The sequence below is a fragment of the Prinia subflava genome, chromosome 1, assembly GCF_021018805.1.
Source record: "Prinia subflava isolate CZ2003 ecotype Zambia chromosome 1, Cam_Psub_1.2, whole genome shotgun sequence".
Classification (NCBI taxonomy): Eukaryota; Metazoa; Chordata; class Aves; order Passeriformes; family Cisticolidae; genus Prinia; species Prinia subflava.
In genome coordinates, this window is record NC_086247.1 from 111,366,170 (window position 1) to 111,428,507 (window position 62,338).

The window sequence follows — 62,338 nt, forward strand, 5'->3', positions numbered from 1 at the left end:
GCAGCATTCACCTATATAGACCTATAGAAGTTCATTTTTATAAAACTGCTTTTCCACTGAGTTCTTGAAATCTGTAGAAGTATGGTCAGCAGCAAGATATTCTGCTTTCCCTCTGCAATGCTTCTTCTCCTCACTAGTGACTTTTTTTTGTAACTTATGAAGTTTTTATGCAAACATGAACAAATGGGTGGAGGTTACAGTGCCAGGTACTTGCCTCTACAAGACAAGACAGCTAATAGACATCTGTTAGAAGAAATGTTAGCTTGAAAACCTAACTGTATCATTGCTTATATAAATTTTCATATCTAGAAAAATTTCTATTCATTTTTCAGAGAGACCAGGAAGAACTGAGGGGAGAAATCTGGCTCAAAGGCATGGCACTTTTTTTTTTTTCTCTGAAGATGTAGGTGCTATTTGGGAGATGTGTTTTGTTTAGACTCACACTTGATAGTGAGAGAGCTACAAATATGTCCTAGATGCAAAACAAAACCTGAAGCCTACTAAAAATAAAGAAAAAAAGAAAATCACATTGCACTGGGAGCAGTCATGCTCTCTGAGAAGGGAATACAGGCCGTCCTGTTGTTGTGATTTCTGTAAAATATCCTGTGCTGTTAAATGTAACTTTCTGACTGTAAGACTGAGTAACTGGATGTCTTTCTTGTAGGGCTTTTTTTCCACCATAGGCTTCATGATTTAATCCTAAATTGAATAAAATATTATTCACAGTCAAATCTTATCTGTATTTATTGCTGGCTCAATTCTTAAATCCACTGGAAAAAATATAAAAAGTGCTATGATACTGTGTAGCAATGTACTATTTTCAAAATGCTGTTTATTCTAGCAGCTGAACAGCTCTACTAACACTCAGCAGTGGAAATTTTAAAAACTCCATAAAACTCTGAGCATGCTCCCTCTAACCCTGCTCCAATAGGGCTCAACATGCCTCAGGCATTCTGTGAGCAGCAGAAATTATGAGTCATGTTTGCAACATCCTTTGCCCAAGCAGATTCCTGGAATCTAGCAGGATAGGAATTCCTACTGTAGCTTTCCTTTCTGTGGGAACATTAGAATCTCTATCTTCTACATAACCACATATTTTCTATACTGTTAGTGTCACTGAGAGATTTGGCTGAAGCTGGACAAGGATTTAAAAAGTAACCAGTGGCAGAGCAGACAGAATATCCACACTGATCTTCTTTCTGCAGGGAATTGAACTAGAAAGTGCTCATGATTGATCTACTTTGGAGTATCTACCACTGCAAGCAGAGAGTGCAGCTTATAATTCACAAGTGGGGATGACATAGCCTGGGACGGCAGATTATCGACCCCAGCTGTCTGCCCAGCACCCAGCACACAAAAGACTCTTGATGGGACAGCTGTGGAATCAGTGCCTCTTGCTGGAACAGGCAAACAGTTTACACCAGCACTCTCTAAATAGGGCTCAGAGTATTCACAGAGTCTCAGCTATCCAGAAAAGTGGTGTTGGAATGTTGGTAACCTCCTGTGCCACCCTCAGGCATGGTACCTCTTCTTGCAGACCCAGCTCTGCGATGCCAGAATGTGATGCCACATGCAGTTGTAAAAGACAGGGCAAAAGGAGGGGGAGCAGGAGGCCTTTCACATCTGAGAAGGAGCATCAAAGGTGCCACAAGTGTAAATGTAATGCTCCGTAATACTTTGTATTTTAATTAAGGTTTGGATCAGTTTTATGGTATTAATTATGACATAGCTTGGATACTGTGCCACAGGCAGGAATGTAGCTGGAAGCCCTACTGAGACAGTATGATGGAGAGTCCTGAAGCACTGCTTCATGGTGACATAGTCTATTTGAGAGCAGACAATAATCCATAAAAACAAGCAGTTTTCCTCAGATGACCGATTGTAGGAATCATGTTTATATTAATTCAATGTATGTGACATTCGGTATCAAACAAGGCACAAAACAGTTTTATGTCTCTGAATGTTTTGTCATGAGCAAACTGAGCCTGTTAGCCACATGGGTATTATTCACTGGGATAAAATTTTCAGCCTAGTTAATCCTCGTGTAGAAAAACTCGTGACTTTGAGTGAGAGACTGAAGTATACAGGATGTTCCCGTATCACCTGTGAACCAAAGATGTCAGAGATTTTCATCCTTCTTGTCTTGCTTCCCGTTATGTCCACACGTCTCCTGGTACGTCCAGGTTCTCGGAAAATAGAGACTCGCAGCAAACCCTCAGGGCTGGAAGTCGCCGACCCGGCAGAGCTCCCAAGGGGGCCAGCGGCCCTTACCGCACTGCCGAGAGCCGGCAGCCACCGAGGCCGGGCATCCGCGCGTTCGCTGGAGCCGCAGTGGCGGAGACCCGGGCGGCGCCGCGGCAGGAGGGCACAGGAGGGCATGGCCGCTCCGCCGCCCTGGCCCTGCCCGCCCCGCCGAGACGCCTCCCGCTGCAGCCGCTCCTCTCCTTCACCTGCCGGGGCTCGAACGGAGCGCGGACACACGGGCCGCTCGCCCTCCGCCAGCGGCGGTCCGGCTCTTCGCCGCTGCGCCGGCGGGCGGGCTGCCCGCGGGACGCGCCTGCGGGCGAGGGTACGGCGAGCTCCCCTCGTGTGCGTGTGTCCCGGCGGCGGCCCCATCGCGGGAACTCTCCCTCCCGCCGAGGCGAGCGCGGCCCGAGCCCGCGCGGGCCTCACCTGGCGCTGCCCCGCACCTTGCGGGAGGAGCGGCGCGGGGGGCGGGGCGAGCGGGCGGGCCCGGCCCGTTGCGCCGCCGCCGCCGGGGGCCGGTCTCCCGCCGGGCGCGGGGGAAGGCGAGGCGGTGGCCCCCGCCCGCCGTAACCGCTCCCCATCCCGCCCGCTGGTGCCGCCCCCAGCATGGCGACACCGTAGAGGAGCGGCTGCGCCGGGGCGACCGCCCCCTCCCGCCTCCTCGGCACAGGCACGGCGCGCCGCGGGCGAGCGAGCGGCCTCGGCGGCGCTGCTGCCGCCGGTGCCCCGCGTAGGGCTCAGCGGCGCCGGACGAGGACCAGGATGGCGGCGGCGGTCACGGCGGCGGCGGGCGCAGCAGCAGCGGCAGCGCCGAGCGGCCGCGCGGCGGGAGCCAGCACCGTCCCGAGCAGCTCATGGTGGCGCCCCAGACCCGCCAGCAGCGGCCGCGCCGGGGCCGCCAGCTGAGCCGGATCCCGGCGGGCGGCTCTCCCCTCTCCACACCGACCCACCGAGCGACCCGTCCCCCTTCCCCGGCTCTCCCTCTCCCCTCTCCCCGGCGCGACCCGCGCCTCGGATCGCCCCCGCCGGGGCCGGACTGCCGCCACCCCGGGCGCCGCGGGGAAGGCGGCGGCTGCGAAGGGCACCGGGCAGCGCCGGGCGGCGGCGGGACCATGGGCGCGAAGCAGAGCAGCCCCACGGCCGCAAATGGCCGCACCCGGGCATACTCGGGCGGGGATCTGCCTTCCTCGAGCAGCAGCAGCAGCGGCGGCGCTAACGGGACCGGCGGGCGCTCGGCAGGCGGCGGCGGGCGCTACTCGCACCTGGCGGCGGCGCCTCACGCCGCTCCCGGCGGCGCGGCGGCCGCGGCGGCCGGAGGAGCGACGGCGGCGGCGGCGGGGAGTGCCGCGGGGTCGGCGCCCCGGAGCAGGTCCTTGGGGGGCGGCACGGCCTCCGGGGCCCGCGCGGCGCAGTCCGCCTTCAACATCCCCCACAGCAGCGGCCCCTACGGCTCGCAGGACTCGGTCAGCAGCACCCCGGAGGAGGGCGGCCGGGAGCGGCCCGCGGGGGGCGGCGGCGGCGGCGGCTCCTCCGGCGGGCCCCGGCTGGTGATCGGCTCGCTGCCCGCGCACCTCTCGCCGCACCTGTTCGGAGGTAAGGGGCACCGGCGGGGCGGGAGGGTTTCGCTGCCTCTCCCGGCGCTGCGGGGCCGCGGTTGCGGGCGGTGGGATGGGGTGTGGGGGGCTCTTTTCCCGAGGTGGGACGGGTAGTGAATCATCACTCCGGGGAGAGCTGCGGCTCCTCCAGGCTGGCGTCCGGGTTTGGAGACGGGGCTGTGGGGCCGGCGTCTCCTATTGTCTGTAAGGAGAGCTGTGAGAGGGGAGGTTAAAAATGAAACGAGCCCGGAGGCGGGGAGGAAGCGGAGCCTCTCCGGCCGGCGACTTTAGACTCTAATAGCTGTAATCAGTGCCTGTGTAAATACTCTTGCCTGCTACTTACATAATTAGAGTTTAATTGGATCATGTGTCTCCGCCGTTTATTCTAAAATCGGACCAAACCCCTCTTCAGGCACTGATTAATGTGTGGCTGATGCTTGTTCCTCTTTCTGAGTTCTCGGGTTCTCTGTTCAGAAAGTCCTCTTTCGTCAGGAAAACAGAAGTTAAAACAAGTTTCTTTGTTAGTGCATCCTCTGAGAGGTGAGCAGAGCCGGCTCGCTGTTCCTGCCGCTGGAGTCCCGGCTTGCAGCACTCTACCCTGTAGCCTTGAGAATGGGCACATGTGCTCTTGAGGCAGGAGGAACACTCAGCTAAACTCTGACATACCCAGGAAGCTGAGGCCCTTTGAGAAGCACATGAAACGTGGAGCATGTTGTAGGTTTTTTCTCTGTCTTGCGCTACCGAGATTAATAGGGCTGTATAGGACGAGCATTTTACTGCCTATGTTTGTTACCTTGAAGTTGAAAATCATCTTGTTATTTGCCAGTTGATTTCAGAGTTGCTGACTCCTTTAAGTACTGCTCATTCTAAAGGCTGTTCATGTAGGTCAAACAATGCACAAGTTTTATTTTTTAATGGATGTATTCTTCAACTGATATTTTTATACATATATATTTTTATATATAAACATATATCCCTATACAAACTTAATACTCCAGAGGTTTTTTTTGGGGGGGGTAGGAAAGAAGAGGCTAATGTAAAATTTCTACGTTTTTGTATTCTTATTAATCCACTTGTGAATACTGTCTGTGGCAGGTTGGCTTTCTTGTTTTCTGTAGTTCCCCCAGTTTTTAGCCAAAGCAGAGCTGTGTGCAGCCTGACCCTCGCGGGGTACACGAGGTTTCTGTCACATGGCCTGCTGCCTCTGGCGTGCTGACCTCAAGACAGCATAGCTGTTACTTCCTATATCTACAGCTGCCTCCTCCCAGCGGTTGGACATTAACAGAAAGCTGTCAAAGCCTATTATAATAAAATAATATTTTTCTCTAAGAAAAAAGGCATAACTATTCTCATAGTACCAAGCTGCTCGACAGGAGTGCTTTGTTGCAATGGATAACACCAGCAAAGTATCTTGAGGGGGAAGAAGGTGCACATTTTTCTTGTAGTGATGAAATGATGTGCTATCATGGAGTATTGTACAGCTTGTGCTGAGAACAAGGGAATCGTTAGAATGTGTATCCTACTGTTGCTCAAAGGTGAAACTTTTTTTTTCCACTCCTTGCTTAAACACTGTACTACAACTTGCCCTGGTGCCAGGAAGGAGTGGGTTAAATGTAAATGAAGTGATAAGGATAAATAACCTAGGAAGCTGTATTCAGATGCAGGAAGGTCTCTTCAGAATAACTCTGAATTTGATATTACTTTTCTATGGCATGTAATAATTTTTAATTGCTGTACTACACTGTGTTTTGTCCTTGGAGTGATGCAAAGCTTGTTGCTTTCACCGGTGCAGAAGTGCCAGGAGGGGTACACTGACTTCATCTACTCACTAACAAATAAGGACTGCCAGATGTTAGGAGTAGAACCGGCAAGTTTCAAGATACAGTAAGATTTTTAGTGAAGAAACAAATAGATTCATAACTATGTTGTGACCACATAAAGGTAGTGCATCTTAGTGGGATGAATAACTGCTTAATCATAATACTGCAACACCTGTGCAGAAGGCCTCACTTGAAGCATTATTCTTTCTTCCAATTTAAATATTTTGTGATGTTAATGATACTTTACTCCACATCCCACCAGTGTTGCCATCCTTTTCTAGTTGCATGCTTTGTGTTTTCTTGGTTCCTTGTAATAACTACATGCTTGGAAAAAGTAGCCCAACTGGAGATCTTGCATTAATAACATCAGCATTCTGAAAAATAACTTGAAGCATTGTTTTTGTCCTGATGATAACTAGCTCAAGCTTGTCTAGGTGTGGTATCTGGCATTTATCTTGTGTATCTTGAGCATGCTTGAAGTCCCCTCCCTTGTTTTGTAACTTGCAAATTAGCTGAATTATTTCTTTTTATCCTGAAAACTGCCAAAATTAATTGTGAAGATTAGCATAGCAATTCTGTGAAAATTAAAATAAAAAAGAAGAACAATACCTTCTGTAAGTTGAACTGAATCTCCAGCTATTTATGTTTTTAGGCATACTGCTTGGTTCGTCAGTCAGTGACACGTGGGTGGTGCATTTGTTAAATTACTGTAATTAATTTGCCTTCAGTGAATTACAATCCATTGTCACTTTTACTGAGCTGTTTTGCATGCTGAAGTAATGTATAAATATTAACCCTCTGATGTAACATGCTTAAATATCTACTAAGCTTGTTAACACACCATTTTAATGAGAATATAAAAATTACGTTAATGTATTGGCAAGTATGTTCAGTTCCTGCCTCTGTTCCTTCAGTAGGAGCTGCAGTACTAACAGCCTTTCCTCACTGTGCAGGTCTCATGGTCCCACCTGACCTCAGGCTAAGGCACTTTTATGAGCAACACATAGTGGAGCAAATATTGCTGTGTAGCTTTGTCTCATCTCAGGGGGTGTTCAGCTCACTCAATAATCAGAGCCTTGGCCTCACCAAAAAAAAAAAAAAAAAAAAAAAAAAAAAAAAGAGATGTGTGAGCATGCCTGAATTAGGCTTAGGGCATTAAGCAGAGTGAGACCCAAATTCCATCAGATCTTACGGCACTCCCAGAGAGGCCAAACCTGTGTGTGACATTCAAGGTCTTTCTTGCAACACAGTGCCAAGTTCCAGCTTCCTTTAAGGTGATAACACTTATCGGGAATTTTGACCAGTAGTTTCCCTGCTCTGTTCCTCAGTGAATGGGACTTCCCCTCTCCTCCAGCCCCAAAGTAAATATTCTTACCTTCTGTTATGTGTAGAAGAGTTGGCCCTGAGGACCGTGGGGCCAGATTCACGTTAGTTTTTCCACTGTGTTTTTACAGATTACATACTTGTCAGAACTGCAGCAAAGCTACCACTGTAGTTACAATATAGCTTGTTTTTGTCAGTGATGCAATTGGTTCGGCTAAAAATGGACTTTTAGGATGGTCTTTGCTTTGGGTGACTGCTGATGTGTTACTTCCATCACTTAAAGTGTTGACAGCTCCTCAGAACCATCTTCTTGTTTATGTTCCTGTTTCTGGGTGGTCATAACTGGGAGAATTCTTGGCAAAAACACCTAGTATAAGTATCCTTCTGGTGTTCAAATTTGGGAATGTTGTTATAAGACAACAATGCCATTAAACTCTTTTTTGTTTTGTTTTGTCATTTTGAGTCTCTTAGGGAATCATACATTAAAATTCAGCTGAAAGTAGCAGAAACTCAAACATGCTGAGTTTTTAAAATTTTCACATCAGTTCTTCTTTCAAGATGATTGAGCAGAGAGTGTAAAGGTATTATACAAAATCTCAGTTTGTGTTGTATATGGTCATATACAATTTTATATGATGTTTTTATAGGTAGATTTTTAAATAGATAGTGTTATCAGCTGACAGTCTTCATGTCAAGATTGGGGGTAATGATTTGGAGATTAGGATGCATCTGTTCAGCTTTATTAGGAGAAGGAAGTTTGTTATGTTCTTCTTAAGCCAAATAATGACCAGACTTTTGTCATGAAGTACTTTACAGTGCAGGATTTATCACCAGCTACTGAATGTACATAACTCAGTATGGGAAGAACCTTGTAGGTGTATTATAGTAGCATCTGTTTGTAATAATAGTAGAAATAAAGAATGAATTCTTCATTCTATAAAAGAAAGTTTATGAGAATTCAGGAACCTGAATTCAGGAACCTGAATTCCTGGTTGGATTGCAGGAAGCAGATAACAGTAGAAGAATGATGTGAACCCTCAGGAGAGTATTTTAGATGTCTCTCACACTGCCTAGAGGGCCACATCTTGTTTTGTTGCCCATAAGATCTGTTTAGTTATGTGATACATTTGAATATATTTTTGAGGTTCAACTGACTTTTGGTCACTTCCTTGCCCTTCTCTTCCAGTATGACACAAGTACTATCGCTTTGAGAAATTATGAAACTCTGAAACACTCCAGACTTAATGCTGCTCCCATTTTTGCCAGCCAAAGGGGCACTCTGAGGTCTTCGCCCCCTGTTTTGGGAGAAAGGTTGGGAAGTGTGCCTTACAATGAGACTGTTGGGATGCTGGGGGCAAGGGATAGATACATTCAATTACATCAGTGAGTTTACTCCAAAGTGAGAGAGAAGAGTCAATTTTGCAGTTTCTGAAGATATGGAGGATTTTGTAAATCCAGTAGCATCCCCTTCACCAAAACACAGATTGAAAAATCCATTGTGCTGGGAGAGCAGTCCAAGGATAAGTCCAAGTCCTATTGATAATGAGCTTTAGAAGGTCTGTTGTGACCGATGAGTTTGAGGAATCCAGTCCCTTTGCAAAGTCTTGCTGTTCCAATGTTTAGTTGGACTTCTCTGCTCCTGCATACATTCAGGAGGCAATATATCGTTCCTTGTTTGGCAAAGGTGCAAACCCTTCTGAGTGAGGGACAAGAAAAAGTAACAAAAAGTCCCACATCACCAGCCACCTGCTCCAGCTCAGTCAAGAGAGTGCTTATAGTCTCAAATGTGAAGTGTTTGGACAAAGTGAACTGAAAGAAGAACTGTTTGGGTCTTTCTGGTGGTGCTCATGAAGTCGCTGGGAGTCAACTTTCATTTCCTTCAGTTGGAGAACAGTCTCTGTGACAATGAATAGCTTGGGGCAGTGAAGTAAAGACTAAGGTGAGTGATAGAGGGTCTTTGAAAGGTGTTTTTTTGTTGTTTTGTTTTGTTTTGAAGGGCTTCCTTTTTTTTTTTTTTTTTTTCTTGTTCCCCTCTTCCTGCTTGGTAAACAAAAAGGTTTAGGAGAAGCCAAATAATAAAAAATGGCAGCATTGCATTTGTGGGAGAAATGTAAATAGTTAACCGTCTGAAGAAAAGGAAACAGCCTAATTGTAATGGCATATATAAATATTTCTTTTGGCTATCAAGGTAGTGATTATACCTGATTGAACCTTTGCAGTGCCAGTTCAAACAAAGACCTTCCTCTTATTTAATGTCTTCTGAATACCTATGGAACCCTGATATTCTGACAGTATCTCTCTTCATGTTCTGTCATATAATTGCAGACTAGTCTCCAACAATCTCCCAAGTAATTTCTTTGTCTCATAAAGAAAGCCCTTTGTCACTGCTAGAAATTCAAAACTATTTTTAAAACACGTTGCCTATGCATCTGTTTGGGTAAGTTCTCCTCCCCTGTTCTTTTCAGCTGCTCATGAAAACTTCATTATGCAAACGTTCTTGAATTGCTCTCTTAGCCTTGCAGGAAACTTTTAAATTTTAAAAAACGTTGTGAAAGTTTTGGGTAGGTTTACCTTGCTATTTGTGTGTGACCAATTTTATATTATTTTCAAGATTTTTCTGTAGTGTGTCTATTGCCCATTAATGGCTTAATTAGTTTCAGGAGAGGTGTACGGTCATTTCGACAGATTGTGTTCATTTACTGTGGTAATGGAGCATGTTCTTCTTGCAGATGTTTAACCCATGAAAAGAAAGGGAAAAATCCTTGTGCGCTCTGAGTTTTTATTTTGTAGCACCTTTAAAGACATGCATCTTTCCAATCAAAAGAAAACAATTTGTATAGACCCACAATTACCTGAGGAAAACCAGAACTGCACACCTTAAGCATCTAGGAGAGTGGTTTTTGTTGTTTACTATCTGGATAGTTATTCCCTAACCAAGTGCCTATGTTCCCAAGACCACCTTTCCTTTGTAAATGATCACTGTGACTTCTATGAGGATATATCTCATTGTGCCTCCAAAGGTCTTTGACCTCTGTTGTTTGGTAGGCTTGAAATTCCTGGTGCTTACAAAAATGGGAGGGTAAGCCACAGAATAAATGAGGCTGGTTCTCCCTTTCACTCAGGACATGCTTCTATTTTCTGCATGGCAATTGAATAGTATTGACCTGGAGAGATCACGAAGCATGCAGGAAAATCTCACAGGCCTCGAGGTGTCTGACTGCCTACCAAGCAGAATACCAAGTGTTGTGTGGGATTTGACTCTATCACTCTCAGTTGTCTTCCTCAGGAACTGACCTAGCTGGGTGTTTTTCTTGCTAGTCTGCTCTGCCTCAAAATCAGACCACCACAGCCTGTGCACAGTCCCCAAAGGGTGGGTGTGCTGCATACCATCAGGGATATTTTTAGTAGATTCTGTTTGCTGACTGACTTAGTGTGCTATAAATACAGAGTTCTCATCTGGCATGCACTTTGCGTGTCTTCTAGTAACTTACAATAAATTCACCTAAGAATAATGGCAAGGAGAAGCAAGCTGTTACGATTTGTTTGGCTTTCCATACAAACTGTCATTTATATAAAGCAATTATTTAGTAACATTTTAACTGTAAATGGCTTTTAAAACTAGTGGTATTCCAAAACACTTCCTAGTTGGGCTCCCATAATTAGTCCTTATGTTAGATTGATTTATACTGCATTTTCATTATGGTTTTAAATGTTAAAGGCAGAGTTTTTACATATGAGAGGTTACTTGAGCATCTGGAATACTGTCAGTACTAGTAAACGACAGTATTTTTATGCCAATACTAGCATATTCCATAAAGGTTATTCTCTGGTAAAAAATGAAACTTAGTTATGACTATGCTGGATTTTTTTTCCCTGAAGTATAGGTGTATATGCAATTTCTTGAGTTGAAATATAGTTAAGGCACTTAGAGGACTCAATGCAGAAAGGGGAGGATCCCATGTCTTATTAAAATGCAGGTGCATTTGTCTTTGAGTGTTGAATTTGACACAAAATTGAAGGATGGGTTCTTGCTGAATTGTACTGAGTGTAACCTAAATGCAGTTGTTCTGTACTGCTAAAATAAAAACTGTCATAGCATACACTAACAGACGTGAAGTTTTCCGTATGCAGCAAAAGAAAAGATTGCGCAGAGGTGCTTTCTGCATATTACCTGAACATGTAAGCAGTATTTTGAGAGTCTTAATTTTTTTTATAATGAAATCTGGACCAATCTGGTAATAGTCTTTCAGAAAACTTACAAACTAGATTGTCATCCTGTCAAGAATCCTAGATAGTTCCCTGAAAATCATGTTACTTTGAATCCTGACTTCCTGCAACTATCAGAAGTTTTACTTATTGTAGAATGAAGAACATCATTGCTCCTTTATTCTTCATTGTGAATATGGATAAAAGTTCTAGTTTGGGGGAAGAGAATCTTGCTTCTCTTAGGAAAATGCTGTGGCCCTACCAAATAGATCAGAGCATCATCAATCAAATGTCAGAGAGATAATGGTGGACAATCTTCAGAACATAAAGAACAGTGACAATAGTAAAATGTGGTTCTCTGTGGTCAGATAACTGCTTTGCTTTCACTATGAGGCAGTTCTCTCTCTTCTCACTGTCTTAGCTGCATCAGCAGGGAGGAGTGAAGTAGCCTAACATGCCAGACTTGAGAATTTGCTGTCCATTTTCTTGTGTGTGTTATTGTTCTTTGGGAAGAATGAGTTTAAAATCACACACCTGTGTTCTGAATATTGGGAGGTATAGTTTGCATTGTATGAGTGACTCAGGGCTTCTATATCATCATACATTGGATAAACACAAAGTCTTCTAAAAGGTGTTATGGCTGAGTTCAGGTATGAAGTGCCCAAATAAAGGGGTTGACTATGTAACTTCTGATTTTTCAACACTGTGATTTTTTTCAAACTCACTTGTAAATTAGAGCTGATTTGTGTTTGAGTTTTAGGGTTTTTTTCACTCTCTTAGCCATGTGGTTATAGTTGTTGGAGGCAGTCAGGTCAGTTTGGATAGATACTTGTTTTATTTTTATATTGGGAGTATTACTCAATGATTGACAAGTAGATTGGTTGCCTGAGTACAAAGCAAAGCAAAGATTACCTTATTTTTTGTTAAAGCTCTAGCATGCTATTAACAAATTACAATTCCAAAATAATAAAACATAATTGTAAAACTACTTCTGTATTTTTAAAGTGCTGTGTAAAGAAATAAAATACTTGATCCACCCATGCAGTAGTGCCATAAACTGTTGCTGGCTGAAAAGATCTACTAGAACAGCACATGAATGAAAATACTGTGAAATTCACATATGGAAAATAGCTGCATGCTATCAAAGAAACACCCTTTGAATATCTAATTCAGCTGTCCTAACATTTGCATACCAGATATCTAATATTAAAAGAGCAGATAACAAGTGTGGAGGCATTGCCTCACTTTTTCAGGACTGAAATACAATTAAAATTAATTGAAGAGTAATGCATGTTTGCTCTAGCTTGGCAGTTGGATTAGTTTATATCCCAGTGTGCTGTATCTGTGAATTTGTGTGTTTTGTAAGTGATAACATTTTCAAAGACACGATACTGAGCTTCTTCATAACCATGGCTGTGAAAAACCAAAGTGTTGAAAATACTACTGAAATAAAATACAGCACTGAAATAGCTTCTGGTTTGGAGGAAATACAGATGCCATTGCTAGAATAATAAACCGTGTACCAAAATAAACTGGTTTTCATGCACTTGATAAGATCGAGGTCCAGTGACAGTGCAGAACTAGGGAGTGGAGGAAATGTTCTTTGCAAATGTGGGACCAGTTTTGCTGCAAACAAAGGGATAAGAAAGCTAATGCAAATAATGTGTTTTACAGTGTGCAAGGGAGAAATGGATGACGTGTTCAGCCCGGGTTATTCTCTTTGTGTCTCCACTTGGCCTCTCCAGTCGTAAAGCACACAGTTGTGTTCAGCTGATGAAGTCAGAGGAAGAGGTGAACCCGTTTGGAGCTGCAGGGCAAAACTTCCTCCTGGTGGGCTGGGCTGGTGGTGTATGGGACTCCTCTAGAGGTGTGCAGGCAACCAACCTTTTACATGTACTTAATCACTGTACATTTTGCTTTAACGCTTTGTTTAGAAGAAATCTTTAGAAGCACTGTAAGTTTGGATGATGTAATTGCTTGACAGTAAACTGTTTAATATGTTGGAGAAATCCATTAATTTGTGAAAAGTGAGCTGGATTTAAGCTTGCTGAAGAGAGCTTGGACTGACAGCAGTGTTGAGATTGTTCCTATCCACACAGATTTATGTGGTCATGGAATCTGAGGTAAGGGAGTGGTTGTCAAAAACATTGTAATTTTTAAATTCTGGCCATTGCTGATTCTCTTTTAGGGATTGGCTAGCCAATCAGCAAGTTGCAATAAGCAAGAGAAAGGCTACCATGTTACAACAAGTAAAAGGCAAGGCATACTTAACATTGATAAAACTATTCAGAGTATAATTTTTGCCAGGAGTTGACAGAAATAGCAGACATTAATTTTTATTATTCTAAAAGCAAGGACCACAACAAAGGTCCTTGAAATCTTTTGCTCTGATGCTTAAACAAACAAGTTAAAAGGGTAAATATTTAACAAGTTTTTAAAAGGACTATTTAGCCAGTGGTCAAAACTACAGCTTGCCAATACCCCTGTATTTTCCAAAGTGCTGCAAAATACTGGTTATAAGATGCACCTCTAGGTACTCCTGGTTTTCATAGTTGTTCTGTCATGGATTTGCACTGTCTCTGGGCTGTTAAACAGCTGAGTCCCATGTCAGCCTAAAACTTTGTCAGCTGCAGCATGCAAACATTCTTTGAAATATGCTTAAAAACAAACATTTGTATTCAACGTGTTGCTGGCCCAGCACTATTCACAAAGGTGCAGAATTAAAATGAGTGAAAAAATGTAAGCACCCTGGGAAATGTTAACCTCAAAAGAAATCATCTGGCAAGGATGCCAGATTTGTAAGCAAGAGAGGAGGAAAGGTCTGTATGGAATGGTGGTGTTCATTGCATTCTTACTTAGAGGGAGTTTTGAGGATGCAGGGATATGAGTACTGATACAGTTGTTTTCTAATCTCTTAAACTGTGGTCCTGTGACACTAAAGCTCTGTGCCACTTATTGAGAGCCTCTCCTTTTTTCTTCCTTTTCCCTGCCCTTTTGCTGTTTTCTGCGTGGATGAGTCATCTTACTTGGAACACCTTTATTAGTAACTGTAGTGCTATTGAAAACAAAAATAAACATGCAGAAATACTGATTTGGCTGGATCTTAAAAATACACTTAAAAAGAAGATGAGTGTTTGAGTTCAGGACTTGTTTCTTTGTTTTTCTTAAAAGACATAATTTAGGGTATTATATATAATTTGGATTTTAACTTTTATCCTAGTTTTATCTAGCAATATTATATCAGTAGTATTAATGGAGGAATAACACTGAAGAGAAACCTACTGAAATAGATAATTAGTTCTGTATCAAGGAGGCCATTTTGCTTAATTATTTAATTTAGGGTATCTATTCATGTATTTTCTTTGATTCCAATTTTTCTAACTTGCATTTCCCCACACTTGAAAATTGTGGTGTAATTTTTGCCTTTTTTAGCAGTGTTTTGAAGCACATCTGAGTTAAGACTGATAAAATTTGCTCCCTCCAAGAGCTAACCATGTAAAAAGGCTGTACATCTAGCACAAGGCACTATAGCCTGGAATTTAAATGTCAACATATTAAATTCTAATCCTATTGGTTTTCTGTTTATGCCCTAAGGATTTGTAAATTTACAAAATTACACACTTGTAATTTGATTTCAGACATGTGAAATTTCAGATAGAAATAAGAAAGGAAGAAAAGCCTCCAGATAGGACTTCATTTTTCTTTTCTATTTCCTCCTGTAGTTTCTCTCTGACATGCTAAGCCTCATGCTCCTTCAGGCAGTGGTGATGAATGTACTAGGTATAATGTTTTTAAGCCACTGGTACAGCTAAAACACTGTGAGGACAACTTTACTCCAGTCAGTGAGCCTTGCTTGTGCAGAACTTTTTGTTTGCTCACAAATCTACCTTGAAGGGCATAATCCCATTTGTCAGGAATTGTCATCTGTAACTGGCAAGGATTTCCTCCTCTGCTGAAGGGGAAGGAATTCTTCCTGCAGTCTCAGGATTCATGCTCTTAAATTGTTAGATTTGTAACCCTCTGCATAAACTCAGAAATTGTAAGGTGGTTTCCTAACCCTGGAAGTCAGTGAATACTATGGCTATTGAACCCCCTAACCCTATTTGTAATCTAAGGATTACAAATATCCGAGAGGTAAGTATAGAAGGAAAGATACTTGGCCAGAAATGTCAGTCAGCTGTTGTTGTAAGCAATACTTAAACATTGCTTTTTCCCTTCTCACAGAGTGTTTTGGAAAATAATTAATAATTTTAAAAAAGCATTATCATATTTAGCTTATTATGCATACAATGACTTTTCTCCAAAAACTTTATGCAAAGGGGCTTGTAAGGACAGATTTGATTCTAATGAGTGATTTGTGGGCAAGTCTTTCTGATGTTCATAGCACATGAAGAGACCTTGGAGTTCCTACTGGCATTGGATTATGGGATCAGCTGGGTTTAGCCCATTCTGAGCAGATGATGTTTATTCTTTCCTAATTTCTTAGTGGAAAACCATCTAATTTCTCTGGTATTTTATTTTGACAACTAATTTTACCATTGGAAAAATTCCTAATAAGCAAATTACTCTTACTGTTTTGGAACTGATTTCTAATTTTGTATGCAGAAATTTGCAATTGATGCATTTTTTAACAGATAGTTCATTTCTCATTACAATCATGAGGGGCTCTTCTTTTCTTTCTAATTGTACTTGACTCTTGCTAGCTGTTAGCTACAATTTCAATGATGCATATAGCCTTGAAATGTAACTGAAAGGACATTTATTGCACTTAGTATCTCTTGATTTTTATAGCCTCTTACTCTGAATTAGGCTTGTAGGAAGCTCTAATTTGCTAGATGTGTCTGACAAAAAAGAACCAGGGTGGTAATGAAGAAGACAACATTTAACAATAAAGTTACTGTCTTTAAAAACATAGGTTGTTTGTTTCTGGCTGCCTGCCTAGTGAGATTCAGGAGGATAGATTGATAAGAGAATTCATTGAAAGCAGGCTTGTGTATAGAGTTATCTAGTGTTACTGTTTGTGTTAGCTAGTAAACTTGAAGCTGCTGTTTCTTGTATAAACAAGAAAGCCAGCAGCAATTACTCTTTAAAACTAAAAGCAGCTGTTTGGGCTGTAAAAAGACGTTTCTGTAACACAGACGAAAGTACCATTGTGACTGTTTATACAAATTGGCACTCACGCTGTATAAACAGAAGAGAATTTCGGGTTTTTCTTACGCTTGCATATACCTCATCATCCTGGTACACAAACTGAATTTTTTCTCTTTAAGCCATGAGTCTTGGCCTAAGGCTGAGAGTAAAAACCTGAAGGGCCTGGCTGCAGAAGACAGACCTCACATATTAATATGTTCGTGTCATTCTTGTGGTACTCGACTAACTGCACTGAGTAACAGGAAGAACAAAAGACCGGTAATCAAGGATAGATTGTTCGGGGTTAATTCCCGCTCTGTGGAAGCCAAGGAGAGGAGAATGCAGCGCCCCGGGCGAGTCCCTGTGCGGGCAGACCCTGTTCAGCACCCGCGCCCTGGACAGCTCAGGCGGAGCCGCTCCCGGCGGGCGCTCCCCTCCGGCTGCTCCGGGCCCTGGCGCTTCCACGGCCCGCGGCGAGGCACGGCGTCCCCGGGAGCTGTACATGCCACTCTGCCCCAGAGCTGTCTGCCTGGGCTCTCAATCCCGTGGAAAAGACCAAAAATTTGCAAGAGGCTCCCATTTGTTCCAATGCCCTGTGGTACAGAAAGCAGCTTTGACAGCCTTGAGGTGGACCAGGTACACTTCCCTGGAAGGCTCTTTGTTGTTCTTTCCAAGTTTGACTCACAGGCCTGCAGATATTTTCTTTTTTTCTAAATCAGAAGTTTATCTGCTCGTTCGCTTTTATCTTAGAAAATAGGTTTCTGTCGTAACTTTCCATAACATTGCTAAACCACCAGCTTCCTTGTTCTTAGTTTCATCTCTGTTGTTCATTTTTCAAGTGATTTAAAGACTTTGTGGAGTTAGTTCTCATTTTCTGCTGAAAGTTTTGGTAGGCTTGTGGTTTCAGCTGGACTTCCCTGTTTACAGTAAGTGGAAGTAGAAAAGAAAAAGCAAATTGTGCAGATCCTTGCTGTTCTCACTGTCTGTTTTACCCTCTGTGACACCACTGTTTTGAAAAAGAGAGGATTAAAGTATTCTACCTTAAATGTTTAAAAAACTGGAGAAACCTATGATATGTTTTGAGTTAGTATTAGAAAGATGCCTTGAGCAGTAGGAGGCCCATTGAAAGATTAACCTTTAGAAATAACAGTAGTTTTTCTTGACAAGAGGATAAAATCTGCAAGGTGGTATTCTGAAATATTTACTTTTAAGAAGGGATAGCTTTGCATCCAGTAATACTAAGGTAACGAGACAAGATCTATCTTGTGTTTGGAGGAAAAGCAACAAAATGTGAATAATTAATTTCACTTAATGGCCTTCAAAGCCAAGATGGAAAACATGGTAATCCTTCGATTCCTGTATGAAAACAAGTTTTGTAAATACTTTAGTGACCTTTTTTCTTTCTTTTTATGACCCTGCTGCAGAGAGCTATGTGATTTGAATTTTTTCTTTAATATTGTCAAGTGCAGTTTATTTAAGAGAGTATGTGCTTTTTTTTCCCTACTTACTGTCACATTTTTAGCAAAGTCATGCAGGATTTACTTTAAGGGTGGGAATCCTAAGTAAATATGAATTCCTTTTTATTCTGAAGACCTTTTGGGTATACTACTATATCATTACATCAGGTTCTATAAGAACATTGCTAGACTAAACAAATAAAAAAAGAACCCATGTGCATTTCATGTACTCCCTCCCTCCTGGAAGAAATAAGGTAAATTTCAGGAAGAAAAGAAAATTAACTGGTTTTGCTATTTCAGTTGTTGGAGTGTATTTTCTAAATGAAAAGTGGAAATCCATCATTAAGCAAAATTAATATTACAGTTTTCATATTGTCCTGGAAAAGACGTGTTTGCAGATCACTTGTTATGGTAACTTTGCTTTGTTTAGGTTGAACCCCTGCCATATATCTGGGAACTGTGGCAAGTTGTAGGATGATTTCCAGGGCTGCATTCTACCATTCAGTATTATTTTTTTTCCTCCCCTTAATCCTGCTTCATTTGGGAGATGATATATAACATGATTTTATTTATAAGTTAAGGGTTTTTATTGAAGTCACATTCTAGGAGTTTTTACTTGGTATTCTGAATTCTTAGGTTTGGTATAAGAACAGTTTTCTCCCTGAATAGTTATAGAAATACACAGAGATTGGACAGTAAATGAAATGATATTTGTATTTGCTTGGTTCGGGGTGGAACCTACCATCTACCTTTATATGAAATAAATTTAAAACCTACTTTAAACTAGTAGTTTTATATGGGGTTTTTTTTTCCTTGCTTAATTTTCAGTTTCTTTTCTGTAAAACTGTCCCTGGGGGAATAGGAGTTGATAATACAAATTGTCATAAGTGGCACTTTAAAGGTGTTCTTGTATCTTTTGTAATTTGCTTGTGTATGAGCCATTTGTCTATGAAAAATAAGGCAGCTTTGTAGCTGTCCATATTAATACATTTGAGATCAGAATTTTTGTCTAAATTGTTTTTAAAGACTGATTTGTGTACACATGTTCTTGCCAGAATACTATAGATTAGAATACTGTATTATTCTTTTAATATTTGGAATTTATTCCAGAAGGCTTGCTGCTTTATTTTGTGGATAGCACTGCACTCAACTTTGTGACAAGCCAGGCCAGGCCAAGAGCAAAAATAAGGTACTGCAGGAGTTATAATCCCACCTGTGTTGTGGGTTAGTAACACATCTAGTAACACAGTGAATTGACACACATCTGATTCTGTTTTTCTGAGCCTAGATCACCTGGTTCCCCTTGAAGCTGTCACTGTATGACTCTGGAGTAACTAGGTGACAGTGTAACAAGATCAGTCCATCTCAAGATTTAGTGCAACCCATATGAATTTTATTGCAGGTGGACACCTGGTAAATGAGTTAAGTTTTTGTTTTTCTTCTGGAAGTTATTGAGTAGATGTTAAGTGCTGTGAATGTCCTTCCTTAATTAAGAATTTAATTTGTAATGTTGTTTTGAATATCTCTGATGTCAATAAAAATTGTCTTATTTACACAATAGTGAAGAAGGACAATCTTCTTGTTTTTGACTTCTACCCTGAAAGGTATTCTCATGTATAAAAGAATTTTATTCCCATTTATATGATATAACCCTTCCAACCACATCTATTTTTTCCTCTTAAGCCAGCTTCTCGACAGTTGTGATGTTAGGTTTTAGTTAAGCACCAGTTTTACACCAGGAGCAGAATTTCAGTCTGTCCTACCATGTTCCAGCAAAGCACCTGACAGAGAGTGTACCAGGCTGAAGTCTTCTGGTCACAGAACAAGTTCAGCATGCACTCATTTTGCAACCTGGAGCTGGAGGAAATCCCTGAAGGATTAGACACATGTTAGTTTTTTATAGCATGCCCACTGCCCTGCAGAGATACCTTCCAGAGCAGAAATTGCTGTTGTAGGTTACAACAGGATTAATAGAATAAGTGGTACAATGTCTGCACAGTTCTGGAAAGCCAAGACATAAGTTTAGTGGTTTCAGTGGCATTTGCACTGCTCAAAGTCAGGAATTGTATTTAGTATTGCTTTATTTCAAGGGAAAAAACCCAATAAAAATACGTTTCTCTTACTGGCCCTTTTCTTGGTTTACTGATCTCTGATTTGATACAGCTGCTGTAAAGGACAGGTATGGAAGAGCTCCTCTAGAGAGAAGAGTATGCTTTTGTGGTGACTGGCAGGAGTGCCAGGCTTCCCCCAGGAGCTTTATTAAGTGTTCCCAGAAATGGTTGTTAAAGGCAAGCTTTAAAAAAAGTTACCTGATAAACCCACAAAGCCTGGAGGCAGAGGCTGTCCTTTACATTTTTATGACTTACTTCTCAAAAGTCTTAAATACAGATAGAATTTGCTATGGAAGAACTGGAACAAGTCTGTCTTTTCACCAGAGCTCATGACTTACATCTGGCTTAATCTCACTATTCTGTGTGTGGCTGTGCTGTGAAGTTTATCACAGTTGCTCTTACACTCATTTGTGTGCAGTGGACTTAGTTGCCTTCTGAGGGCTTCTTCCACAATGAAAGGAGTGGATTTAAACTTGTGTTCATGTGGGAAACAGCTCCTTTGACCTCTCCTAAAATCCAGAAGAAGAAAGTGTTTTAGAAAACTGGTAACAGTTTGAGGGATTTCTACTTCAAGATTATCATAGGGATTTTTATTTCATAAGATAATGAAAGTACATCTCCTGTCTACTGAAACAGAAGTATTTTTGAAGTACTAATGGTCCTCTTAGATAAAGGAGAAGATTTAATTTCAAAAAGAAAAATGCCTATAAATTATGAGAAGTATTAGAATTAACGATGTGACAATGAAGTGCCTGAACAGTTAGCAGTGTGAAATCTTTCTTGCTTGGGCAATGGTTTGCTTAAGTAAAAGTGCCTTTTGAGAACTATTGTTTCCTTCACAGACTATTTTGGAAAGTTATGAATTTCAACCTAGAATGAAAGACTACTGTGGGAAAACAGATACAAATCTGTGTATAATCATTTCGACATTGGGGTAGTAGTAGTAGTTGTTGTCCAAAGTAGTCTACCTCAGGACTTTAGTTGTCTAATGTGTGAGAGACATTAAAAATAATTTGAATGCCTCTCTGAAGAGAATTAAATCCCAGGTGTTGGGTTATTTCATGTGAAAGGTGTTTTCCTATAAGTAAGTTGTTTGCTGGTAAAGTATGTATATAGTACACATTTGGGACACGTCTTTCATAGCTTTTCTCTTGTTCTGCAACCCCACATGTTTTTAGCATGGCGGGTTTTTAACTGTCTGTTTGGAGTTTTTTATGTCATGGCAGGGTTTATTTGGATGCACCTTATTGGTCTTATCCCTCTAGCTGCTGTTTTGATCTTGTCAGTCTCCAAATTGGCTAATACAGCAGAGAAGGAAGGTGAAGGGATGAACATGTAAATAAGTTGGGAGAAGTGCAGGCTCAAACTCTGGCATTTTTTATGCTGCCATCAAAAGGTGTTCTAAAGAGCTTTTTAATTATTTCAAAACATGATTTGTTTTCATTAAGTATTTTATTATTTATGTTTAAACTACACAGTCACTGGATTTAGGGACCTGTGGTAAAGCCTTGCTAACTCATTAGGTAAGGTGCTGGTTAAGAAGGCAGTGCTACATAGAAAGGTAGAGCAAATTTATGTCACTGATTTACTTTTTCTGTGACCCTTGTCCCAGTGTCATTGTGGGCAAATTGGCGTTTTTATATAAGGTGACAGCCAGAGATTTAGGAGACTTGTTTGACTTTCTGTGTAAGGTAGGACTAGTTTCTTACTGCTTTTCTTGAGTATATAATGGTGACACTGCTCCCATTGTAACCACTGCTTGTTCTTGTCCATTTTAGAGTGTAAGCTCTTTGGACAAGGCATTACCACATATCTGTGAACAAACACATTTTTACCACTTGGCATGCTGTGATTCTGATCTAATAAGGACACTCCTGAAACAGGATTACTAAATATGATTGCTCCTTAGTCGCTTGTAAAAAAACCCAACAAAAACAACCTTTCTTATTAAAGTATAATTCATTAGCATGTTGCAGTTTCACGCGATCTCAGTTTTCAAACTCAAGACAATGTCTCCTTTTTTTAAAGAGTATTCTTATGTATATCAAAGGTCATGATTTTCTTTAAAGAGAGAAGAAAAACACCATACCTCTTAAATTAGGTGTAGGTTTTCGTACCTTCAGTAGCCTAATGGATGAGTAGAGCAATGAAAGCATATAATACCCTACTTGAAAAGTGTAATTAGATAAATAAAAACATTTGAGTTACTGTGTCATTTTCTTGAAATGCTGAAAAGTCTAACTAGCATTCAGTCTATTTTTTTCAACTGCACATCCCTGTTAAAATTTATTTTGAGCCTATGCTCTATGTGTGTGTATGCATGCATATGTGCATCTTATTAGCATGATCTAGGTAATGTAAACAATATATTTCTTTTCTACACACAGATGTTTAAAATGAGTAATCAAATTTCCCATCAGTTTGACTGATGGACCAATGCAGCAGTTGTAAACAGCAAAAAACTAGGAAATACTCAGTAGCGTTCCTTAGAAGGGATATATAAAATATGAGTGATACAGAAAAGAAGAACAGTTTCAAATGGTGATGTCTTAGCCGTGAAAAAGCAAGAATTACATTTCTGCCTTAGTTGCTGTGGTAGCAGTGGTGTAACATATCATTTGGAAGTTTGGTTGGTTTGGGATTTATAGATGTTCTTAAAGATTTTGCAGAATTACGGGTGCTGTGTACTCTCTTAATTGAGGTGAAAAATTAAATATAGACAAATCTCTTATTGATAAGTTTAAAGCATGTAACTCAACAGCTTTTCTTCACTTTCTACTGACAATAGTTGGGGAAGTTTTATCTTTTTGACTTCAGTTCTTTTTCTGAACTAATTATGCATCTTCTTTATTGTTCCTCTTATTAGGCATTTTGGATGCTTTCTTCACAATGGTACATTCCTAAATGCTCTTAAAAGGTTCTGAGACATAGGAACTGTTGCAAAACTAGTGGTTGCATTACATAAATGAGTGTTATTGGAAACTTCAGCAACACATTTTCCCCAAATCTATATGTTACATATGTTAAACACTTAAATTATGTTAATACTGAGGAATTTAATGGTCTCATTCCAATGTACACTTTTGAAGTTAATTCCAGTGTACAGTTTCGAAGTGTTTTGTAATCAACCCTTGGACGTCTCTATATTTTGTAATATTCTCTTTAATTGTCTTAAATGTCTGGCTTCTTATGGTCCAACACCCTAGTTTGACCAATAGTCCATACATTAAGGTAAATATTCTCGAAGTTGGAAGAATAAATGGGTCAATGGAGAGTGAACTCCTCTTAGCTGCATCTTCCATTTAAAAACAAAAGGCCTCTTTATGATAAGCAGAGAATGTCAGTACTTTAAAATAAAAAGTTAATCCATAAAGAAAATTCCTTTGCTCTGACAATGAATGGTATTTCTAAGACAGACTTTTCTAATAACTCTGTTCTTATTCGTAAGCCATACTCCTACTCTGGAAAAAAATCAAACCAAACAAACAAAAACCACAAAAGCCATCCCCAAAACTCCCAGACAATGTCCCTACAACAAATTCAAATAACCAACCAACCAGCCTTACTTACTCAACTCTCACCAGTTTCAAGTGAATGAAAGTAAATGAGTGCATTGATTAGCTATTTCCCTGCTGAATTGATAAATTATGTTGTCTATGGAGGGCTGCTATTTTGGAGAGATAAAGGGGGAAAATACAGAGTAGAATAATACAGGAAAATCTGCTGTTGTGCTTAAGTAATAAAAATTCTTGTATGTGTGATGAAAAATAGGTGAAAAGCACAAGAAAAGTATGCTTTGAAAACTTTGTTCTTGACTCTCTTGAAACTGTAATAGGTAAAATTTTCCTGTTATACTGAGTAATAAATGTAATACTAAATACTTGTGGTATATAATTTAATGTTGTCAAAAATGAATCATTTTCCTGCTTAGAATGAAGATATAAACTCCTGGGAACATCCCACGTAATAATTTAACATTTTACTTACATATATTCTTCCCAGATGCAATATTTTTATTTTGTACTCTGACTTTTTTGTCATTGATTGGTTTTCCCCTTTTTTTTTTTGTCACTGCTACCTCTATTTCTGCAGGAACAAGTAGGTTATTGGTAAGTATTTCCACTAAATCAGACATTACAAAGTTTTGCCTTAGTGAGGACCTATTTTTTTTTTACCCTCACTTACTTTGGTAAAAACTTTGTAGACAGCAGACTAATTGTCTGTAAATGCTGTGCTTTCTCAGGTCTCCATTATCGCCTTGTTTGTGTAGTAGAGTAATAGTTCTCAGATTTTCCAGAGAGACTTTGTCTTCTGCATGCTCTCAAGCAGCATCATTATCTGTGCTGTCTTCTAAGATGCTGCCTTCTCCTGGGGCTTGCTCCTTTGTTCCTGTCTGCTGCGTTTCAAGTGCAGTGTTTACTTTGTCTCTCCCATTTCTTTTTTTCGTAAGACCTTGTATGCATTTTGGCCAGTTTGCTCAGAAGACTTCTCTGCGTCCAACAAGATGCTCTGTTTCACGTGTTCAGTTTAGTCATCCTTGTCAACCATTATTCAGCCATTTTCACATCATACCTCTTCCCTTTTAGCTATCATTAAATATATTCTCAGCATGGTAAAGCTGCCCTCTCCTCTCTTGTTATCGTGCTTCATGTAATTTTGATCAGATTTGTTGCACTGTACATTACAAGTTTTCAAGATATTTGTGCCTGTGCATTTTGAAAAAGTAGGACTTGATTCTTCTGATCTTGGAGCAGCTCTTCCTACACTCTCTTTTCAGTGATGTAATTTCTAATGGAAAATTTTCTTTAACCCTGGTATGTTTTCAAAAGTAGTGACTTTATTGACAGTGTGAAGTAGGGCAGGGAAGTGTAGACAAACTGGTTCCCTGCACTTTAAAATTTGTAGTTGTCTTGCCAAATTACTCAGTTGCTCAAGAAGTGCCTTCTTCTGACAACAGAACACAGTTGTCCTGTCTGTCTTCCTTCACTTGTATTGCAAAATGATGAGCGAAAAGACCTTTTTCAGGTGTTTGAGTAAAATGTTGCTCCAGGCAATAAGAGAAAGTTGAGGGAGTAGCAAAATTCAAGAAGAAAGAAAAAAACAAATGTATAGGTTCAGGAGAGACCGGGTATGAGACAGAATTCTTCCTCTTTGAACTGTGATAGGTGAGTTAAGAAGAAAAAAGCAATGGGAATATGGGATATCTCTGAAGTAAGAATTTTCAGGCATTTCATTTGTGTTAAAGTTTTCAGACTTCCAAGCTGGCCTGCAGTGAGTTGTTATGATAACTGAGGTAGTTAGACAGGTTGATCTTGCCTGCTGAATGTAAATGAAATACGTTTGTGCCCTGAACTATTGACTGTGCTTTCTGGTTACTTGCTTTCTGAAGAAGGTAGTCATTGGGGCTCAAAAAATGTGTCCACCCTGGCTGAACTGATATTCAGACAACAGCTCAGCTTCACAAGGTTTCACCCGAGTGGCAATTGGCCCCACTTGTGTACAGAAGCCTCTGGAATGGTGATAGGGTTAGTTTCTTCCTATAGTCCTTATGTTACCCTGCTGGTGAGGCTAGAGGGGCACCTTGCTCTTGACTCTGCTTGTCAAAGATCTGATGACGGAGAGACATGAGAGAGAAGAAAACTGTCGTTCTTTTCTTGTCTTTGAGTCAGATTTTGGAAGGCAGTCATCACACCTACTGGAAAAAGAGAACTGTGTTTCCTTGGGTTCTCTTCCCCTATCCCCCTCCCTTGGGGAAATACAATAGATAAGAAAGATATTCTTCCAGGTAAGGGCTCATTGTTACATGGAGTTTTTGATTGCTAGTTGAAAATGTCCTTCTCAAGCATTGTAAGCCAAAAGCTAAAATCTTCGGGGTTTAGGACGTGGATGGAGCCTTTTTTAAATGAAAACTGAGGCTTGCTCCCAACCAAACTTTATGTTCGTACTTGTCAGTCTTCAGCTACTGCAGATCCACTGAGAAACTTGTGGCATGGATCTGTGATGGGAAGGATGTCACATGTCTGAAGTGCAGGTAATGGAGTAGTAAGTTAAAGAGTGAATTAATGGCTTACAAGTCACTTGAAAAGCTGTTCTTGTTTATGTGCTTGTCAGTTTGAAAGTGCAGGTACTCTAGGACTTTGGATGATGGAGACTTGAGCAATCTATTTAGCTTGACTGCAGCTCCCTGTGGTGACAGGATGGGAGGGTAACACTGACCTGCAAAACAGGTGGAGCCGAAAAGGTCTTTCCTTCTCCCTTTGTTGGGTGCTTGCATCGATCTGAATTGTCACTCTTAAAAGGCTGTTCCTTTAACAACAAAAAAAAATCTGTTCTTTTTTTTTTGATTTGAAGTTAATGTCAGTATTTCCACAGGTCTTTCCTTCCTGCCTGTAGTTTCGTCTTCTGGTTTGCAAGATATATTAAAATTGGGCTTTTTTTCTCTGTCTTAATGGTTGTGTTCATTCAGTTTCTAAAACTGTGCAGTTGTCAGTTATAATCAACATCACATGATACTTTTACATTGATATGAACACCTGAAGTTGTGTAGTTGATAAAGGCTTTGTTTATGAGTCAGAAAATGTCTTGTTCCGTTTCTCTTCTTCATTCTGTACTGCGTTATTTTTCGATGACTGCTACTGAAGATCTCACTTTCCCACTTAGCAAGATGAAGGGAGCTGAAGAAGTTAAGTTATAAGATTCTGTCTTTCATAACTTTTTGCTTAGGAGATGAAATGTTATCCAAACATATATTTTCTAATTATTCTGTGGACTATTAACTAAAATAGTTCAGGTTTGTTTTTTATCCCCCTACTTTATATATCCCCCTTTCCCACTGAGTTCTGTGGGACATCTAAATCAGAAAATACAAGAGATCCCTTGTTTCCCTCAAGGAATCCACAGGTTTGTTTACCTCAACAAAAAGTGTTATGGCACAAAAGTAGGGAAGAAAACCCTACTAGAATATGAACCTGAAATCAGTAAGTGCTTATTTGTTCCTACTGTGTCTCATTTTTCTAGAAAAGACAGAGCTTAGAATGTTTGTATTGTGTTCCCTATTTCTGTTTGATTTCATATTCTCTCCCAAAGTGAGGGGAGTATTTCTTTATTTCTTTTCATCTCCAGAAATCCTTCCAGGTGGTGCTGTGTTCTCCTGACTTAGACAATTGTCAGCATAAGGAAGGATGAAAGGTAGAGAACTAGATGTGTTTTTTCACTGAGACATTTTCTTCCTTAACCAAAAACTTATGTCCATAAAATGGCAAACATTCTCTGAGTAGCCATTTGTATTGCCAGCCATAGCACCGAGAAATTTTCCTGTGGAAGGTTCTCTGGGAATTGGTAATGCTCTTTTTTCTTTTTCTTTCTAACATAAAGACTTTTTTAAATGTTAGTTCTTTGTTCTTGAATTTAGTGTGAAATAATTTTCATATTCTCTTTGATGGCTAGGGTAAACTTGCCAGGCAAGATGTTAGCTGTGTTAAAGTAATATACTTTCATGTGCAAAGCTTCGTGGCTTTGAGCTTACAGAATTACTCATTCTATTTTTTCCATTTCAGCTGTCTGAGGAGAAGAGAGAATTCTGTGACCATATAACTCTGATAGACTATGTGGTCTTTACTGGACAGCATCTTGGTTTTTTTTTTTTCTTTTTAAACTTCAAGTTTTACAGATTAGTTTACGAGAGAAAGGGAGTAATAGACTTTTATCTTGACCAGAACTGTTACTTCACCAAGAAGCCAGATTATTTCCATTTATTTTTCTGCTGTTCTTAAAATTTCACTTCATAGTCTTCTACACAATTGAACAGAAAAGAAAGAAGTGGAAGAAACAAAGGCATTATCTTTGACTGTAAAATATTTATGTTATTTTGATGTATATTCTTAGAAGTCAGCTTAGAGAATTTTGTCTTGTTGAAGAAATAGATGGATGCTGAAGTAGCTGGGGGGAAAAAATCCTACAGCTGCTTTAGGAAAGCAATTCAAATCAAATATCACAGTGATCTGTTTTCAGTCAACTTCTTTTTGGAGGCTGGGCACTTGAAAAAAACTAAATAAAATGCTAAACTATATAAGCACTATGGAGGACAAAATTGCCATTCATAATTTTTTTAACAAGTTAAAAGAGTGCTAATAATGGATTAAAAAAGGGTTAATAAATGTAAGCAGAAATATAACACTAAAATTGGATTTGGCTAGCAACTGTTCTGCTGAAGATTTAGGGGTTATTGTGAGATGGGAGAGGAATGAGCCAATCGCCTGTTGGTTTGTTTAAAATGTACCTACCTATAGATACACCCATAAAAGGGATATTGCTGTGTATAGATAGGTCTATATATACTAACACCTAGCGTAATGGAACAATGCAATAGGTAAGTATTAATTTCTGCTTAGGCCTTGTGAAGTCTTAGCCTGAAAGCTCTGCCCAGTTCTTGGCAATGTACCATGGTAAGATTGGAGAGAAGCCAGAGGACAAGAAGAGCTATAAAAGGTCTGGGCACCAGGGCCTGTGAGGAAAGATTAGAGTAACCTGGTTTTTCAGATGGGGGAAAAAGTAAAGGATGCACACTTCCCACTGTCTACATGTGTTTTATACTGAGCAGAGTTACTGAATATTTTCCATGTCTACTGAACACATAAGAAGTAACCAACTCTTTTTTCATGTTGTATTGTATTGTTTCCTTTTCATCATCATTATGCAGGCTTTCTTTGTGTGATAGTCATTGTACATACCACCCTCATACCATCAGATTTACTGGATGCTGTGTTTCCAGATTGTCTGTATTTCTTTTTCTAAGTACCACAGAACATGTGTGAATATGTAAGTAACATTTGTCAGGCATCTTATTCATAATACACCTTAGAAAAAGTGTGTGGATGCAAGGATTTCTCTTACGACTTCTTTAAATGCAAAACAAGGTGGATTTATCCATCTTATTTGAAAACACAAAGATACAAAGATTAAAAATAGTAATTTGCTGCATATTTTAAAAGAGCAGCTGTTCCCATTCTACTTTTAGTTTAGCTTTGGCAGTGTTCCAGTTGATGTTTTCTGCTGAAAAGTTACTCTGATCAGGCTGATTCAGTCTTTTGTGTTGGTGCAGGTTTTATTTGTGTTTCTTCTTGCTACAACTGTTTAATACTGACTGAAAGATCATCCACTCTTCTGTGCAAGTTGAACATGTTTCTGTGACACTCTGCACTGTGTTGTCTGGAAGGTCTTAGCAGTTCTTTGGTTTTTTGCACCACAAAGTAGATATTCCAGAGTAAGTGCTGGTATGATTTTGTTAAAATCTTAGCAAACCGGGAGTTTGTTTTCCATTGGATGTTTTATGTTTGCTCTGCTGTGCACTGAAGTGCAAGTTAAGCAGTCTGATGTTTGCAAAGCAAGGCAAACACAGTAAGGTATCACTAAAAGGTTGAAATTGGTGCCAACAGAATGAGTGGCCACCCATCAACTTTTCCCGGTGGGTAGTTCCCAAGTCTGCCAGAGATGAAAAATGTGAGTTTGGTAGATGGATGTAAGAGAAGATGGGATTTCTTGGCTAACTGGAGGTTCATTTGCAAAAGATGGTAGAGCTTGAAGAAAGTGATACATTCAAGAGAGGAGAGACAGAATTCACCTCCTGATACTTAAGCAGGTTTAGTTATTTCAGATTTTCTGTGTCACCTTGGGATTTTCTAGTAGTTGTACCACAACTTTCTGTTCTGTCTCCATTTCTTGTAATCGTGATTTTTTTCATTCTATTTTAAGTAATGTGTTACTTTCACTCTTGCAGTCAGGGTTGTGAAACTAGATGATGGGGGCTGGTAAGAATTTGGCTCCCTGCCCTCCTGAGGATGCCGTTGTAAAAGTCAGCTAGAGGTGTGTGCTTGCTCAGTCCTTTAGTGCTGTACTTGGGTACATAGGGAATGGGGTGAGAGGTGTCCTTCAGCTGATTCAGGGTGTGTCACAGGCTGAGTTCTCTACTCTGGGAGAAGGAAGGACAACTTTGTAGTGATGTGCTCACAGTGACAATGCTAGTACAAAGGTGATAGTTGTCATCTGGGCCAAAAATATGGGGTGCTGTGAAATCAACCCCTTCCCATGAGCTGGATTTTTACCTAGAACTGTATATTATCTGTTGTGCTCTCCTTGTAAAGAGAGTGAAAAAGTAGTTGATTGAGTTTCATAGGTTTTTGGAAGACACTTCACGTGATGCTACCTCATCTGATAACTGCTTCTGCATTTTTGTCCAAATGTCTGTGAATTATCAACAAAACTCGGTAGAACAAGTCATGTAGAGAGCAAGTTATTTCTGACCTGTTGCTGATTGTAAAGTCATGTGAAACTTTCTTTAAGTCATTAGAATTGCTCCTTGAGAAGATGGTAAAAACAAACATAGGCTATAAATGTTGTTAGCCTGCTGGGCAGGGGTACAATAGAGTCTTTGTTCTTACCCAGTACTTAATTGTAAACTGGGTCATGAAACTATTGCCTTCTGATTTGAGGAAAGGTAGGAAAATATGAGCTTTTTTTAAGGACCTTCAACTGGCTTGTGGACAGTGTAGATTGTTTGCTTATTTACAGCTTTCACATACAGTTAGAATAAAGTAAATATTTAATTTATAGTCAAAATAACTGTTCTCTGGGATTTGTAAAAGGAGTTAGAAATGGTAATTTCCTTCACACAAAACTTACACTATCATCTCTTAGGGAAGATGGCTAAATCCAGGAGCTGGATTGCAGCGGAACATTGTGAAGGAATGAAATCAGATTTCACTTTTATTTAAAGAATATTTAAGCAAGTGTCGTGAGCCCAAGGCTCTTTTTCTGCTGTTATGCTTGTCTCTGGCATACAGCTGATTGTAGTCCCTGGAAAAACATATTTTCCACAAATACACCTTTTACTTCTGTCAGCTAAGTTGTTCCTTAAAGCTTTGTTAAGTGTGATGGCCTCTGTTCTTTGGGTTCTTCAGTTCTGCACACTGAGTAGAGCTACAGCAGTCAGGTATCCCAGACTTGCTGTGTCAGGAGGATGTTTGTGGCTGTTTAACCATTACCTTCACATCCCCCCTGACACAGGACAAGCCACAACAAAATATATTGTTAAAATACTTACTATATTGCTGGGATGCAGATTATTTACTAGGTTTAAGGGCAGGTGCATGGTAGTAAAAGCATATTCAAATGAATACTACAGGTGGATAACCTGAAAGATTTTTCACAGCTGTCTTTAAGCATGGTTTTAAGTAAAAGCAGTATTATTATTAAATTATCATTATTATTCATTCAAGCTCTCCTGAATATTTTTTTGGTTTAAAATATTTCCTCAAAGAATTTCTGAGATATTTACCCTCTTAACACTATTAACAGTGGTTCTAAGGACCTGTTGGTTGTTGTCCATGCCCCCTGTCACTACCAATTACATGTACTTATGACTCTAGGGAATAAGCTAGAAGTGTTCTGTCCAGAAAGCAGAGAGAACTTGTTAATGACTGTCTCAGTGCTTAACTAGCCATGAACATAAAAGTTAACTTGCTGTAATACCAACACCCCTTCTGTCACAGCAGGACTTGGTCTGAAGTGTATAAGGAATTTAGAGGCTTCTCCACATTAAACTGTGTTGTCAATTATGCCTTATAGAAGCATATAAATGAGAATAATGCATGGGTCTTAAGTCTAGTCAAAACCTAGTAATCAGCAACAAAAGGGTGATAAAGATTGAAAGAAAATTTATCCTGGGTCAGTTTTTGAAGAAACCATAAGAGAACAGTAATGGGTGGGTTTGGGTGTTCGGAGGACTGAGATACTAATTTTGATTTTGGTCATGTTGAGGTGTAGCCTGCATGAAGGAGCCTACACACTGGCTGAAAGGTCACTGATGAAGTTTTCAACAAGTAAATTAATGCTTTCAACTCGTTTTTTCCAAAAGACATGGTTGGCTGTGCTATCCTTATTGATCTATTGTTTGTAAAAATGTGGGTTAGGGGAGGAGGAATAAAATTAAGAAGAGAAGAGCAATATTTAAACTGAAGTGTAAGATTGACTCAAAGAAGAAATAAATATGACTAAAATTGGAAGAAGCAGAACTGTACTTCATCTCAGGAAGTGGTTTCTAGCACATGTTCAGCTGCTGCCCTGAGTTCCTTATGGTTGTCACTAGCTGTCCTCTTTGACTTGCTTCCTATCAGCTGCCTGTAAGAAATAAATCATTTTCTTGATAAAGGAGGTGCAGTACTTGTATCAAATGCTAATGCTTCAGGTTAGTTGCTTGATATACATCTGGATAATAATTAACAGTAAAGGTGAAAATTCTCAGGCATCAATTATTTGAAAGTGCAGCATCGAGTTGCTTGTCATCCTTGACTGACTCAGTTTATTGTGGACTCCCAAGGTTAGAAGTACAAAAGCAGGAGGCAACAAACTAAAACATGTTGGGAGCAGGCCCAGACAGGCATGCTGGTGGAAGGTGCAGTGACCTTTTTTACAGGCCTGCATCATTACTCTTCACAGCATCAGAGAAAAAGTTGTGTCTTTGCTGCTGAGAGTGGATTCAGATTAGATATTTTTGCCAATTGTCCTATTGGACAATCTACCTGTAGATGTACTCCCTAACAACTACGATGCATTGAGATCCCTGTTGGTGGGGTTTTTTTGTCTCTCACTTGTTAATTATTCAGCAGATCAAAATCAGTCAGGCTCGTCTGTGGACTGTAAAAGTTGTCCAGCTGATCTTGTCCTTTAACTGGAAGACTGCTGTCTTTGGCAATGACATAATTTAAGGTATTAAGCACTTTTGTCATAGACTGTTATGCAGTTGCATCACAGTCCAGACTGTCTCAATTATTCTTTACCCCATGTTGCCTGAGGCGATAACCTCAAAAGCTAAACAAGGTCATGCTTGGCTAGGATGAGAGCAGTCAAACAAATTCAGTGCTACAGGAAGTATTAGTGATTCAGTAGGTGCGCCAACACCCCTGAGTTAATATTTTCCCAGTGCCCCAGACTGGTGAAAGATGCTGCAGCTTGTATGATGAGATGTAAAACCAAGATCTCTGGTTAAAGTTTCAGAGCAATTCCCGGTAAAAATGAGCATGTTAATTCAGAATTCCTGCCCAAGTCCAAATTTTAATGGCTGTGTCCTCTACACATTTGTAATTTCTGTTTTAGTAGAGTCATGTGATCCTCTTGCTCCTGCCCTAAACTGTTCTTAAGTTGTTGAGAAAGTTTGTGTTCCAGAGGTGCTGAGAATGTTTGCAGTTGTCAACAGAATGATTTCCAGAAACAATGGTCCATTTTGAGATCTTTCGAAATCAAGGGAAACAATATTTGTGTAAGAAATGTCAGGTCAAAACTGAAAAGCCTCCAGGACTTCTTTCTTCTTTCTTTTTATGTGTGCAGAATAGCTTTTTGGCTTGAATATATATATTTGGTTGAGTTTGCTGACACTTACATATTTTTATTTTCCATAGGATTCAAGTGCCCTGTATGTTCAAAATTTGTATCTTCTGACGAAATGGATTTACATCTTGTGATGTGTTTGACAAAACCAAGGATAACCTACAATGGTAAGAAAGAAGTAAGCTGATAATTATTTATTCATTTTAAACATCAGTGTGATAATAATCCTTTACTGAATAAGATATTCTGGTAACTAGTTTGGTTGCCTCAGAAATCATGGGGGTATTTTGCTTGTAGTTTATTTTTTCAAATCAATTTGTAAGAAGTTGATCTTTATACACTGCATGCCAATATAATTTGCCCTGTGTCCTGCAAATATAAAATTATTCTTATTTGAATGTGTTTATTCCTATTTTTGACCACTGGTCAGAGTGTATTTATTGTCCAGTTGAGATCTGTGTAGTTTACACATCCTTTCATCTTATGACATCAGGTAGAGAGGTGGGTTGACCGAGTCTCCTGGGGACTTTATTAAGGACTGTCACTTGACATGCTGTGCATTTGCACATTGTTCAAGAAAATTGCACTTTCTGGAAGGAACTAAAGAACTTGATTCCATATGTGATACTTCATGAAGACTGGTTATATGCATTTGTTATTTTAATCAAACTGGCCAATATCAAATGAATCACCTGTAGTAGTGCTGGTTTTTTCCCCTAGTACTAAGCTCTCCTTCTAGGCCAGCTTTAATGCAAGGCGAACAGGACTTTTGCCATTGAGATCAAACCTTTCTCTCACTGTGGCTTAGGCTGGCACTCAGTTCTATGGTGAGCACACAAAATGGCTTGAGGAAACCAGGAATTAGTAAATCTTAGTGAAATTTTAATGCCTGCTTTGGCAGAAATTCTTACAGTGCATCTTCAATGAGATTATTGCCCACCAGTCATCAGATGTCAGAACAGAATGCAGTTAGAGGAATTGCAGAGAGGAGAGGGAGCTGGACTATTTTGGAGGTGAACAGCAAGAAGCTGGAAGTTGGTGCTGACAAGTTGCAGCAGGGAAAAATCTGATTCAGTGTTAAGCAGAAATGTCACATACTGAGGGGGGTCAAGGCACTTGAAGAGGTTGTGCAACCTCTGTTCTTGAGCAATTTAGTCTAACTTGGTCATGCTTTGAGTGAGGGGCTGGATCAGAAGATCACCAGAGATCCTTTCCAACTTAAGTTATTTACTACATAAATAACCTGCAGTGTCATGGGCTCTTTGACACTCCAGGCACCTTGCTGCAGGGTATCCTGCTCTGGACCATTTTATTGAAACAAGTCTTGAAGAATGGTTGGGCCCATCGTATTTTTTGGATAGCATAATGCTATCCGATACTACTGGCTCTTTATTGCAAAAATAATTTGAAATCATATGCTTAGAGTTGTGAAATCCATTTGAAAGCATAGTACTTAGGAAAAGTAAATATTTTCTTTTTCTTCCTTGTGTTACCACACATATATTTGAGAAGGTTGACTTCATCTAATAGAGAAGACTTCTTTTCTCTTTATTTTTCCTTTTCAAATTCAGGTCTGAGCATTTTCCAAGGTAAGTTGTGTACTGAGGGATGTTGGACATTGGAGAGAAGAGAAGAATGCCGGTTGCCCCAGTGAGGGCAGGAAAATGCTCTGGGGATCAGTTAGGGTGGAGCAGGAGGAGGCAGACTGGCAGAGAACAAGCTCTGGCACTAATCCATCTGATGGGGTGTGCACAAATTTGACTGACTGAAATCCCTTTCCTACATGTACATATGAGTGCACTCAGCTGACTAACTTTTGTTCAAAGAGACAGCAATTACATAATGTGACCTCTCAGTATCATTTATGATGTTTGAATCACAGTGGTGCCATATTCAAACTCCTTTTTCCTTCTTGCGTTGTTTCAGCTTATGCACTGCTGGTTGGAGCTCCTTTGGGCCATCTTGCTACCTTTGTACAGTTTTTTAAGTCAACAGATGAGCAGAAGTAAAACCTGTGAGTGGCAGGATACTCTGCATAACTCTGGATAATCTGCAGCATGACAAAAGCGGTTGTGGGCAATGCAGTGAGTTAGCAGCAGCATGTCATCTCATCTGCTGCACAGTGAGCCTCAGAAACTGATTCTAGGAAATGGTTATGTAAATGTGAAATAAGGAAACTATTGCATGAGGTAGGCTGGTTTGAGAGAGATACTTAGAAGTATGGTATCATTTTCATAGACATTTCAGAGAAATGTGCACAGATCCTTGTGGCTCCAGTTGGTTAGCTCCTGGAGTCACTGACTAAATCTTAAATTATAGCCCATAGCTGGCTATATAAATTACTGCAGCATGAAGAAATTGAGGATATGGGTTCTGAGTTGTTCAGTGCTCAGTTGTTGCTTTGTGTTATAGTTGTGGTCCCTTTAATGAATGAAAATTAACTGGCAGATTGGTAACTTAATGCAGCCATTATTTCAGGCCCAGACCTGCATATGAATGTCTATATACATGCATTTTTTCTCCTGTCTGTTTTGTTGTTTGTCATCATGAGATCAGTGTTGAATCTGCCTTTTTGCCATAGGCCAAAGGTATCTCAAGTTTTGTTTGAGAGAAGAAAAGATGCTTCTGTCAACTTTTGATACCTGCTTCCAAAATGGAAGGCATCTCCTTATGCTTTACTTTCTCATTGTTATCTTGGCCTCATGCCATATATACTAGAATAGAGCCAACCAGACGTCATCTACTTGTGTTGGTCACTGATATTTCCCAGTACTATTATCACTAGAAGGAAAAATACTTTTTTCTTTTCTTCATTTTTTTTCCTCCTCACCTTCTTTTGTCTCTGAGTTTTGTGTTGCAAGTGGTTGAAGGGAGCCCCTTAGACCTAAAGGCCTTTAAGTCTAAAGCCTCAGACTTTGCAGGTGCAGAAATATTTAGAGATTGAGCAGTTGGATTGAACTGTGCTTATGTCTTGTTCAATTCTAGATGTGTTTCCTCATGGTCCTGTAAATGTAGTAGTTGTTCTTTCTAAGAAACATTAGGGAACAAATTGTATGTATTTTGTCATTCTGAGAAGACAAACCTTTCTTTTTAAATATGAGTCTGAGGCATACAGTCTCTCCCAGAAAAATGTTACAAGACTGCTTAGCTGTGATTTGAAGTCTAAATAAATTAATGAGTCCTCCCAGCCAATCTCTAATTGCTTTCTGAGCTACCTTTGTGCATTGCATTTGGCATTTGAAAGGGTCAGTGAACTGCAAACTCGGGCAGCTGTCTGATTTACATGTGTTTTCTGAAAGAGTGGTCACAAAGTTGTCTCAGTTCTATGCTGGAAGTTGTGCTGATTTTCATATAAATATATCAGTACATTTTATTAGCTTTATTCTTTCAAAATCGTGTGACTTGCCTGCAACAGAGATCTCATTGCTGACTCAATCAGGCATTTAAAAAGAGCTCTGTCTTTTTTTCTGTGGAACTTTGTTCCACATTTCTTAAACTATTTGTGATGTTCACACATGAACCAACATCTAGGCATTTTTCTACAAAAGCTGGTTAAATGAATGGTATTGTACAAAAAACATCATGGTGTTTGGTGACGTCTTTAAAAACCTTTCCTAGAGATTAACAACTACTGTCACTTGCTGAGTTGCTGAGGAGCCAGAGTATGTCCCATGCACTGTTAACCACAGATTGCCAAAAGCCAGTTTTTGAAGAAAGTGGGTTACTTGCTAGTTGACAGGTGTTTTTTTTAAAGACTGCTAAAATACTGTGTAACCATACCTATTTCATTGAACTTCTCTGAAGTGTTAAATGAGGCCCCTTGCACCATCTTGTTCAAATTTGTGATGGTGACAAACAGGGAGCCAACTTAGGGACTGCCCTACGAAAAGTGTTGCTTACACTGTAGCCCTGTTTTTTGGTCAGGTACGAGCATTTATGTGAATTTCTTCAGTGCTTTGGAAGCAACTTACCTTAAACTTCTTGCTGATGATTACAGGTGCCTGGTGAAGTTTGGATTTTGAATATAACTATTGCTTATTTTGTGTTGTTGCAATACTGAGACACCTTTTTTTCACTGGAAGATGTTTTATAAAAGATTGAAGGGACACAGGAGAGACTTATGACTTCAGATGCTTTACAACAAATGTACCCAGTTCCTTCTGATGAAACCCTCCAGTTGGTTCTGGAATAATTCTGGTTTTCATTTTTAAATTCTTTTGTTTGTTTCTCGGCACACAATGTAAGACTCCATTATTTTTGTTATTATTGGAGGGCCCCTCAGAGGGCAGGGATAGCAGCCTGGCACCTGGCCAGATGGGGAAGCCAGTGACCCTGGAGAGCTGGGGACAGCCAGTCAGCTCACTAGACTGGTTGGCTGGCTCGGCAAGCCGGCCTGTCCTCTTTCTAAAGTTTTGATTGAATTAGCACATTCCTGGGGAATATTTTGAGTTTCATCAAGTCAGCACTTTGTGTTGGAATGGTGTTCTGCTGGAAACTTTCTAAGCCGATCTCCTCAAAGCCGCTCGCTCGGGGTGGTTCTGCTTTGACATCGGGGCTGTTCTCGCTCCGAGCGCTCTGCATTTAATTCACATGTGGCAGTGGGTCTGACTGGTGGCCTACATATTTACTCAGGCTCATTTTAACGGGAAAGGCTTTCACTAGTGTAATTCAGAGGGAAGAGGGTTGAGACATTCAGTGCATGAACTGCTGAAGGTTGTTTCCCTTACTTGAAGTGAGGACTTTGTAATTTTTCTGTTTAAATTATGCTAGGTGAATATTTTAGACCTATCGTATTAAAAAACAGCCGGAGATCAGACATCACAGATAGCAGGGATTACAGATATGATTTTATATTATGAGTTTATCCAATTCCTTTGAAATGGAGAATTACTATGTGGAAAACTGTTACAAACAGAATATTAAAAATTAAGGTATGTGTACCAGGAGGCAAAACAGGACTGGAACTCAGTGTGCTCCTCCTGTCTGGCAACATACTTTGTTTTCTAGAGTGTTTGGTCCATCACCAGGCACAAGTACTGGAATGTTCCTTTGCTGTCTAACCAAATTTGCAGAATCACAGGATATTCTGAGTTGGAAGGAACACACAGGGATCACTGAGTCCAGCTCCTAAGTGCATGAACCACACAGGGATTGAACCCACAACCTCGGTGTTATTAGCACCGTGCTCTGACCAACTGAGCCCGTCTCCAATTGACTTGGGCCACAACAGTGCAATTGATTCAGATGAGCAAAGCAGGGCTTTGTCATGATTTAAACACACTGATTTTTGTTCTAAATTGGTTTGAGGCGTTGCGTCAAGTTTTGTCTTGTGAGGAAAGCATTTCTTGCTGGGACTGCCATATGCTGAGGCCAGCATGTGAGCAAGTGTTAGAATTTTGAGCTGGAATCCGTGTAAGCAATATCCTTCTAGAGGAGTTTACAGCATTGAAGTATGATGGCCATAACATGCATTTTGATCAAGAGCAGAGATTTAAATACTGGCATGAGTCACCTAAAGGACTAAATAAAAATATTTTGGAAACATTGTTTGTGAATGGGGATGACCTAATTTTCAATAACACAAGTTATAACCTTTGTTGATTGCTGTCTGTTTCAGCATCTTTGGGGCAAGATACATATGCCAGGACTTGTTGAGTTCATATTGCTCAGTAGAAGGAAAGAAAAACAGTGCACCTTAACCTAATATTTTAAACACCAAAATACATGATTCTGGTAGTCCTGCCCACTGCAGTGACTTGATTTGCTTGGTTACTTCTGTGCGTCAAGGGACAGTGTTTTATTCAGCAGGACTGATGCTCTCAACTGTTTTGACTGACACACTTAAAACTATAGGAACAAAAAGAATTATTAACTTCAAGTTAATTTCTCTGCCAGGGTTCCAGAGATCATACCCTGACAGACCTTGCAAAAGGGCATCTTGCCAGTCTGCCTGGAAAAGCTTAAGCCTTCCTCCTTGTCCTCATCCTTTAATAGGACTAGACTTTTAGCAGAGCAGTACAAAATAATGCTAAGGCAGATCAGTTATTTCATTCCACATTATCCAAGGTGTAAAATTATCCATAGAATTTCTTGATTCTATCATTTTAAAAGTTTAACAAGATTCTTGTCTAAAAGTTGCTAGCTTCTTACAGTGCCGTAGGTGGTTCTGTGCTCTGTCCTCAGGGACGCTGGGGAGGCAGAAGAGCATACTTTAAAAGGTAGTTTAACAGAACATGTAAAAGACACTTATCCCCTGCTTGCAGTTAAAATAGTGGTATTTACTCTTTCTTTTGGTCTTGTGTACTCGTGAACATCCTCCAGAGTATGTAGGAGGTTCATTCAGTTTCCCTAAGGCTTTAAAACTGTTTTCTTTAGTAGTTCTTGAAAATATAAAGAATTGTTGAACTTTGAGATTTTGTTTAATGTGGTGGCAGTAGAACATTATTATAGTAAAGAAATTCATCTCAGACATTTGCACAGATGTTCTTCTGTGAATTAATATAATATTGGCCCAGACTTTTCATAACTTGTCTTACAAATTACTGTTAAATTTGAGGAGGGAATTGTCATTTTAAGAAGAGAAATTCTGTTTGAAGTAATGTTTGATTAAAATACGTTGACTGGTTTGTACTTTCTCCCTTTAAGAATTGTTGATAATGTTTGAACAAGAGCAAACTTTTACTGATGCTCACCAGTCTAGGCCAAAGATAGCTACTTGTCTGAACCAGACTGCCAAGAGGAGCAGTGTCAAACTTAATTTCTTCCTCCCTTTGCTCAGTAAAGCTTCCCACCATCCCAGATCTCTCCTTCAGCAGTTTTTGGTACCTCACAGAAGAGCATCACTGCAAAAGCAGCCTAGTACATTTCAAGTGTTTTGGGAAGGGAGGTTGTTCATCTTGAAGAGTAATGCTGATAAACGTCACTAAGTAAAACCACACTCTAGTGCAACTTGTGCAACCCATGCCTGCCTCCTAAAGGGAAGAGGTAGGACCTGCTTCAGTGACCCCATTCCAGCCTCAGTCACTGGATGAACTGGGTCAGTCTCTTAAAGTGTGGAGTTGCAGCACTTTTAGAAGCTGCAGTCTCTTATCTTTCCTCCACACCCACAAACTGTCAAGCCTTTGCTATGGAGCCAGAAAAGTAAACTGTGTGTTTGTAATGGTGTGGCTGTGAAGAAAGCTCATCAAATGGGAACACAGTGTAACTGACAGGGAAGTACTTGGAATGTCTGGAGCAGCAATTCCCAGAACTGCTGACTGTCCCATTTATCTCTGCAAGTTATACTCGTGGAGATGTGGTGGTGGTGGTGGTTAAAGTATCAATATTTTATTGATATTTATTATTTTACTTTTCTTGCAAGGGAAAGGTGGGATATAGATTTGTAAAGAAGCTATGACAGGCCACTTTCATGGTTCAGGTTGGAAATGCTCAATGATGCTGGATTTTCTTTCTACTGTAATAAAGTAAAGTCGAGATGTTTGGATCTTGCTGAGAAGGACACACTGCAGAGATCACACCTATTAATATCTTAAACTTTTCTCTGATTTGTTGTGCATGTGACTTACTCTTTTAACAAGCCTTTGGGGAGAAGTATTTTCTGCATACTTTACCTTCAGCCAGGCCTAAATCTGCTAGACTGAGCTTCCTGTGACATAGCCATGGCAAAATAGCTTCAATGTCACCTCATACTTAATTCAGTTCTTGAGAGCAGGACAACATTTTTTTTTCTGAGTACACTGGAATCGCCTTTATTTAAATGCATACCTGTGCCATGGGAATATTTTATATGCAGCACTGAATAAATACAGTAAAGCTTTTGATAGTATGGAACAAGCCTGCTTGTTTCTGAAAGAAATAGAGAAAATGGGATCATTCATGTGCTGAACAGCTCAAGTTATTTCTTTTGCTTGTCTGCTACTCCTTAGCCTCAGATCCCAGTGCTGTCTTGCTGTTGCACTGACAGTGCTGCTGCAGTCAAATGACAATTCTTGTCCCAGAAAATGACAGCTCCACGTGTGAACGCCGGGACCCTGTGCAGGTGACAGGAGGAGGGCTGCGGCTGGGGCAGGGGCCCGGCACCCGCGCTGTGCGCGGCTGTGCCCCTTTTACATAAGGGCAGCGCCGCAGAGCGCCCGGGCACTGCGCATCATGTGATGGGCACACAGGAGCCACCTCCCATGCCTTGCACTTAATCAGTCTTGAGCTCGAGAGGTCATTCAGAGGATGTCATAAATCCCGCTGCAACTGCTGCAGTCTTGTGACTGCTGGGAACTTAGCTCCAGGGGAAATAATGTTCCTAGTTTGGCTAGTTTTGGATGGTAACTCTGCAGTCTGTAAAGCTGATACCTCTAAAACCTTAAGATTTTACTCATTTGCTAGCAGCAATATGCCCTTTTTTTTTTTTTTTTTTTTTCTTAGTTGCCCTGTGGAGACAAAACCTTGAAAATATCTCTTTTCTAATCATAGAAAATGGATTTGATTGGCTGGATTTTGAAATAAAACAACTTGAAATCATTAGGTTTTAAAAAATAAATGCCAGAATACATCTCACTGAGATTGAGTGATCTGTGAAAGAATTTCATGGTATTTCCTTCCCTAAATTTCTCACTATTTTGCAGGAACTAATACGGATTATTTGCAGATCAGGTCTCTCTCTTGATGTTTTTGTTTGTTTGTTTTTTGGTTTTTTGGGTTGTTTGTTTGGGGTTTTTTGTGGTTTTTTGTTTGTTTGTGTTTTTTGGTTTTGTTTGTTTGTTTTGTTGTTGTGTTTGTTTTGTTTTGTTGTTGTTTTGTTTTGGTTTTGGTTTTTTTTCCCCTGAAGAAGTATAAAAGAATAAGAGGCACTCCTTCTGGCTCAGGAACTGCCCCAAGGGCAGATCAATTTGAAAGTACTGCCTAAAATGTAATTTTTAATTTATTTTTTCTTCAGATTAAAATCTTGCTTTAAAACCTGCTACGCTTTGATTATTTCAATAGTCCTGTGCTTCTGAGCTGCAGACTCAGCCCTGCAATGTACAAAAGAAGTCAGTCCAACTTTTGTTGGGGATTTCAGTGATAAAAGAAGCCAAACACTTCAGAAACAAGCTGGGTGAGAACACTGCTAGTGTGATAGAGTACTCTCACTTCTAAACTAGAGATTATTATCACTGCTTACACAGGGGATAAGATTACCAGTTTCTAGTATTTTAAACAAAACCCAGTGATTCTAAAACAGGATGTAAAACACCTACTGACATGGGTACAAAATACTAGACTTGCCTATTCTATCCTCTCTGGGGGAACCTCCTTGCTCCCCAAAGTTTGTGTAACTTTAACCTTGTTAAAATTTCCTCATAAAAACCTCAACTTCCATTTTAACCTTGCACCAACTGCTATCTGTAATTTGAAGCCGTATCAGATTTTCATCATTATGACCATGTTTCTCATGCCCTCCTTCCTTGTGTGAAGTTTCCTTAGGTACTATTCCTGTGTAATGTTGGGTATTTGATAGCCCCTGTGTAGCTAAGCAAGAATGTAGCATTCACTGTGAATTTTTAGCCCATAAATGTTTGTTTGTTTGGAATGAAGAGGTGAAGGAGGAGTAGTTTGGTTAACACTTTTTTCTTCTCTCAGTTCCAAGGAAGTCTATTTTAATCTATGACTTTATTATTTGAAATGATGTCATAATGGTGTTCAATAGTTTTGGTAGCTTCTAAATTGAAAAAAATGAGGAGAAAAAACCCCCTTTATAATGGCTGTAGAAATCTACTGCCAGATTATGGGTATGTAACATGGAACAAATACTGGAAAAATGTCTTTCGGGACTTCTGGTTTTTTAAACACACCTTCCATGTTAATCTTTTTGTGTTATTGTTCATGAATGATCATGATGGCTGAGTACTGTTGGAATTGTGCTTGTTTTTTATTTCATTAGTTGCTGTAAAATTTAAAGGAAGGTTTATTGATGGTTTCTTTTTTTGTTTGGGTGGTTTTTTGATCCTCTTGCAATTCAATATGTATATAGTATCTCACTGGGATAGTAATAACCTGTAGTTACCTGTTAGCTCCAGAAATACTGTGTCTCTATGCTTGCTGCAATAAATTATAGTGCTGGATAATGGGTTAGTGTAGAGTAGAAAAACTGAGATAACTTTGAAATCTCTGAGTCAATATCTGATGTTATCAGAACCTTTGCATTCAGACATGTTTAGCATTCCATCTATATCACAAGGATAATTGCATTTAAAATAGGACTAGCTTGTAAAAAGCAGTCTGTCTGCTATGAACAGAAAAGACAGACAATTAAAAATTATGCGGTGATTTATATCCTTGTCCTGTGTATGCACGTTAACACCAGACATTGTCTTAATCTGGCGGAGGCTGATTTGGAGCTTGCTGGGAAAAGCACCTTCTATGCCTAGCACCTGGCACTGGGGTTAATAAGCCAGACTTTATGCACGCTGAGTTTTGGCACCAATGTTTTCATTGTGTGTTGCTTAGTAATGCAGCCTATCTTCCCTAAGAATAGTGTCTTAGTCACACACACCTGCTTTTTCTCCCCCCCTCCTGTTTTACCTTAGGCTCATAGTTTCATCTTTCATGCCATCTCCCTGTGCACTCATTTTGCATCAGATCAAACCAAACTCCTCTGCTTGCAATGAGTCAGTTACTTGGCCAATGTTAAAAGACTGGAAAAAAGACTTGGCAAAACTCATTGTGCTCTGGGTACCTGTACGAAGCCTGGAACGGGAACCTGAAAAAGGACAAAGTGAACAAAACATGGAATCAAATCCTTCATCCAACTTCAAAACAAGTCACCATTAAAGTAACCCATATTGCCCAGACTAACAGAATAGGTAATTTCATCTGAGCTGCTCTTCTTCATTCCTTCTCTCTGCCTCTGTTGTTCAGGGACACTTACTGCCCTAGCCTTTCCTTTTGTGACGTTTTCTAATGTGCTTCTTCTATCTGCCTTCTGTCAGGTGAGGGTTCTCACACATTTCATTAGGCCAGTATGTCCCCATCGCACTCCTGGTTCATTGCAGACCACAAAGAATGAAACATCGTATTTGAAAATCTTTGCAAAGCAATTTCTCTGGCTTCTGGCTGTAGTTTCAGTGATGGTGAACAGTTGAAAACTTGTCATTTGGAAAACTGTTCTCTGCAATCTTTCAGGTTTTCTTTTGTGTTGAGGATAAAATAAATTTAGTCACTTTAAAAGCTGACAAAGCAAAAGGAATTTCCTAAACTCAGTGGGGTTCTTTTTGAGCAGCCACATCAACATCCTGCACTTGTGATATCTGATCCAACTTAGATCTTTCCTTCAGTTTGATCAGTCAGTCATCTTCTGTTGTTTCCTGTGCCACATCCATGCTCTGCCTTACCTGCCAAGTTTCTAAGAACAGTGTTGGTGATAGCATCCAATCTTGATTTGGAAAAGTTGCTCATTTTAACAGACTTAGAGCATCTGAACAAAGTCTTCCTTCTGACTGTAAAGAGACACCTATCTCTGCACAGTATTTGGAAGGAATTCTTTACCTTTCTCCTGACCACAGTGGTAGCTTTTCTTCATGAAGTTGTTAACTCAGAGAGCCAAGTGATTTACTACCAGAAGAAGCTTTTATAGATATATGTTCTTGGGGTTATATGCCTGGCTGGTTTTGGTGGGGTTGGGATTCTTTTGTTGTTTTGGTTAGTTGGTTGAGTGGTTGTTTTTTTGGTGGGTTTGGGTTTATGTTTGTTTGGTTTTGGGTTTTGGTTTTTTACCTTTGGTAAAGAAGTTACCTGCAATGCAAGACAAGCTGGAATTCAGGTCTCTCATTGATTTTGAGTATACCCTGCTTGGTAACCCTGCCTGTTGCTTAAGTGGAAACTGTATGGCTCACCCATCTTTGAACTGGATTTCTGGATTGCAATCCCAAGTTTTCGATAGACATAAGTTGATTTTTCATCTATCATAGCAGTTTCTTAGTACTGGTTTGGATTGATGGATAGACATAAGCAGCACTTAAATATCTTGCTTTGGTTTACTTCTGTACAAGCAAAACTGAAAGAAAAATGATAAAAGATCTGCATGTGTGGATGCCACACTTGTGTTCTTTCTTCCCTGCTTCTGTAAGTTTCCTTCATCCCAGCTCTATCTCCAGCTCCCTGTAAGAAACGATCCTCTAAACGCAGCAGACTCTGTCAGCAATGCATTCTGGTTGCCTCTGGCCATTTAATCAACCACTCCTCCTTTTGTAGCATGCTTGTGGTGTAGGATCCTTTTGATGGTAAACTCAGCCTTGAGAAGTTTAAATCATTCTTACCTCATAGAGCCAAGGAGGATGTCATCCCCAAGTGATCCTTTCTTTAGGCTGTTTCCTAAGGTATCTTGTTTTGCTGCTGTTTTGTTTCTTGTGGGTTTGCCCCTTTACATGCTGCTTTTAACTCCTGACTTTCAAGATTAACACGAGATAACCTGAGAGGTCGTGTAATACTGATGAAAAACCAAGAAAGCAGCCTGAAGGCAGCTTCCTTATTCCATGTGCTGTGATGAGCAGCTTTGTTTCAGGCACCATGTGCTAGGGTACACCATTCAAGGTGGGATTTCACATGGGGCACAAGTTTGCTATGGCTGCATTCAAGACTTTTCCACCCAATCACCTCCTGAGAAGACAATATTTAGAAGTATTGTCTCCTAGAAGCAATGTTTCTGACAGGAGCAGGGTAAGCCTTGGGACAAAATATAACACGCCAAGGAAGACTCTTCAAGAACAAGGTGCCCCTTGGGTTGTTGAAAAAACAAATATATGTCAGTTCACTTGAAGTGGGGATTTAGAACAACATGGGTAAGGCTGTTAAAAAGTCTTTTTGCATCGTGTTGTGGAGGACAAGTCTGCTTATTTGTGGTCCATTTATGAACAGGTGCAGCTCTTTGGCCCATACCTAGACTAAAATTTGACCATTTAAAGAGATGGTACTTACAAATGTGGTGAATGGAACTTATCTTTAGAAGTCAGTGCAACAGGAGGGAGTTATTTCGCCATCTTGAGATTATTTAATGTCCAAAGGCATCTTAAACTGCAAGCAGACTGATTAAACAGATGTTTGAAAGACTTAAGCAGAAGTTTTAGAGTCAATCAGATAATTCTGTTGAGAGCAAATCTTGAATTACTGTGGAAAGGCATAGTCACTGGCAATAAATCCCAAGATGGGAAGACAAGACATTTCCATGGCCAGTTGGGCTAATAGAATTTATCTAGTATGAATACCTGTTTCACCCCAACACTTTCTGCCAGAAGTGTAAATATGGACTGAGAGAGCTGGTACACTGCTAACAATAGCACAGGGATGGCTGTGGATGTCGATGCTTGGAAGTGAGGAGCTTTATTTCTATGACTACTTGGTCTTTTTTGCCAAGCCTGGCTTTTCACTGGGAGCCCTGAGGTGCAAATTTGACTTTGTCCTTGAGCAAGATACCTTAATTGTATCAAAATTGTATTATTTATACTTGGGATTTAATTTTTTTTTCATAACCATAGCTTATATTGGCACCATCCATTGTACATCCAGCTAGGTTTTCTTTGTGGTTGCTGAAGCTCTCTACAAAAGAACTCAGTTTTCCTCAGTGTGCAAATGCTTCTGCCTTCTATATTAATTAGCTATCAGGATACAATTCTATTTAGGTAAACTACAACTACACAACACAGCCTTTGTTACTCCTGCTCCCTAAAATGTGTTTCTATCACTACTATTTCAGTTTTAATCTTTATCTAACCAGAAGTATCTTTTCTCTACCATAGACCTGATTATTATCTGTCTGAACAGGAAGCATCTAGCTATTTCTCAGAATTTACCAAGCTCAGAATGTCCCACAAACATTTAAATCAAGTTCTTCAAATGTGGGTTAGCTAAGAAACAATGAAACTTCTGCAGCCATCTCCTTCCATCTCAGTCTGGTATTGTTACACAAGTATTGCCGCTTAGGCCTAATTCTGCAGATATTTTTTCTCGTGTGACTTTCCCTTTGTTTTGTGTGCTCCCTCCCCTTTACTTTTGTGTTTTAAGAAGAGGGAGCACCAAAGACTGTAGACAATGTGTGTGCAGGAAGTCTTTCATGATGGATATCTGTTTGTAGATAGTTATCTCAGTCCTGGATCAACACTGAGCAACGGGTTAGAGGGATGGGGAAAACAAGGATAATACTTGGACTTAGAGTAGGAAATTGTAATGGGCTGCCATGTTGCAAGGGATGGAGAGTGAGACGCCAAACAACATCACCACACCCCTAACCCAGCAATTCATCAAGCACTTTGTCAGTATTTGATGAAGTGTCACATCTCTTGTAGCTTGTTAGCTTGCTTTGGAGAGGTTTGGTTTTTGTATATTGTGGCTGGGAAGGTATTTGTGGAGTGCTTAAGTTCTAGGTATTACCACACGCGTCATGCGGTGGTGTTTGGGGTTGTTGTATGCACAAAAATTTACGGCCTGTGCTTGTTTGATTGGCACAAGGTATTGGGTTTTTTCAGTAGCATAAAAGGGAATCTAGATCCAAGTTATTCAGGGGAGCTGAATACTGAATTCCCACCTGCTCAACTTTGTGGTGTTGTGAATCCTGAAAACTGCTTTGCTGTGATACAAGTTAAAACATTGGATGTTAAATATCTTCTCTTTTACATTTGATCCAGAGGAGATGGCTTATATTAGAGCAAAAAGAAATGTTTCTAGTTAGGAGCCCACTGCTTCTTCAGAAGGTGTGTTTCCTGCTGAGGGTAGTGAAGTTCCACTTCTGGCTGTGCAGGCACAATCTTTGTGGGTGTACTAAGCTAATGGCTTCAGCTCTGCCTCGCTCAGTCTGCTGACCCTCTCAAAGCTGAGTGGCAAAATAAGGATCTGCAGTGACAACTGATGTTCCTCCTTCTGGTGGGAGCTCTGAGCCCTTAAGAATCATCTCTCCTTCAGAGTCTTTCTGCCTCAACTTCTAAGCAGCAGTGGATGGCTGACCAGGTCATCCAAGAATGAATCCTAGAGACTCAAGAGTATTCCTTGGCAGCCAGAATACTGAAAACCAGCTGTAATGTCAAAGAAACTTTTAATTGGTAAAGTATATGCAGAATGCCTGGTTTTTAATCGTCTGCTACCTAGTTTGCTATAAATGCAGAAATGGAGTAGAATTTATTTTCCAGTAAAGATAAAAGCAGAAGTTTAGGAGAGAAAAATTACTGACAACCCAAAGTTAAAACAGTGGTTACCAGGGATAGAGGAGAAGAGGAAGGAGTACTTGAGCAGACTCAGGAAGGAAATACTATGTTCTTTTTCAAGATTTCATCTTTGACACCAGTCTTTGGCTAGTGAGTACTTGTTCAAGTAACTGGGAAAGTGGAGGAGTGTTTACCTCCTATTGGGTGCAGTGTTCATGGATGTGGGGGTGTGGTGTTTGTTTATGTACCCACGTGTGGGTGAAATGGAAAAATGTGGTTCAGTTCCTCTTTCCACTTCCATTTAGGTAATACACTGATATAAATGTTTTAATCAACATTGATGAAATTTTAAGCTGCTTTACTCTTTCTTCTGGGGTGTGTGTGTTTTGTTATTTGGTTGGGTTTTTAAGGGAAAAAATCATAAAATAAAATGTATCTGCTGAATCACTCTACTGCAGGAAAAGATGAAAACAGGAAACCTCTTCAGACTGAAGTGGTGCTATGCAAAATGATATACAGATTTTTCTGTAACAGATATGTTTAAAAGTCATTGCTAAATGGCCCTTAAACCGACTTCCATCTGATACAAGCCAGTGTTGGTGTAGGAGAGCGCTGTATAAAACAAGTACAGAACAAAATCTGACCGGATCCAGGTCTAACAGGATTGTTACTCCTTTTTCTTTGTCTGAGATTGATGCTCTGAATCACCTAAAATGGTCAGTCAGGTAGTCAGATCCAAGGTGTCATAAGTCCATGAAGGATTGGTTTTTCTGTCATCACTCTACGTGTGTAATTAATTATGAGTTTAATTATATGGGTCTGGGGTATGTTAATGTGCATAAGTTACACCTGGGCATTTACAGCAGTTGTTTTGTACTCATACCTTCAGTATTTATGCACGAGAGCCTTCGGTAGGGTTCATGAGGTTTACACAGGCAGGGAATGCTGATTTCTCATTATTCCAGAGGAAGAGGAGCATTGAGTCCTGTTAACAAACCTCTTCTGCAGGGTGGCAGAACTGCCCCGTGTTTCTGAGGTCCGCTCTGTGCCAGCCATCGTTCGCACCAGCTCCTTCTGGCATGACTGGGCAAAGCCCAGTGTGTGCCTGGTGGCTCATCCCAGGTGGGAAGCCTGGAGTGAAGCCAGGGACTTGTGCAGTAGGGCCAGTGCTGGCACGAGGGAGAGTACAGGAACGCCGGAGGGAAAATAAAGGAGTGTCAGACTTATGCCAGGGCTGGTGGGAGATACAAATTGTTGAAATTGGCATCGTGCCCTAATGCTAGCCAAAAGGTGCAGAACCTTGCTAAATTGCTCAGTGGGAGTTCAGACCCAAGCATTGTGCAGTCTGGGGAGTGCAGGATAAGCCAGACATGTACGATTGAGAACAATGGGAAAGCTGTTCACAGGAATACTTTCCTTTATAAACTGTATTTTTATCAGACCACTTTTAAATTTCTGTTATCAAAGCTTGACTAAATGCTCCCCTCTCAAGAGTGTTTGAGGGAGTGAGACTGGGATTTAATTCACTGGAGATATCTTAGTCCCATTTTGGTTTGGGTAGCATCTGCTGATCTGATAAAGAGACTCTATGGAAAAAGTTACTTTTATTAAGTATGCTCTCTATGTATGATACATGCTTGAATTATTAATGGTGCTGCTTCCTACAACCTAACTGTGAGAACTGCTCGCAGGAGTTCTTGTAAAGTTGTGCGAAGAGGTGGTCTAGGAGGATGAAGTCTGACAGCGTCAGACAAAGATTGATATCTCTGTAGCTGGACATTGTCTGGAGAGTTTGCCTCCTGCTGTCAGATATTAGAATGCCTTTGTATTAAAAAACCCCAAACAACCAAATACTAAAATCCAACCTCAAGGAAGTATTTATCCTCAGCACCCTCTTCTGGGCGAGTTGACAGGTAAGAGTTCTTAAAATCTTTCGTATTGTTTTAAATTACCTTGTCTCCTCAGTATCTCTAATGTTCTGGGAAGCTTACAGCTTCTGATTGGAGTTTACTGAGTTGATAAACTCTGATTGGAGTTTACTGTGTGTAAAATACATTTTAAAATTTTCTTTGTTGTGGTGGATGTATATGGTTTATTATTTTGTTTTAAATATTTATTTTTATAATAGTTCACTTCATTCTAGATATTTTTCATATCTCCATGAAGGTGCTACACACATGGCATTATACAGTATTTTTAGCATAACCAATGAATATTGTGGAGACTGAAATAAGCACTGCTTTAGAAGCCCAAGCACCTGCAAGACAGCTAGCTGTCATTTAATGGAAACAATGTACACCTAATTTCCTTTTACTTTCTTGCTGCCGTGGTAGCTTTCTAGTTGTCTGTCATTCTGTGTTTGAAATGCCATGGTGATAGAGCCACAGGAGAGAACAGCATAGAGCTGCTGGTTTCTCAGTCACAGCTGCAAAAGGTACACTCCATAAGCAACCACTTGAGGTGCCTTTTGGCAAAGAAGGGGAAGCTTTTCCCATGAAACCATGGAAACTTGAACATGTGGACTTTATTTTGCCAAATGTGCGCCTTTCTGATCTGCTGGTATGGTTGCTACGTGGACTCGTGTTAGGAGAGCCCTGTGGATTGTGCGAGGTTGTGTCTAACTGGGACTTCTAATCTGCACCTGGCAAACAGGGCCTTATGTGAGCTCCTCTTTTGCTATGTGCTAAGACTGAATTCTGCATCCCACATTCTGGCTAAGAGAAGTGTCCAAGGGAGAAGGTTTTTATTAAAAAATATGTTTTCCCAGAAACTTCTTAGTGAAAGCCAACTCTTTTGCATTCCTAGTAATTTACTTTTCCCTCATTTGTTCTGGGACTTGGCAAAAAGTTCAGTGTCTCCAGGAGTCATTGGAGCCATACAGCAATGACCTTTCCTTCATGGAAATCTCACATTCCTACAGTTAACAGCTTCATACTTCACACTGAGAAAAAGGTGGATGTGATGTAGAACATGCAAGCATGGTGAGAAGAGGTTGAAGGTGTGAAATGTGAGCTACCAACAAGGCTGGTCAAAGAAAGCCAGATGTACAGAAGAGAGATGAGTAGGAGAGTAGAAAAATCAAATGGCAGGCGAAGTGTTTAGAAGCTAAGAAGAACTTTATCTAGTTACTTAGCTACAGTGCCTTGTCAGAGAAATGTTACATTCAGGCTTGAACTTAACCTTCGTGTTGAAGACTGAACATGGGTTCTTATCACAAATCTTCAGTCAGTTGGTGTGTCACTGATGCTTACCTTTCTGCAGGACAGAAAATACCTTCTTCTGTGGCTGGCCTTGATGTTCTGAACAAAGAACATGTTGCTTGTAGCAGTCTAATTCTTAACCATTTCACTTTGTGCTCTTTCCTCAGAGGATGTGCTGAGTAAAGATGCTGGGGAGTGTGCAATATGCCTGGAAGAGCTGCAGCAAGGAGATACTATAGCACGGCTGCCTTGCCTCTGCATATATCATAAAGGGCAAGTATTCCTTAGGATGGATATAAAATTTCAGGAGGTTGCCTTTATGGAGTAACTTTTCTTAAGGGGTGCTTAAAGAAGTGCTTAAGCTTCATTGCTTTTGCACTGAAAAACAACAAAGAAACACCGGTAGCAACCTTAAAGATGTTTTTTAAATTACATCTTTCTGCATCTCTACCAAATGTATTTGAAGTTAATTTTCCCTGCTACAGGCTTTTCATTTTTGGAAAATCACCTGGATGGGGAAGGAATGTGTATCATGGCTGAGGAACTTAGGTCCTGTGGGCTTAAGTTTTTTCAAATGCTAATAGAGTTGGGCAGAGAGAGAGAGGGGAATGGTTTTTTAACCCATTTCATTTTTTTTCCCATAAGTGTCTGTACTTTACAGAAAGTAAAATGTCAGTGAATGATATAAGCAAGATGATAATGTTAATAGTGAATTGAACTGTGTACAAAATCTGTAATCTGTAAAATGCTTCCTTAGAAAATTTTAACACTTAAGAAATTTAGGTTTTCAACAGTGTTTAATACCCAAACATTACTGTGGTTTGGGGTTAATAATTTTCCCAGTGATGTGTGTACATGCATTTAATTCTTTGTATAATATAAAATTCTACTAGTCATTGAAACTGAGAAACCAATTTATATTCATATCCTACTGCTAAATGTTACTGGTATTCATGTCAATTGTTTTCATTTTTTGTCTTGTATCCAACAGCTGCATAGATGAATGGTTTGAAGTAAATAGATCTTGCCCTGAGCATCCATCAGATTAAGACAAGATTCATATTTTTAGGTAATGTTTATTTATGTTTCAACAATAAATATTTTGATTATCTGAAATAACAGTACTGTTTCTTTTTAATTGTGAATTTACTACTGTGTCTCAGAACTACAACATTAATCAGTAAGGACTAATGTATATTGCAGTATAGGTTAAAGGTTTCTACATCCTTGGCATGGTCTACACCATGGTATGGTCTTTCCAGTTTTAGAACTGGAAACTGGCAAGTCAATATCAAGAAACCTTCAGCATTAACTTTCTAAGAGTATTTTTCCATAGAAATGAAACAAAATTAAAATAATTACACAAAAAATTGTGTAATTTTGGATTGTTCCGTGAGTACTGGCATGTATTTCTGACAGAAGGCTTTTGGAATCATATGAAAAGGTTGAAGCTAGGTATTTTCAAAACTACTTAATTGTTAATGCATTCCAGGATGTTTAAAGCATAGAAATAAAATAAAAAATGTTGATGTGTTTCTATCCATCCCGTCTCACAGAAGTTCACATTTTTCCAGCTTATGTTTTGTGTTAATGATTGCTGATCTGCAATCTGTGTTAAAAGTTTACGGGATAGTTTTATTCTTTAGTTGACTGACTCAGAAATCTTATCTAACATTAAACAATTGCCCCTAAGCCTTGCAAAGCAACAATTGTCATAATTCTTAGAGAAATAGAGATATCTGAAATTCTGTCTGGTAGCTGAGAGTTTGGTTTTGTTGTTCTGAGGGAAAGCTAAAAAAAAATAATCTAGCATTTACTTGTGCATTTGCTTCATGTTGCTTTGTGTGTCTGTGTTAGTGGGGTAGCAAAGAAAACCTCAAGGAATATATCCTGCTACAGAGATAATTGTTTCAACCTCAGGGCAGTGTTAGGCAAAATTAATAAACAAACACATTTCCTATATTGCCCCCAATCTGTGGTTGTGGCAGAAGGCTGCATGCTGTTCCTGAACACCTCTGTCTCTGTATATGCTCATGGCTGTCCTCATGTTAAATTCTCTTTGCTTGTTCAACAGCAGGGATGGTGAATGACTGGGGGCTCAGGAAAAAAGGGGAAGGGGAAGGAAAACTCACTGGTGGTGCTTATGCTGTTTGAGTGGTTTCTGTACTGAAATGATGATATTTTGTCTTCTGCTTTTCCAACAGCTGCTTCCACTGATCAGAAAACATAGATGTGAGGTTCCCTTGCTGAACACAGCGTGCCTGGCTTGAGACTTAGTTCTTTGTGGCTGAAAAAGGCAAAGATGGACAGCGACACGGAGAAAGCATTGCAGACACCGTTACTTGCCAGTAGTGCTCAGTATACCAAACACTCATGCAAAGGACACACAGGGATTTTGAAAATGCTGCACATCCTGTAACAATCGACTCCCCAGAGACATTACTGACACTATTTTGTATCGAAGGCCAAAGTTTTCAGCCTAACTTCTGGTTCTGTGAAGAAGCGAGTTATTGGACATGTTTCCTACTGCCTCCAGTGGAAGCAGAGACGTTCGATACCTGCTATCTGAGACCCTCGCAGGGGGAAAGCCCCAGATTTGAGTGGGAACGTTTTCACCTTCTCGTTGGCTGAAGAACAGTAAATGGCAAACTAAATAAAATCTAACAGTGTGACCTTAATTTCCTGAATTCACACCCTGTTTTACGTTCTTCACTTTTTTCAAGAACAGAAAACATAAACCGCTCCGCATAGGAATACTGTATTTCAGAGTTTTGTAACTAAACCTTTGTCACAGTGCAGTCCAAAGAGTAAAACCAAGACAGGTAACTAATTTATATTGATCAAGCTATGGAGATTGTTGAAATCTGCACACTGTATTGCTATTTAAGTAACTAAAACATCTCTTTTACTGCTTGTGAGTCAAAATGACAGAAAGAAATGCAGCAAAGCAAAATCTTACAGCTATGCAACTTTTTTTAAAATAGGAAAAAGAAAAGAATTACCAATTTTAAGTGCTGCCAGTTAAGGTAATTTGTTTAACGGGTATTTTTTTAAAGATGTTTCAGGTAATTATTTTGTTGTACTACTCTCATCTCCAGGCTGCCTCCTGAGGAGTTAATGAATAACTGCAAATGTGGGCACAGTGAGAGGTTTTTATAGGCATGGGCAAGATAACATCGAGGTGGGATTTGTGTTTATTTTTCAAACATGCGCAAGTTCCTGTTTCCTTGTTTGAATGTCTTTTTTTTTGGTGGCAGGACCTGTAGTACTTTGCATCTAAACCCTTGGTGTCTTCATGTGGAGACCAGCATTTGACAGTGTGGGTTTTTGTTTCGTTTGGGTTTTGTTTTGTTTTTAATGCATCTGCATTTGTTTAATTTATTATTATTTTACTGTAATATATTGGTATACCAGAGCTCCACAAAACAGGATGTCTCTGGGTGGGTACACCAAGTAAAACTGTGGATATGTGTTAGTTCCCACAAAGTATCACAGTAAAATTTTTTTTTTAAAAAAGAAATAAACTGGAACAGATATCAGGGTTAAGAAGCATAATTTTTATATCAAGAATTAATTGTAGTAGTTTCTGAATTTCACAACACAGGGAAGAGTTTATGAATATTTATTAGCAACAGTATTCTTAGTGAGTTTCAGTAGTTAAAATAAGTTGCACAACACTTCAAATGTTTTTCTTGTACATAAATAATTCTGGTTGTTTTTTTCTTTGGGTTTTTTTTGGGTTTTCTTTTTTGGTTGTGGGTTTTTTTTTGTTTTTGTTTAAGTACACATTTCTCTCTGTTGCTGCTGTTATTTATATCAAAAAGGGCAAAGAACAGGAGCAACTGCTGCTATCTGGAGAACAAATGCAGTGCATGTTCCTAAACTCTCCCATCTTGCTTGAAGAGCAGTTCTTCCCTGGATAACATTTTTCTCCTGAATGTTGCTCTGCAAAATGCCTTTGTACGCTGCAAATCTAAAGAAGTCCAAACTAGATAATTGTTGCAATTGCCAGTGCAGTTTCTACACTTTTGGGCTTGCATCACTGGTTTCAGCTGAACCTGTAAGCTATGGAGCCCTGTTGAGTTCTCTTTTTCAGTGGGAGCAAAATCATTTTGTCACACTTTTGATTCTGTAGTCACATCAAATGTACAGTCATTCCCTGTACAGAGTCCTTTTTCAATGAGAATATTTGTGTTGCCTTGTATTATCTTGGGGGAGGGAGGGGATGAGGAATTACAGCACCTGTAATATTCAAGTAGTGGTGTTGCCTGCAGGCCCATTTTCCCAATATTTTAAACTCCTGATATCTTCTGATAGTAAAACTTTTCCATTTGCATTGATTTAATGTTTGCTGTTGGCTTCATACCTATGGAAACTCAGCTGTAGTCATGTAAAGGGGGTAGGTCAGTGTTTTGATGTCCTGTGCTCTGAGGTCATAGATAGTCTTTGGCTTGAGGGTTAAGTAGGTAAATACAACAAACATAAATCTGTTTACAGCTTGAGCTCAGTTTTGGTAGTTCATACTTCTAGTTCACTTACTGTTTCCTCAAAAAGGTTCATTTTCCTTATTCAGATAGAAGTAGCTGATTTTTAAAGACCCAGCAGTTAGGACTATTGTTAGGACTATTTAGGAAAAGTGTTGGAAAACCAGGTCACTAGTCATTGCACTGGTGATGCTTTTGCAGACAAGGGTCCATCGCTGCTTCCATCAGCATAGCAGAGCCGCAATTCCTTGGATTATTTGAGGAACTGATACAAGGTCAGTCTAAGTTTGATGTTCTTGATCCAGAAATCTCTTCTGAAAGACTATGGGAGGTTTTCTTGTATACCTGTCACACAGACCAAGCATGGAATGACCCTGGAAACACGGGAGCAATACTTGGGTTTGAAAACACCTGTGGAAACTCACCTAGGTAAGCTTTCTGTCACCATCAGCTGGTGATGACCATGCTGTAGGCAGAGTTGTAGTCACAGACAACACCTTCATTTTGAAAACATCCTCACAGGGGTGTCGACTCATTGTGCTTCAGAAGGGAAAAATAAACACCAAACAAGTCCTGTGTCTCAAACAAGGAACACCACACTTGTCCACAAGAAGCAATAACTTCAGTTTTGGTGCGATATGCTTCTTTGCCTGTAAATATCTTGAGATTGCCAATTCTGTGCTGTTTCAGAGTATTTTCTGTCATCTGGTTTATCTCTTCCCTAAGTATGTAAGGGTGTGAAACAATTCCCATACTCAGGTCTGCCATAAACATGCTGCTTGCCAGCAGGGGAAGAGTAGATTTGACTCTGTCTTAAAATGTGCGATTTTTCTGAACTTGTAGCATACCCATGTCTCTTGAGTAGCAACTCGTGTTTTGAAATTCATAGTGGAGGTGCCTGTGAGTTGGATTGTATATAACCATACCTGTCCAATAGCAAGGGAGTCAAGACTGCTGTCAGCACAGGGCACCCTTTGTCCTGGCTCTTAGAAGTCAGTATATCCATAATAATGCTTCGCTTTGGAAGGAGGTAGCTCATTTTCTTTCAGTGTGTACGTTCAAAATTATTTGAGTGGGATGCAAAAGCAAAAATATGAAGCACAACACAAATTATTGGTATTTTATTTTTGGGAGGGATAAAGCCAAAACCAGATGGTCTTATTTGTAGTCAAGTTAGCTGTCATAATCAAGAGTAAGTGTACTGGGGAATTTTGGAATGGAAAACATGTAGGCAATGTACAAAAGTGTGGGTGGATACTTGTGACCTTGGTTTTTTCCCTGCTTCCCCCCTTATGGTGTAAAGGGGGTTTATGACTGAATCTCAATATTATCTTATCCTACTTCTTAATTTTAGGAGCACTGGGTTTTTAATTAAGCCTTGCTGAAAGGCTGGAGAGCTGGTAAAACAGACTCCCAGGAGACTGAAATCTCAGCAAATATGGGAAAGATCATTTTTATTCAGCAATGTGGATCTTTGATGTTTCTGGAGGGGTATGTCTAATATGTGAGATATGCTTAAGAACACTTCTAGTGCGCTGCCTTTTCTATGTGAGGGCTTTAGAAAATTGCTCCATTTCTTCCATGTTCCACCAAAAGCAAGGAACTTGGCACCTGAATGTTACTCTTCTCTCTTTGTAAACGGTGGCAAAACACGTGGGTTTTGATACAGGCAGTGATCTGAGTTTCTGTGGCTTTTAGCCACTTTCCTGTATTGAAACAGCATTTGTGTGCAAATTTAGTACTAATTTTGCTTTGCTGAGGGACTTCCACGCACCTGGGAGTGCAGAAGTGCTACTGTGGGATCTTCCAGCTCACCTTTGCCAGTGGAGGATTATCACTTTTCTTGATGAGTGCTATATTTCATGATTCACGTTCTGCCCTTCCAAGCTTTAAAGTCATTTTAGTATCAATTTCTTCTCGCCTAGCTGAAGATGAGATATATGTTAGGCCATATTCCCATATGAATAGGCTTTCCATTGGCATCAGCAAAAGTGATGTAAGAGGTTGTAACTGTAAGAGAAGGCTTGTTGTGGGTTTCCTACAATCCAGCCAAATGTGGGTTTTTTCATGCAGCTTCTACCACTTAACTTTTTGTCATTCAAGACTCTGCATGAGAAATTCACAACAGGACTATATCCAGGATTTGTTTCCTGAATGGAAAACATGTGATGTTTCTGTTTCTCCACATGTTAATCTGCTTCTAAAATCAAGTTGGAGATGTTTTAGCCTCTTGGGGGTTAAAAAAATCAACCCAGTCCATACTCTCAAATTACATTTGGTTATCTTACTCCACAATTGTAGGCTGGCTTCCCAAGCTGCTTGTGTTCTGTAAAGTCATGTCTCAATTAGTACATCAGAGCTGATGATGGGATAAGCTGCAAAATGACCTCACTGTGGGGCATTATTAGTTGTTGAAGACTTGCTCAGGTAAACCACCATAGGAATATCCTGCACCTGAAAAAGGCTGGACTTGGTTCTGTCTTGGATCTAATAAGTTTCCAGTGTATAAGAAGTAGAAGGCAGCCAGCCCACTCACTGATCTTTCTGGCAGCTTTTAATCTATGTGTGTTTGTTTGAGAGACTTTTGCCCTTGGGTGTGCTTTGGCAAAGATTTTGCAACGATAAATAGGATTTGCTCGATTCTGGCAGAGTTTCAAGTGTAAGTAACCCGACGTTGCAAGAACATAATCTGTTGCTGAATCCTGTTCTTCTTGTTTTCCCTTAAATCTGTCCCTTTTAATGCTGATATATTTCATAGTAAACACTTCTCAACATGACTGGTCACAAGCTCTCAAGGTGTGAAATTCTAAGAGGAAGAAACATCAAAGCTCGATTCTGTGCTCTTGTATATATTCAGATGAAGCTGGAGTATTTGTTACCATACAGTGAAGAATTCTCCCCTAGCTGATATTGCCAAAGCACTATAAATTTCAAGGAAAGAAGGGACGTGGCGTAGCTGTAGAGAGGGGATGCTTTAATTAACTACATGAAAATTACTTGTAACAAATTTACGCTGAATGAGTGTGGCACTGAATGAGTGGTGATCCAGTGTTAACCTTTATCCCGTGATTACGAATCTCATTCTGGCTCTTCCTACCCTTTGGCAGATCCCTGCTGGTAGGGAGCAGAATGTGTACTCCCTTTTTTTATATGCCTCTTCCTACAGAGCTAACCTTGCCCACAGTGAGTTAGAGGGAAGTCCATCCTAGCTTCTGAAATGCCACCTGTACGTGCAGTGGTAATGAACAAGATACCTTCTTTCGTTACCCGGAGCGGAAATTGGAATGTAATTTGCAATGTCTAATGTAAATGTAAAACATATTTGTTTGTTTTGTTGGATCTTTTTTCTTTTTTTAATTGAGCAGTATGATTGCAAGTTGACTTAAGTTGTTCCAAGGTACTCTTTTCAGTGGTTTGCCAGTACATAATCATGAATGAAAATATTTTTTTATTGATTTTTAGGTTGTATGTTTAACATTCCATTCATGTAAAATATGTACAAATATATGTAATAAATCTTTTGAAGCACAGTTTTCTTCACATTTCCAGGTGATTTTTTTTTAAGTATTTCTCAAAGAGACATTGCTGTGAGACAGAACTTCTGTATGTCTGTGCTGCAGTCTGAGCTGAAGCAGAGGAAGGAAAAGCAAGTGCATGGTTTAGAGTGACAGCCAGAAAAGCAGCTTGGCACCTCACCTGTCTGCAGTCCTGCAGGTGGGAGTGCAGCTCTCTGGGCCAGCCTCTGGCCCTCTGAGCCCCTCTCACTCTTCACCTGTCCCACAAGCAGTGATGGGACAGGCTTGCATCTGTCTGGCCAGGGAAGGTCTCAGCAGACGAGAGCTCATGTAGCTGCTGTTTTGCGGGGGAGGCTGGAGGTGAGATGTCTCTGGTTAAAGCATCCTCTGTAGATCTTCAGCAGACATGATGGCCTTCAAAGTCAGCATAAGGTAGAGCTGCCAGGTCAGGAGGTAGGGAAAACTCATGGGTGGTTTCAAAAGGAAAAAAAAATGGGAATGTGGGGTGAAGATGGTGGCAAACAGTCCTTTCTCATCACCTGCAGTCTGGGAACCTCCATCAGAGGATCAAAGTAACTTAATAGCTGCTCTTTCCTTCAGTTTCCTCAAACCCAAATACCACTTCAGCTTTCTCCCAAAACACTTCATGGCTGCCTCCTCAAAACTGATTCCCTGACAGCATACCTGTGGCTGGGCAGTGCATGGGATTCTTTGTCTCCAGTGTCTACCAGCACTCTTGTCTGTCCCTAAATAACTGGAATGAGGCTACTATAACAGGCTCCTGCAGAGACGGGCTGCTGGATGAGGGAAGTTCTGCCCAGAGCCACTGAGGGTACTGTGCATGTGAGACCTGTTTGTGTTACCACTGCAAACCTTCCTGCCTGGCCTGGCAGCAGCTGGGGAGCTGCAGCCCTTGTGCTGAACATAAAGTGAGATGAGGACAGGAGCACAGATGAGCTGTGTGGTTTTGGGCGGTGTACAGGGTAAGTCTGCTGCGGGGAAGGCGTGATTTTACACCTCTCCCCCTACACCAGCTGGGAGTGGAACTGTGGGTGCTCTGAGTAAAACCAAGTGCATTTCACCAAGGTTATGTGGAGGACGTGGGGGAAAATGAAAGGAGTTCACTCTCCAGGCAGGAGATGCTTCTCAGGTGCTGCTCCTAGCCAGGGGGACTTTTGCAGGCTGGTAATACCTGCTGATGGAATGTTATGCACGGATTTATGGCACAGGTTTCCCCACAGCTATGTGTCCTTCCTTGCTTGCTCCACTTTTGAGATAAGCCTTTTGGTGTGGCTGGGGGTAGCTGAACCCGTTGCTAAAGCACAGTGACAATTGGACCATCACAATTCTCTCTGTGGGAGATGATAATTCTAATGCATGAATTATTCAAGTTTGCACCCAGAAACAGTTGGATGTAATAACAGAGGAACATGTTCCTATCATTTTGTCAGAGTAACTTTTTTTCCACCACCCCTCCCCACTTCCCCAGCCACTGCTCCCAGTCACCTTCTGGAATTCCTTAACTGCCAGTTATTTCTGTGTTTTCCTCCTCAGTCTTGAGCTGTGTTATGGAAGCAATCAATAACTAGTTAGAGCAGATTTTGGCTTTGCATCAGAAAAATCTGCTGGAAATTATTGCAGTTCGGTAGGTACAGGATTTCATGTGTGAAATTTAAATTAGTGGCATCTGTTGGTATCACATCCTACCTTCCTCCCTATGGCTAGGACACGGGACATGCCACCTCTGCCCTAAGTTGCTTGTCCTTTAGGGTGAACTGAGATGCTGTGCTGGTCCCAGGATGTTCCCGGGAACTGCCAGCAATGGATGGTGGTGTTGTACACGTGTGTGTTTGTGTCTGGCCCTACCACACGCTGTTGTTTGGTACTGCTGGTGGTCCATGTCCACTTCTGGATGCTGTGCAGAAAGAGAGAAACAACACACAGCCTGCAGCAAAGAGAGCAAGAAGGTGGGAAGAGTCCCCTGCAGCAGCAGGAGCTAAACAGGGAATTTCTTCCCCTGGCTTTTGAGTGCCCTGTTCTACAAGGTTCTCCTTCTGAGGCTACGACACCTAAGCAATGTCTGTGCCCGGGGCGGTGCAGGCTGGAGCCTGCTGCTGTCTTGCAAACATCCCCCAGCACGCTGTTCAGTAGAGGAGGCTCCCAGCTCCATCCTGCCCTGCAGGGAGAGGGCTGCTGCTGTCCCAAAAGCAAAACAAGGCCCCAGAGCACACTGCCTGTGAGGTGCTGTACAGCTCGTTCCTGCTCTCTCCTTGCCAGCCAGCCACTGGGGAACAAGGAGCCTCAGCAAAAGCCAAGTGAGATGGAGTTTTCCAGCCCTCATGTAATAAAGCATCTGTTTTCTGACGGGGATGAGATCAGGGATGCATGGTGGCAGGGAGGAGGGTTTGACATAAATAAATAATAATGCATAAAGCCCATCCTCGGTTGACGCAAGATGACTCACTCCTCGTAAGGGCGAGAGCGCAGAGGAGGCAGATCTGAGGCGCAGGGCCGCGGCCTCAGCCGGGCCCGCTGGAACCTGCAGGTGCTTTGTGCCTCCCCCTCTGGCCCGTTATCTTTGGAGTCGTGTTTTGTGCCGAGCTTCTGCCCTACTTTCGTTCCTTCCTGTTTACAGATTGCTTTGTTTGAACACGCGTTTACATTTTAACAAAACCTCCCCCCTCCCTTCCCTCCCGCTTGTTTCCTTAC

At 40.4% G+C, this 62,338-nt stretch overlaps 1 protein-coding gene across 1 annotated transcript; it reads left to right on the top strand.

Annotated features, from left to right (window-relative positions):
* Positions 1–2,961: 2,961 nt before the first annotated feature.
* On the top strand, positions 2,962–59,644 carry ZNRF2 (zinc and ring finger 2). The gene is made up of 5 exons (XM_063408227.1): positions 2,962–3,840; positions 33,341–33,436; positions 51,798–51,903; positions 52,622–52,699; positions 53,835–59,644. The coding sequence occupies exons 1-4, from the start codon at positions 3,102–3,104 to the stop codon at positions 52,677–52,679; spliced, it is 999 nt and encodes a 332-aa protein (XP_063264297.1). The 5' UTR covers positions 2,962–3,101; the 3' UTR covers positions 52,680–52,699; positions 53,835–59,644.
* Positions 59,645–62,338: the final 2,694 nt, after the last annotated feature.

Excerpts from the sequence above, each read along its gene's own strand:
- ZNRF2 (XM_063408227.1), top strand. The coding sequence starts at position 3,102 with ATGGTGGCGCCCCAGACCCGCCAGCAGCGGCCGCGCCGGGGCCGCCAG. Across the intron at positions 3,841-33,340 it reads CTCGCCGCACCTGTTCGGAG|GATTCAAGTGCCCTGTATGT; the intron begins GTAAGGGGCACC and ends TATTTTCCATAG. Across the intron at positions 51,904-52,621 it reads CTCTGCATATATCATAAAGG|CTGCATAGATGAATGGTTTG; the intron begins GCAAGTATTCCT and ends TGTATCCAACAG.